The sequence below is a fragment of the Typha angustifolia genome, chromosome 4, assembly GCF_048772165.1.
Source record: "Typha angustifolia cultivar Huaian chromosome 4, ASM4877216v1, whole genome shotgun sequence".
NCBI lineage: Eukaryota > Viridiplantae > Streptophyta > Magnoliopsida > Poales > Typhaceae > Typha > Typha angustifolia.
The window spans coordinates 7110554-7171501 of NC_133242.1; the positions used below are offsets into that span (position 1 = coordinate 7110554).

Here is a 60948-nt window from a genome sequence, read left to right on the forward strand (position 1 = left end):
CGACATTTCACTTCAAAATAGTGGTATTTTAAAAAGGGAGTGAGGAAAGGAAAAGAGGTATTGTTGCTTGTATAGAGAGGTAGACAGTAGAGCACTCCTTGAGCTATGATGGGTGTGATAGGCAAGGGCTGCGATCACAATTTGGTATATAATTGTTGAATTGGAGAAGAGAAAGATGAATTGGGAATTCTTGATCGATTTGGATATAGATATAGGTGCCGCTGTGCCATCAACGATCAATCTAGATAATTGATCCCTAAATTAATTAAATGACTAAGATTAGTTGTAAATTAGATTTGGAAATCGTGGATCCTCCAATCCCACAATAATATGTTGTTTGAATAGTTATTTCAATGTCTTCTAGTATTTCTAAGAAACTTGTATATTGTATTCTTTATGATGGCATTTTCATACAAACACCACTATATTTTATACTTCATGCTGGTATTTTCATACGCAAATCGCTATATTATATAATTTATCCTGACATTATATAAACATCGCTATATTCTATGATTTCTCCTAGCATTTTCTTACAATAATTCCAGCATTTTCTATAAATGCCACTATATTTTTGAATTCATTGTGGCATTATTTTACAATTGATGGAATAGTCCTCAATTTTTATTGACATTTCGTTAAATGCCACCATATATGCTAGGAAAAGTAATGGATGCCATAACTTTATCATTTATACTAGCATGTAATTCTAAGCGATGATAAATGATAGTTTATATTGCAACTTATTAAACATGCTGATAAAAGAATGTTGAGAAAAGCTTGTTTTGGCGTAGTGAAGAGTTGGAAATAAATGATAAAGATGTATAAAGACCTATTTTGACGTAGTGAGGAGTTGGGAATAAATGATAAAAAGGTAGGGACAAAGCTGGTCTCCTTGTCAGATGTCATAGAAGGCAAGAACCACTTAGATGGGCTACTATTAATCGAAAGAGAGAACTTGGGTGACTTAATCCAACCCTAAACCAAATCACACCACCTACTAGAGAACCCTATATCAAAAATGGTAATTAGGATAGCCTTCTAGCTGAAGCTATCATAGGCTTTCTCCATGTTAATTTTAATTAACATCATCAGGTGATTTTTCCTATTCTTAGGCAAGGTGGTCAAGGCACACGTGAGGACTTGCGAGACATGTCAATGAGTGAAGGTGAAGACCATGAAGCCGACTGGACTTCTTCAACCTCTACCCATGCCGGATCGTGTTTGGGAGGACATCTCTATGGAATTCCTAGAGGGATTGCTGCTAGTACGTGGGTATTTGGTAATCTTTGTTGTGGTGGACAGGTTGAGCAAATATGCTCATTTTTCAGCTTTGGTGCGCCCTTTTTCCTCTAAATCGGTGGCCAAATGTTTCATCCAAAATGTCTTCAAACTTCACAGAATGCCTCTCTCAATCATTTCAGATTGTGATCGAATATTTATTAGCAAGTTTTGGACTGAATATTTTAGGTTGTAGGGCACAAAACTAAACTTAAGCTTGGCGTACCACCCGAAAAATGATAGGCAAATGGAGGTCGTTAATCGGGGAATTGAGCAATACCTTCGGTGTTTAGTGGGTCATCGTCCTAGATGCTAGTTAGAGTATCTTCTGTGGGTTGAGTAGTCGTATAACACTGCTCACTACAGCAGCACCAGCATGACTCAACTCAGCATGCCTCTCTCAATCATCTTCGGTTGCATTAAGTATGATCCGACAGCTTCGTTGGAGCAAACTAAGATTGATACGGCCTTGATAGATCGCAATGCTATTCTTAGTAGGCTGTAGGTGCATCAGAGAGCAACTTAGAATCGAATGAAGCAAATTTATGATCGGCATCATCACAAGAACGAGTTTACTGTGGATGACATGGTGTTTGTACGAGTCCAATTCTATCGTCAAGTCACATTGCTCCTTATTCAGAACCAAAAATTGGCATTCAGATTTTTTTGGTCCATTTTGAGTTTATAAGCGTGTTGGACTAGTTGCCTACAAGCTTGAGCTACTAGAGGGAACGAGGGTGCACCTAGTGTTCCATGTTTCTTTGCTAGAGGTGAGGATTCGGTTCGATCAAGTGGCGGGTTTGATTCTACCCAAACCTAAGGTGGATTTGCATCATGTTGAGCCGATACGAGTACTAGCATGATGATAAAGGCAACATGGCTTGAGGCTAGAGACTGAGATCTTAGTCGAATGGTTAGGCAAACCATTCGATGAGGCGACATGAGAGCTCGAGCCCGAGATCGTCGATCGATTCCTCGACTTCACACCTTGAGCGCAAAGTGGGGGAAGCGAGGTGGGCTATTATAGTTTAGCTAGGTATGGCTTGGACCTAAAAAACTCGCGTCGAAAGAAATGACTTTTCTTTTGAAGAATACAGATTTTTGGTAGTTGCGTTCGAACCCCTACACACGCTTGCAAATATAGAGAATATATTTAGTGCATTCGAACTTGCTCGATTCACGTTCAAACGCTCTATTCGAATGCCTACATACATTCGCACATATAGATAACGTATTTAGCATGTTCGCACATATAGTGATTGCATTTAGCACGTTCAAACGTAAGTCCTGTGTTCGAACACCATCGACAAAACTGCATTGGTTTTGGGGCTATCTTTTTGTTTTGCTTATTAGGTTAGCCTCTAAATATGTGGAAGGCAACCTTATTGCACAATCGATGAATTTGAAGTTTTTCCTTCCTATGCCTCTATCTCCTTCCTCCAACGGCATCCATCATCGGACGTCGTCTCCTTCCTCCTTCAATCTGATTGTCCACCCTCTATCCCTTTGTCTAGCTCAATGCTCTATCCTCTCCATCGCTGCCATTGTCACCTCCCAATACCCTAACCACTATTACCTCTTCCACTAATCATGTCCATCCCATCACCATCTGACTATCAGTCAATATTTTCCTTATAACTTCTGATCTACACTTCCAATCGATATGATTTCAATGGCGTTGAATCCCTTACTTCGAGCAACTCAAAAAAATCTTAATAGCTTGATCACCCGCAATTATTCTCGAAAGTTCTATCCTAGATCAGAACTGGGTTGATTGATCATATCTCTTAAAAAAAGCCACAATAACATACTAGGCTCAAACTAAGGTGGGAAACCTAAAAATTTAGTTAAGGGATATTGAAAACAATCTTCATGCTAGAACCAATCAGTGATAGAGGTAACAACTCTCCTCTAGAACAAGTTGTCAGTTGCAAAACTAGGGTTCTTCTATGGAAGATTAAAATCTATTGGAATATAATATCTTGCTCTGAGATCCTTGCCCAGGGTGATCATAATACAAAATTCTTCCACCCTATAGCAATTGCCTAGAAATGTTGTATGAGTATCAATTCTCTCTATGTAGACAATGACTGGGTCCACGAAACCAAGCAGTGTTAAAGAATTACATAACTAGTCCACTCCAATACCAAAGAACTAGGCACGCTCCCTTGGTTGAGGAAATTATAGAAACTCTCAAGGCCCTTGACCTAGACAAATCACTAGGGTGGGATCGATTGCTGACTTGTTTCTCTTAGTTGTTCTAGACAAACTTCGAAATGTGTGCGAATGGGAAGATTCAAAATTTCTTCATTACAAGTAAGATGGGCATAAACATAAAGAAAATGTTGATAGTTTTTATTCCAAAAGATATATAATACTACTAGGTTGGGTGAGTAAGCTTGTGCAACACCTTATGTATGCTCATAGCAAAGATCCTCGTTGCTCACATGAAGCCACTTCTGAACTCCATTTCGGATGTTCAAAAATCATTCATATTGGGCTAGTAAAACATAAACAACCAAATGATGTCCCATGAAATCCTCTACTATCTCAAAGCATCTAGAAGCAAGCATGACTCATTTATTCTCAAAGCCGACCTGTCCAAAGCTTTCAACCATACGGTGTGGTTGTTCCTTCAAGAGTGTATCCACTTGTATGGCTTTATGAAGGACTATATTAATCTAATAACGGAATGCATCTATTCTTTGAGTCTTGCCATTGAGATTAATAATCAAAGGATGGTTTCATTAAACCTACTATAGGACTTCGCCATGATTGTGGCCTCTCTCCCTATCTATTTATCTTTGAAGCTAACATCATCTCTGATCTGCTTGAATCGGAACTCTGGATCAAAACCTTAAATGGAATCAAGTCATATGATGTGTGTATATGACCTAATCCTTCTCAAAGACAATCCATCTTTACTCCTCCAACTCAAGCAAATTGATTAAATATGGAGAAATTGGCGATCTATCTCAATATGATGACCAATGAGAAGAGGAAGCTTCGCATGCTTGCTGCTATGAATCCTAGGAGGCTACAAGTCGGGGATAAATACTTGAGTTCACTGCTGTTCTTTCTCGTACCAAAAGAAGAAGCATTCAGCTTTTTCAAATTGTAGGGGAGTCGATTGAACTTCAGTTCGACCTACTATCCATAAATAGATAGCCAAACCAAGGTGGTCAATTAAGGCATTGAACAGTATTTGTGGTGCTTTGTTGGAGAGATGCCGAGACGAAGGTTGGAGTTCTTACCATGGGCGGAGTAGTCTTACAACACCGCCCACCACAGTAACATTGGCATGACTCCGTTTGACGTCATGTTTGGGCGCACGGCTCTGACATTACACGCTTATGACCAAGTGGCATCTGCAAATCGGATAGAGGTGGACTTAGCTTCGATGAATAAAGACACCACATTGAGGAGGTTGCGTGCCTATCTTAGACTTGCTCAAAACTGTATAAAGTAAGTTTATGATCGCAACCATCAGGAGTAGGAGTTCGACATCGATAGTTGGGTGTTCGTAAAGGTGCAGTTGTATCCAGGTGACGTTGCGTCCGATGCGAAATCAGAGGTTAGCATATCGCTACTTCGGTCTATTTCGGGTGTTAGAATGTATTAGTCCAATTACATATCGTTTGGAGCTACCTAAGGGGTCGAGAGTACATCCTGTCTTCCATGTATCATTGCCGAGGGAGCGGATTGGCGATCATCGGGTCATTGGATCAGTTCTATTAGAGCCAATAGAGGAGATAGAGATCATAGAGCCAGTTTGTGTACTTGCTAGGTGTCGACGATGTCATAGTATCAAATTAGAGATGGAGGTTCTAGTTGAGTGGCTTGGCAAGCCATCAAATGAGGCGACATGGGAGTTGGAGACGGATATCTTGGAGCGTTTCTCTGACTTTACACCTTGAAGATAAGGTGGGGGAAACGTGGCGGGCTGAGTCTTTTCTTATTACATTAGTTATTTATTTTTATTAAAATAAATTTTTTGTAGGTCGTATTCGAACGCGGAAGGGGCACGTTCAAAACGCCTTTGCAAACACTTGCATTAGAATGCAAAATGTGTGTTCGAACACAATTGAGTCCATTCGAATGCCTGCATCATGTTCACATCGACAGAGAATGCCTTTTGTGCATTCGAATGCGGTCAGGTGCGTTCGAATGCGATCGGCAGGAGTCCATTAGAATTAGGATTAATAATTATTATTTTGGCTTATTGCCTAGCCTCTATAAATGTGTGGGTGGTAGCCAAAATTATTATGCTTAATGAATTTGGTTTCTTGCCTCTCTATCCTCTCTCTAGTCTCTCTACCCTAATCTCCCTCCTCCCTCTTCACCAACTAGCCATCTCTGCTGTTGGCAAGGTCTTTTCTAACTTCTAATCTCCCTCAATTCCTTTCTCTTCCATGGTACCTCAACCATTTTTTACCCTTTGTCTTTATCCCTTAACTACATCAACTATCCACCCTCATCTCCATTTTATCCATAACCCTAACATCCACTCCACCCGTCACCACCACCATCATCCGCACTATATAGTGTTTTTATCTCAATTTCATTTCGAATCTATAAAGGGTGTAAATACAAAAAGCATAGATCAGGGAGTTACGAATCGATCCCACTTGGTTTCGTAATTTTTGAACTACGGAAAAATATTTGATAAATATTTTTTCTCAATTGCACGGACTACCTTTTGCAATTAATCTAGATCTTAAAGGGATCATTCCGTAAACCTATCACGTTCGAATGCAAATGGATGGCATTTGAACACTTGATCTCGGGTTGGCACATATAGGAAATGCATTTTGGCCATTTGAACGTGATCAGGGTGCGTTCTAATGCACGACAAGTAAGTTGAGTTGTAATAAGATTTGGTTAGGGATTTTAGATGTTTAGCTAGCCTTGTAGAAAAGTAGCCTCTATTGATAATTGAATATTTGAATGGTTTTCATCAAGGATTGAAACTTCTTCTCCCTCCTCATTCCTCCCCCTTAGAATCCAATGCAAATTCTCATCTACAGCCAAGGTTAATCCTCTGTCGCTTCTTCCTCATCTCTCTAGCAATCAGCCATACTTGGAAGCTCCCTTCTCCCCCCTCATCTAGTTCCAAGCACTAACCCATCCACCATACTATAATCATCTTCCATAACCCTAACCACGTATTTCACGTCCATCCCGCTATCTAATACATTCTCCCCTTGGGTTAATGTTCGATCTATGTCGTTTTTAGATCTAGACAAGATTTGACACAAAACTTTGGAAAAGGATCTCGAAAGATACAGCCGTTAGATCGATGTGAAATTTTGATATGTTGTACCTAGAAAAGAGCTTTCCAACAAATCTAGTTTTAGAAAAATTGGATGGTGGAATCTTGAGATATCATCTGAGAAGTAGACGAACATCAGGGAGTCAATCTATGGATCCGTGGATGGAGGCACGAGATCCTAGGTGATGATGGATGGTGGTGGACTAGCAAGAATGGGATGGCACCGGTGAGTAAGTGGAGATGGAAGGATTACGGATGATGGAACTGGTCAGGGCAAGGTGATAGATAGATTGGAAGAAGGGGGAGGAGTGGGCTACCCCTAAGGGACTAGGGTGAGTGGCCGGTCGAGGGAGGTTAGAAACGGCGACGCTGGGGAATGAGAGAATGAGAGAGAAGAAGATGAAGGAGACTAGAGTAAAACTTAATTCATTCAATAATAACTCCTTGGTTGCCATCCACACCTTTAGAGGCTAACCAAACAATTCAAAAATAGCAATTATTAACCCTAGAAATAGTGGATTTTCGCCGATCGCATTCGAACATACATTTTGTGTTATTTGTATTTGCGAACTTGATGTAGGCATTTACAAACGCATTTGAACACACTCCTCCCGCGTTTGAACACAACATACAAAAAACTTTTTTTTTTTGGAAATAAACACTAAAACAAGAATAAAAGACATCGGTGAAGTCCGAATTGTTTCATTATCTCCTGACCGTCGGTCATTATTTTATATGTAACTTTCAATCTGTTCATCCGATCATCATGATTCTAGTTGTGTTGGATTCATAACTCATACAGGAACAACATATCCATATCTTAGAAATATCCAACGGTTAGATCAATCCCAATTACCTTTTCAATTTCTATGCTAATTTCTATCCATATTATCGGTTCTGATATAACCTCATATTCACCAAAAGCGACCATAACAAGTTGGTATTAGAGCCAGCTTTCTTTGACGCACATCTGCAATGACATCTACCACTAGATCCATAGCGGCTGTAAGAAGAGAAGGGGAGACATCTACACGCATGAGAGAGCGGAATTCTACAAATCCTACATTGAGCAATCAAGCGCAAGAGGACCACTGCCTCCTCCACCCTCCTTCACATATCCAAACATGGAAATGCTATCAAGGTCCATTGAAGCTCTAGGACAAACCTTCTCCACCATCCTCATCCAAACCATCGAAAGCTTGAGTTGAACGATCACACAACAGAACGCCAATTTGTTGCGAGCGATTCGAGAAGGGCCAATCCGAGGACATGAGCTACCCTGATCTTCCGCACTAGAATCACCAATGATAGTTCCACCAGTCAGCTAAGGACAAAAGAGAGAGACCACACCTGAGCCGAGGCAAGGCGAGCCTCGCCGACGAGCGTGGTTTGTAGATGAATATGATGATGATCCCTTGATTGAGCAAGATGAAGAGGAAGATCTAGAAACTGATAGAGGATGACGGAGGAATCATGTATGGCTAGAGGAGCACCCACTTCTAATTAGAGCTGGAGCAAGATTTGATCCCAATCATGATACTAACACCCGCAGGCGCACCGTTTGGTTGGAGTTTTCAATTTTCGAGGTGGCGATCCAATTGATTGGCTCTACTGTAATGAACAATTCTTCATCTTCCAAGGCACGGATGATGATCAAAAGGTTCTTCTCACATCATTCCACCTTGAGGATGTCACGCTACAGTAATTTCAGTTGGCTACCACTCAGGCTAATCGAAACTTCGATAGAGTTTCATCATTTAGTCTACAAACGGTTTGGATCATTGAGCTATGAAGACTTTCATGCTATCTTGACAAAGCCTATCAAGGAAACGATGGTGACCTACCAAGAGGAATTTGAGCGAGTGTCTAGTCTATGCCCATCACCATGGTCGGATATTCAGCTCAAATCCACATTCATCGCCAGTTTGCGGGAGGACATTCAAGTTGACGTGCAAGTGCTCGACCTACAAATCTAGGGCAAGCCATAGAGGATGCTCTGCTCATGGAGGACAAATATCGAGCGCTTAGTGGGCATTCGAAGTAACCATGGAGTAAGAAGCTACAATCAATATCGACGCATGCACTTGATGGCTAGACAGCGGCCACCCTTTCGCATTTCTAATGATGTGAAAATAGCCCCTAGAATCCCTATTAAAATTCTAACACCTACATAGGTAGAGGAACGAAGGGCTAAGGGGTCGTGCTTCAGGTGTGACGAGAAGTTTTCCCAAGACACCATTGTGCACGGCCGACCAGTACGGTGATGTTGATTGTTGGAGAGACCGAGAAGGAGTCGAAGGGATTACCACCAGAGTGAAGGAGTATCTAGTGGAATGGCATCCATGGATCATTGATGAGGCGACATGGGAGATGCAGGATGACTTGATAGACCATTTTCCTCACTTTGCACCTTAAAGACAAGGTGAGGGAAGCATGGTGGATTATTGCAATTCTTGACTTAGGTGCATAGTGGACAAGATTAAATTGCTACAAGTTGTATCAATTTCTATTTATGTTTTAGGAAAATAAAATAGTTTCTAGCAAGTGCGTTCGAACATAAATGAATGGCGTTCAAACACCTGATCTCGCGTTCGTACATACAAAGAATGCGTTATGGCCGTTCGAACGGGATCGGGGTGCGTTCCGATACACTTAGTTAGAGTCTTTTCTTATCGCATTAGTTATTTATTTTCATTAAAATAAATTTTCTGTAGGTCACGTTCGAACGCGGTTGGGGGCGCGTTCGAATGGCTTTGCGAACGCCTGCATCAGGTTCGCAAAAACAGAGAATGCAAAATGTGCATACGAACACAGTCAGGCGCGTTTGAACGCCGCGTTCGTATGTCTGCATCACATTCGCATCGATAGAGAATGCGGGAGTCCACTAGAAATATGGTTAATAATTGTTATTTTGGCTTGTTGGCTAGTCTCTATATAGATGTGGATGGTAGCCAAAATCCAAATGCTATTGGAATATTGGTTTCTTGCCTCTCTATCTTCTCTCTAGTCTCTCTACCCTAATCTCCCTCCTTCCTCTTCACCAACCTACCACCTCTACCATCGGCAAGATCTCTTCTAACTTCTAATCTCCCTCGTTTGTTGAGTCCTCCCTCTTCTTTGCGATCTTAACCACTTCTTCCCCTTCGTCTTTTCCCTTAAACAACATCAACCATCCACCCTCATCTCTATTAACATCTATAACCCTAACATTCACTCCACCCGTTACCACCACCATCATCCGCACTATATCGTATTTTCATTCCAGTTGTAGTTCGAATCTGTGAAGGGCATAAATATAAAAATTCGGTGAATATTTTTCCTCAGTTGTATAGATTACTTCTTGTAATAAATCTAGATCTTGAAGGAATTATTCCGTAACCTATCATGTTCGAACGCACGACGAGTAAGTTGAGCTGTAATAGGATTTGATTAGGGTTTTTGGATATTTGGCTATCTCTATATATGTAGAAAAGTAGCCTATATTGATTATTGAATATTGGAATTGGTTTTCATCTAGGCTTGACCCATATTCTCCCTCCTCCTTCCTTTCCCTTGGAATCTAATGCAAATTCTCGTCTACGACTTAGGTTAATCCTCTATCGCTTCTCCCTCCTCTCTCTAGCAACCAACTATACCTCGTGTAACAACCTAGCCAAAAAAAATTAAAACAATTTGGGCACGACGCGATCGGTCGCAATAGCAAGTGAGAAAATTTTCTCACCTGCCATGACAAGCCGTGGGGGAGCCACACTGTAACAACCCAGAATTTTAAAACATAAATAAATAAAATAAATAGAAATATATAGTTTAGATAATGAGGAATTTTACTTTATCTCTTATATTTTAGAATTTTTTATTAAATTAAATTAAAATTTTAGATATATCTTTAAGATATTAGAATCCTTATTCTAATAGGACTCTTATTATATTATTTTCAACTATAAAAGGGGGCCTAGAAGAAAACCCTAGAGGGATTTTTTTTAGATAGAAGTTAGGGGCATTGCTATAGTACCAAAGAAAAAAAAGAGAAGAGATTATTTTTAGGGGAGATTAGAGAGAAAAAAAAGAATAGAAAATAGAGGGAAAACGATTTTATCATACCAAAGAGAAGAAAAGTTAAGAGAAGGCAATCTTGCAGCGTTTTGGAATTCGTGCAGATTACGATTAGGATGCGAAAATTAAATTATTTTGGATTGAGCGTTCAAGGCAAGTTTCCACTCATATTTTCTTAAATTTTTATTATATAAAAATAGAATTGATGAATTGTAAATCTCTCTTTATGTTTATTCTTATTATGTTTAATTTTATAAGATAAGAAACTTTACAATATGATGATGTAAGAAATTCGTTGTTTTAAGGATTTTCAATAAGGAATAAGAAATATTAAGATTTTGTATTTTATAGAAAATTCGTATTTATCATTCTTGGAAAAAAAAGGATTTTATTGCTTATTATTTTTCAGATTTGAAAGTATTTATTTTTATTTCAGAAAATAAGAAATAAATTAGGAATATTTATATTTAAATGAATTTTTAGATTTCTGAAAATAATTAATATCTATTTCTACTGTAGAAAATAAAATATAAAGTAGTAATATTTCAATTTATATGGATTTCGAATTTCTGAAAATAAATAATATTATTTTATTTCGTGAAAATAAGATATAAATTATAATTACTTCAATTTAAAGGAATTTCGGATTTGTAAAAATATATATATATATATATATATTATATTTTATTTTCATAAAATAATAGAGGAGATCTTTATGCTAATATATTTAATTTTCTATAAATAAAATATAAGAGATCGTTATTTTTAGAATATGATCAAAAATAAAATATTATTTTTGAGACCTGAAATTTTGCAAGATTGAATATGAGATTATTATTTATTCGTGTTTTCTGACCTATTAAGAATGATTTATATTATATATATATTAGAGGAAATAGTAGTATTTGAATTTATGGATTATTCGTGTTTATATTATATTTGAAGAATTGAGAATTTTGGTGATTAAGAAAATTGATACTTGAGATTCAGAATGAATCAGTATAGTTGAATACTGATAAAAGTGAGATCTGGAATGCAATTTTATTTTCAAGAAGATAAGTCCAGGGAAAAGATTCTTGGAATGTAACGTTGCGACGTGCTACCAAGTGACTCTGGTGGGATTAGGGAAAAGATTCCTGGATTTTCGTCCTAGTGATCCTAATCTTTCTCAACGAGTAGTGAAAAAGTCAGTAGAGCACTACAGAGTACCAACTGTGACCCTAGACGGATCGACTATCTAGAAAAGTCTCGGGTGCCATCCCAATGGTGACTAGGTAGTACGATGTGGCCACGGGTCAAAGTACCCATTAATGAGACAATATGTCATTTTATCAGTTTTGGTGGGTTTCCATGATAGTACACTTTTAACAGACATCGACTGCTTTTATATTGATTTATTCAAATTAAGATATTATGAATGATTTATGATTCGATTCCCATGATAGTATATTTTCAGTAGAGATTGATTTGTTTTATATTAATTTATTTAAATCGAGATATTATAAGTGATTTATAATTCGAATTTGATGATAATACACTTTAGTGGAGATTCGTTTTATGCTGATTTATTCAGATTGTGTTAATATGAATGATTTATGATTTGACTTCTATGAAAATATACTTCTAGCAGAGATTGATTTGTTTTATATTGATTTATTCAAAATGAGTTAATATGAATAATTTATGATGCCAATTTAATATATATATGGATTTTGAAATTCAATATAAAAGACAAGAAAATTATTTATTTTTTCAAGATGGCTTATATATTATTATTATGATTCTTTTCCTGCTACTATATGTATCACATATTGATTTTTGTCATTAGACATATTTTTAGTAGAGTGGGTTACTTGCTGGGCGTCTAGGACTTATTATTTTGCAGGAATTTAAGAAGCCGTTTAGTGAGGACTTTAAAGATTGAGTACCGTTTTCGCTATATCAATCTATTTTAGGATTTGATTACTATTTGGGCTTTCGTGTTTTCTTTGGGTTTTATCCTAGAGATTCACAGTCATCATGTTACCGGATCGGGGTATGACACACACGCCGCTGCCATCCTCCCTCCACCTCCTCTCTCTCTACCGTTGCCATCCTCCCTCCACCGCCTCTCTCTCTCCTTCTAAACCTCTCTTTCTCTCTCTCTTACTCTCTCCCTCTCTCTCTCTTGCCGATGCTAGCCTACCGCCATCGCCGCCATACTTGGAATCCATCGCTGCCACCTTCATCGAGCGCCGATGGGCCTTCCTCATCCTTCTCCTCCTCTTCTCTCTCTCTCTCTCTCCATTTCTTCCTCTTTATCTAGGGTTTGCCAGAACCGATGGCCAGTAGCTACTGAGCCCTGCCCCGCTGACCCAGCTCTCCTCCCTCACCACTTCTCTCTATTTTCTCTTCTTCCTTCTCTTCCTTTCTTCTTCTTCCTCGGTTTCTCCTCCTCTTTCTACAATAGTGCTAGGTCGAGCCCAGCCGTAGTAGCAATGCTCTCTTAAATTAGTTTATTTTATTTTGTTTATTTATTTATTTAGGTATTTTCTTTCTTAATTAATGCAAATAGATTATTTAGACATTAATTATTTTATTAATAATATATATTCATCCATATGATTGGTATTAATTATAATTAGTATAATTAATGATTGATTATCTTATAAGCTATTACTTTTAAATATATGTAATACTTATATTTATTTATCTACTTATATTTCTATTAGATTAATAGATAGATCCGTAAATTATAATCATTAGATTTATTGAGGTATACTAATACTTTTATGATATACATTTTAAGCAATTCCAATAATTATTTATATATTATTATTTTGTAACGAATGAAATACTAGGCTTATTTATTTATTTATTATTTTTTAAGTAAAGACTACATAGTTCCTAATTAATCGAGATATAGTGAGAACCACAGCTTAATTATAATTTGGTTTCTTTATCTATTGTTATATGTTTATTTATAATTATAAGTATATATATATAGGTATATATTTAGCCATTTATTTTATTTTATTTTGTAATGTCATTCTTAGACTATTTTATCTAAAAAAGAGCAACACTTTTATTCTTAATTTATATCTGACCTTTTATAATAATAGTATATTCTTAACATTAGACGTTTATTTATAATGTAAATCGAACTAGTTATAAAGATAAGTAGAAATTCTAAAACCTAATAAATCATCATATTTTACACGAACGAATTTTAGTTAGATAAATGGCTAATTTCATGCTAATTTTATTTTCAAATCCCGAACCCCTTATTTAACATCCCGTGGATCTTGCTAGCAACGAGTTGACACTCAGTTGACGGATGTAAGAGATATGTGGTACGTGTCTTTTGATCAATTGTGAGTAGGCTTATCCCCTATATGCATTTATCAAATTAAGATATATTATATAATTATATATATGCATGTTTTGGCCTCCAACATATTTATATGATCTTATTTAGAGATGATTTCAGTCAAGCATATTTAATCATTCATTCGATTAGAATGATCTTAAATATGAGTATGCCGGTGATATATAGAGATGATTAGAGATGATTATATTGTTATGAGTTTATATTGAGATGATCTTTAGCATGAGTATGCATGTGATAGATTGGTATGGAGATGCATGTATTAGATATATGGTTGGAGATTACATTGTATTTTTTTCCTCTTGGCCTTTTTACTACCTAAATTCTTGAGTTGTATGATCTGTAGTAGTACTAGATAAAATGCATATGATCTATCATTTAAAAGGAAAGCATGAAATCTTATTGATAGGATAGTTGTTAGATAGCGTGAGCATACCTAAGTGGGTGGGAGGGTTAGGACGTACTTGGTGGATGATTGATCGCTCGATGTAGTCACGATCTTATGGCCTTACGACCGAGATTGTTAATCTATGTGCATAGTAGGCATTTGGACATATGTCGTTCTCTAGGGCATATGTGGTGAGTTCATCGTTTCTATCAGCTAGAAGGGTGATACGATTCGGACTTCACCGATGTCGTCTCGAGCGTGGATACATTTTACTTGTCTTTTCTTAATTATTTTAGTGTTTTGATCAAGGAAAAATAAGTTTTCTGTAGGTCGTGTTGGAACGCGGGTTGGTGCGTTCAAATGCGCTTGTGAATGCCTACATCAGGTTCGCAAAAATAGAGAACACAAAATACGCATTCGAACGCACTCGTGTTCAAACACCTGCATCAGGTTCGCATCGATGAAAAAATAGAGAACGCTTTTTGCACGTTCAACCCCATTCAAACATAGTCGGTGAAAATCCACTATTTCTAGGGTTAATAATTTCCAATTATGAATTGTTTGGTTAGCCTCTAAAGGTGTGGATATCAAATGGAGCTATTATTGAATGAATTGAGTTTTGTCCTAATCTTTTTCTTCTTCTCTCTCATTCCCTTCTTCCACAGCACCCCGCCTCTAGCCTCCCTTGACCGGCTACTCACCCTAATCCCTCAGGGCCTTGCCCAAACCATTCCATCATCCATAGTCCTTCCACCACCACTTACTCACTAGTGCCACCCTATTACCATCGGCCTACACCACCATAACCCACCTAGGATCTCGTGCCTCCATCCACGGATCCATAAACGGACTCCCTGATGTTTGTCTATTCATATGACGATAACTTCAGATCTTGTTGTCCAATTTACCTAAAACTAGATTTGGCAGAAAGGATTTTTCTAGGGCTACAACATATCAAAATTTCACATTAATTCGACGGTTACAATTTCCAGAATCCTTTTCCAAAGTTCCATTCTAGATTTTATCCAGATCTGAAAACAGAATAGATCAAACCTTAGCCCAATGAGAGACCATACCAAGAGTGGCTTGCCAAGCCACTTAACTAGAATCTCCATCTCCAATCTGGTACCATGTCGTTGTCGGCGCTTAGTAAGCACACGAACTGGCTCTACAATCTCTATATCCTCTAATGGCTCTGGTAGAGCTAATCCTCTAATGGCTCCGGTAGAACTAATCCAATGATCTCTACCATCAAGCCGCACATCTTTGTTTTCTTGTTTATATTTCATCCACATTCTCTAGAAATCAAATGTGATAGGTCTCAAACTTTGTAACCACTGAGCACCAAGGACAATGTCCGCTCCTTGCAGTGCCAATGGATACAAGTCCACAATGATTTTGTGTTCTTGTACCTGTATACCGACCCAGCGACACAAGCTCTGCACCCTAAGCTTCGTGCCGTCTCCAATAGCAACGTCAAATCCCATGGTCGGTTCGGCATCCAAACTCAATCTCCTCACTAACCTCTTATCTAGAAAGTTGTGTGTACTCTCTGAATCGATGAGGATGTGCACACAATGCTTTCTAATGAGTTCATCTGCCCGTAACATCCTCGGCGTGGAAGTACCCAAATATGCATGCATCGATATTTAAGCTTGAATATCTTCCTCCATGCCCTCCACAACGGCCTCCTCATGGACCTCCTTTGGACAGTCTCTATCATCAACAACCTCATCATCCTCCTCAAGGCCATCTATAAGCATGACACTCCCAGTCGGTTTAGAACACTGATGACCAGGGGTGAAACATTCATCACATCAAAAGCAAAGGGCCTTCGCTGTTTGCTCCTCCACCTGTGCAGGTGTGAGAGTTCGAATAGGGGGTCTAGTGCCTCCTCTAATATCGGAAGAAGGTGTCAAAGGTGGTCGTGGTCAAGTGCTTGTAGCTGCTATTTTTAAAACCGTAGAATTTCCAGCCGGCATTCTAGGTTGAAACCGCCCATCTCGGTTACCCCAATTAGATTTTGCTGCCATCTTTAGAGCCCTATGCTTTTGTTCCATTCTCATGGCCTTCTCAAAGACCTCCTCAAGAGTAGTAGGACATAGAGCACGAATATCCGCTTATATCTCATCTCGCAGCCCTAAAATAAATGTACTCATCAATATCTGTTCCGGCCATAGTAGCTCACAACGACTACTATCTCTTTCAAACTCAGCTTGGTACTCCGACACGATCGTCTTCTGAACCATCTTGCTTAATGTGGCAGCAAAATCTTCATATGCCACTGTCCCAAATCTGCGTGTAATCCTCCTACAAAAATCAGCCTATCCGGTAAATTCACCACCGTGAATAACCGATCTATACCAATGCAATGTCGTTCGTTGGAGGTGAAAGCTTGCCATCTGGACTTTTGCATCTTCCGCTATACCTTGACAATTAAAATATTGTTCAACTGAAACACCCAATCCATTAAATCACCGCCATAGAATTTTGAAAAGTCTAACCGTGTGGTTCTCCACCAAATAGTGTTGTCAGGTTCGCGAAAGATCCTTGGTTCAGGTCTAAACCTTTGTGCATGTTGATCACCTTTTCTAAATCATCGAGCACGTCCATCACCATCTTCATAGGGATCAACCTCATCCTCAAAGTACCAATCCTCCTTATCGACAAAGTGCACCGGTGTTGCACGCCTCTCGGGTTCCACCACTACCGGTCTTGGGTTTTGTAACGGAGGTGGGGGATGATATGTAGGCATAGGTAAGAGGTGATCATTGACACTCACATGACGCACCTGGACCTGTGGGGTATCGGTTTGATGAGGTCCCACCGTTGGTCCTTCTTGAAACTCCAATCGTCGTTAAGGAGATGACGAACCCAATCGGTTCGCGACATATTCCTTAAATTCATTGTGATCTTTTTGCATTGTGTCAACTCTGTGCAACAATGTTTGGAACATGCCCCTAAGTTCATCCATATTCGCACCCATAGACATTGGTTGATTCGGTCCTGCCGTGGTCGCTTCAAAGGAATCGGCCTCACGATTAGGATCATCATGGATTGAGTCTTCCCTTGTTGGTGTGCTCTCCATAGATCTCCTTGTTGATGTCATTCCTTGTTTCAACCATTAATGGAGGTCTGAGGTTCGCCTGACTCTGATACCAAATTGATGAAATTAATCTGCACAACTATGGAAAAATATTCGATAAATATTCTCTAGTAGTCAGAAAATTATAAAACCAATTGGATTAAATCCGTAACTTCATAATCTACAACTTTTGTACTTATGCTCTTTGCAGATTCAAATACTCATACATAAAATCTAGACACATTACATAAATAAAATTATAATTTGAAACGCAATTTGCAAATTATATTAGTACAAATAAAATCTAACAATCTCCTCCTCAGACAATTTGTGACAAAATATAATTTCCTAAAATACAAAGTGTCTACCCATAACAATGTATACATCCTAATAGAGCATAGCACAAGTTTCATTTGCTATCAAAAATCTTGCACAACTTCAACATTCATACCAAGTGAAATACAAGTGAAGCTATAAAATTAAATTAAGCAATTAATAGTAAACCAAACTAAAATGACTAACTCCATTATATATCACTCTCCTCCTTTTGTCATAAATTGACAAAGAATACAATTATGTTTCCTTAAAAATATTCTAAATCTCAAATCCAATTTTCAAGTATTCAAAGTCAAAACCGATTAACAAATCAAAAGATTTAACACTTGAGTTCACGTATCATATTCAAATATTTTTGGTTGAAGCACTCAAGAATTTTAAATTGACTTATGAAAGAAGTCAGACTAATTATAAAGTCAAGAGGAAATAGATGCACAAATATTTATAGTAGCATATTATAAACTAATCGGTTTGATCACTCAAAATTGTCAAAAGAAAATATCTAATTGTTATGTCTCAATAATTCACTCCAATAAAGCATGAAAACATAAAGCAATTCTATAATATCAAACATCAAAGAGACACTAAACTGAAGTCAAACCAAACTTAGTTCATATTCTCCCCTTTCAATTCAAAAATATCTAGAGATGTAAATAACTCATGAATGATATAGAGATGCACTGTGTCAAATTGGACACTATTAAGATGGCTTTCACACTAATCACTTGGTAGCCCTTTTCATTAATCTTTTATTAAGGCAAAATGTTAAGAGACTAAAACTAAATAAAAAAATCAAATAGTTAATGTCAACCTAATGAGTAAGATTTCTAAAAAACACCGCATGAGATAATGCATATACAAAGATTGAATCACAATAACTATAATTGATGTGCATTGAAGGTGATAAAGAATATCCAAGAGTAAATAATATACTTAGAGATAATATACCAAATGTTAACACAAGTGATTATGACTCCAACAATAACTCTATGATAAGATAACTTCATGTTGTAAGAGTCACCCTTATTCAATAAGTGCATCAAAGTTTTTAACCATTTCATTTTTTTTGTTTTTATAGAAAGCCAACTATAATCCAAAGTAAAAAACGAAAATGGGAAATAGTAAACCTAAAAAAAATCCTAAAATGCACAAATGATTAATTAATCCAAAAAATATCTAAGACTAAAAAATTAGATATATACACAAATATATATAGCTAGAGAATATCAATAAACAATCAAACTCCCCCTAGCTATCATATCTCACTAAGGGATCACTCAATAGCATCACCTCAAAGAGGTGTCAAAATGTCTTCTTTATGAACCCAAACATGTCTAGTTTTCCACTCATAAATGAAAACACTCCTAGATTTTTGTAATAATTTGCAATTCAATCTTATATGTCCTAGAATGCCACAATGAAAATATGTTGGTATAAACCTTTTTCTACTTACCTTTTGTTAAGGAGTGTGTCTCATATTTACCTTTGTCACCCTTGAAGATTCACTATGCTGTTGATTCAACTTTGACTTTGTAAAGTTCATCCAAGTTTACTTTATAGGTTGAAAAGTTGGATTCAAGTTATTTCCCTTTTGGATACCTGTAGAAACAAAAACTGTCTTATTATTACTTGAATTACCACTGTATCTAAGCCCATACCTATCTTTTCTAGAAATTTGAGCCTTTAACATCTCGTCCAATTTGTTCTTCCTTTTTAGAAACATCACCTCCTTCAATAATCGATCCAATTCAGTTTCTTTGGTCTTCATCTTATCTTTAGTTTCTTTGAGTTATTGAGTGAGGGTTTTGACACGTTCAAGTTTTACTTTATACATCTCCTCAAATTGATTTCTTTCCAATTCAATTACCTTGAGTCTCTAAAGTAGTCTTAGGTTGCTTTTCTTGAGATTGAACAACTCTAGGTGCAAATCATTATACGTTTTCTGTATCTCAAATTCTTCTTCTTCAGGTGATAACACTTCTTGTTCATCTATATTACCAGAATCAACAACAGAGTCAGTATGAAAATGAGAGGAGATGAGAGCTACATAGTTCTCTTGGTTTTTCTCAAAATTATCATCCGACCCATCTGAGTCATCCCAAGTAACATCAATAGCTTTACCGTTTCTCTTGTGCCGATTCGGACATTTCTGTGCAATGTGTCCAAAACCAGAATATTCAAAACAACGAATTTTACTATCATGATTTTTGGTTTTCTGTTTAAAATTGTTGTTACCCACCCCAACATTTGAACTAGCTGGATTCTTTTTTTTTCTCAAGCTTCTCAACATTGAACTTGTTTGACTTCTTAAAGAATTTATTAAACTTTTTTACAAACGAAGTTAACATCTCAGTATCTAATTCGCTATCATCATTTAACTCCTCTAAATTTTCTTCGACAATTGTTAAGGCCATACCTTTTGAACTTCCTAGGTTTAGAAAGAATGGACTCAAACGTTTGTAGATTACTTACCAATTGTTCAACCTTTATTGCATCGATATCCATACTTTCTTCAATAGTAGCGACTTTAGTCTGAAATCTTTTGGGTAGAGACCTAAGAATCTTACGAACAATTCTGTTCTCAAAAAAAAATTTCTCCTAGGTTGAAACTAGAATTGACTATGTCACTAAGTTTTGCATAGAACTCATTAAAAGTTTTATTCTCCTCCATACGGAGAGTTTCAAAACTAGTTATCAATCTTTGAAGCTTCGAAAGCTTAACAACCATAGTTCCTTCATGTGTAGTTTCTAAGATCGTCTAAGCATATCTAGTAATCTCACATATAAAAATTCTTCGAAAATCATTTGAAGAAACACAACTGAAAATAACATTAATTGATTTGCTATTCCAGCCAATTTTTTTTATAATCCGATCTATCCCAAGACTCAGGAGGTTTTTCAACTAACTTATCATTCACCAAGTGCATAGGTGCACTCCAACCATTCAGAATGGCAAGCCAAACATGCTCATCTACAGATTTTATAAAAGCTCTTATCCTAGTTTTCCAATATCCATAGTTTCATCCATCAATAATAGGAGGTCTAATAAAAGATTGTACATCTCTATGAAAATCCATGCCTAACGGATCACTTTCTAAAGATAAGAAAGTTGATAGGCTATGATACTAATTGGATCCGGAACTTCTTGATCTACAACTTTCGTATTTACGCCCTTTGCAAATTCGAACTGTAATAGGGACGAAAACACGAAATAACGTGGGTGATGCTGATGGTGACGGGTGGAGTGGATGTTAGAATTATGGATGGGTATGGAGATGAGGGTGAATATGAAAGTGATTAAGGGAAGTAGACGAAAGAAACAAAGTGGTTGAGATCCCAAAGAAGAGGGGTGACTCGATAGACGAGGAAGATTAGAAGCGAGGAGAAACTTGCCAACGGTAGAGGTGGAAGGATGGTGAAGAAGGAGAAGGGAGGAGTCTAGAGAGAAGATAGGAGGCAAGAAATCAAGAATCTAATAGCATAATAAAGTTGGTTGCCATCCACATATTTATAGAGGCTAGCCAATAAGTCCTAAAGCAATATGAAACCCTAATTCTAGAGGATTCCCGTTGATCGCGTTCAAACGTGCCCGATCGCGTTCGAACGCACTCAAAAAATCCCCTTCTCAGGATTTGTACACGTGACACAAGCGTTCGAATGCGGGCGTTCGAACTCGCCTAACCGCGTTTGAACGCGGGCGTTATCCATGTAATATAATATTAGGCTTACTTAATGTTTATATTACATGATTAAGTAAAGATTATATTATATGCAACTCTTAATTTGTTTAGTAAGGGTAGTAGTGACAAAGTAATTAAAGTATAATTATATAATATTATATAATATAGGTGCTTGTATCTTAAATTATATTATTGTACATGGAGCTCTTTTATGTTATTTTTATCAAAAGAGATTGACTATTATATACTTAATATATAATTAGCAAACTATGATTTTATAAATAAATCTACAATTAGAATAATAACATACTAATATTATTATAATTAAATATATGATATAGATCAAATTATTTAATAAAAACAAAAGAAGGAATTTTAAACCTAATAAATCATCATATGTTACACAAACGGATCCTAATTGGATAAATAATTGACCTTATATTACTTAAATATTTTTAGATCCCGAACCTTCTTATTTGAGACCCCGTTGACCCTGACGATGAGTTGATGTTAGACTGACGGACGTGAGAGATGCATGGTTCGTGTCCTCTGATCAGACAGTGAGTAGTCTTATCCCCTAAATGTCTTTCTCAAATTAGGTTATATTATATATTATGTACATGCATGTTTTGGCCTCCAGTATGATTATATGACTTTATCTAGAAATGATTACAGTCGAGCATATTTTATCATGCATTTGATTAAGTTGATTTGAGATATGAGCACATTGGTGATATATAGAGATGATGAGAGATGATTATACTTTTATAATGTTATGTCCAGTTGATCTAAAGCATAAGTATGCATGTGTTGACTACATAGTTGAAGACTACATTGTATTACTTTTCTCTTAGTTCTTATTCCACTTAAATTCCTATTATGCATTAACTTGTTATCGTGCTGGATATATGCATATGATTTGTCATTTAGAAGGAAAGCATGAAATGTGATTGATAGGATAGTTGATAGAAAGCTTGAGGATACCTGAGTGGGCGCGAGGGTTAGGACGCGCTTGGTGGATGATTGATCGCTCGACATAGTCGCCATCCTGTTGGCCTTACGTCCGAGGTCGTTAGTCTGTGTGCGTAGTAGACATTTGGATACATGCCGTTTGCTAGGGCATATGTGGTAATTATCCTCATAAGGTTTCTATCAGCAAGGAAGGGTGCCCAGTCTGGATGGATGTTCATACCCTGGCGGGTGGCAGGGTATGGTTATATTTGAGATACATTTACGGGAGGCAGAATATGCTCTAAGCCTTCGGGCATGATGTTGAGACCGAGTACTGGGTGTTGACTGTGCATAGTGGTCTAGTATGATAATGACATATAGAGATGACATTAATGACTGAGATGTTGAGAAATGTATATAATTTTATTATCATCAGATTACCTGATTATCGAGTAGTCAATAAATCATATATGGTTGCATTTGATATCATAGCATGGTCATGGTCGGCATGCATCATGTGTCATATTTGATAGAGAGTTATGATGATCATATGATATGGAGATTTATTTATTCATTGTCGAGGATTATATACTTTTGTCAGTATGACATGTTATCTACTTTTTATTTACGTATTATTGAGGATACATTCATATACTCATTCATGATATGATGCTCTTTCTGATTCATATTATCCAGTATATGATTTACTCTCTGTTTGGCATCACTGATTCGGGACAAAGTCTATTCACTGAGCCTTTTGCTCATGACTCTCTTTATTTCTTTTCTAACCCTCCAGATACTATGATACGTGATAGCGACTTGAGATATCATGATGAGATATTTTAAAGCAAGGATGAGGTGAGCTATAGACGTGAAGCGGTATAGAAGATAGTCTAACCAGACTTTGAGTTGTATCGTTGTTTGTTATATTTGGGCCTTATTGTATCAGATGATGATTTGTATAGTACATGTCAGATTATAGAGCACTTGTGTATTAGTTGTTTAGTTGTATCTTGATGGTTTGTTGTGGCTTGTGTGGGCCCTGCCAGATTATGCAGTGGTCTAGTGTATATTATTGTGGACAAGTTAACAAGTTTATTTGGTTGATACTATGATGTATTTGGTGATGGATTATGTGATTATGGATAGGTTGGCAGGTTTTATTTGATGATGTCATGATTATATGTGCACAGGAGAGTATCTGTGCGTGACGGGCCCCGCCCGTCCTATCGCGTGCGCCGCACGTGCCGTGTGGGCGCGTGGGCGTGCACGTGCCCTTGCGAGGTGGGGGTGTTACACAACGGATAAAGATCCAATGTGAAAGTTTGGCCTTGCACCTTCAATTCCACACCTCCACAAATAAAATCTACTCATAATGTGGTGCCATCTCCAATCATTACATCGAACCCTTCCGTGGGTTCCGACTCGAGCCTAATTTTCCTAAGGAGCCTCTTGTCAATGAAGTTGTGGGAGAACCCGGTGTCAATCAAGATTCTCACTATGATTTTCTTGACTATACCGTTCACCTGCAAAGTCTTTGACGCAGCTGTCCCCGAATAGGCGTGAAGGGAGATTTCGGCTTTCATGTCCTCCACGGGTTGCTCCACAGCTTCTTCTACTTGATGTTCAGCCACACCTTCATTTTCAGTTGCAAACTCATCCTCAGCCTCCTCCAGTCCATCGATTAGCATCACCGATCCCATCGATTTAGCGCAGCGATGCCCGGGTACAAACTTCTCATCACAATGGAAGCATAGGCTTTTGGCTCTTCGTTCCTCCACTTGAGCAGGTGTGAGTGCTCGTCCCAGACCTCTAGGTGAGTACTTCACATCTTGGGATGGCTTCAAGGGTGCTCAAGGAGATACCACTACAGCAGCAATTCTTGGTATTTCGGTGATATTTCCTACTGCTATGGTTGGTTGAACCGAATTGCAGCTTCCTTAACTCGTCCAACTCTGTTTTAGGTATAACTTCATGGCCCTATGTTTGTCTTCCATAAGCACCAGATCTTCAAAGACCTTCTTTAAGATTCTAGGCCTTAAAGCCCTTGATAAGACTCTGATACCAATTGATAGGCTCTGATACTAAGTTTTTAAAGCTCAAATATCAAATTGATGAGATCTAGAACCAAAAGATCGGCTCCGGAATAATTCCTTAAGATCTGAATTTATTGTAGGAAGCAGTCCACACAACCGTGGAAACATATTCGTCAGATATTATCCGGTAGTTAGAAAATTACGAAACTAATTGGGTTGAATCCGTCTCTTCCTAATCCACAACTTTTATATTTACACCATTCACAGATACGAACTGTAGCAGGGACGAAAATATGGAATAACGTGGGTGATGGTGGTGGTGACGGGTGGAGTGAATGTTAGGGTTATAGATGGGTATGGAGATGAGGGTGGATTGTGGAAGTGATTAAAGGAAATAGACAAAGGGAACGAAGTGGTCGAGATCTCAAAGAAGAGGGGTGGCTCGACAGTCTAGGGTTATTAGAAGCGAGGAGAAACCATGCCAACAGTAGAGGTGGAAGGATGGTGAAGAGGGAGGAGGGAGGGTCTAGAGAGAAGATAGGAGGCAAGAAATCAAGAATCCAATCGCAATATCAAATTGGGTGGCATCCACATCAAGTCCTAAAACAATATGAAACCCTAACAAACCAACTAAACCAATATTCCTTATCTTCTCCGAATACCGTTTAGATTAAGCTTTCATTTTGTCATAGATATATTCTAAATCTAGAGAAGTCATGAATATCAAAGTTGTAGGTCTGGAGGTTATTGACCTTATCCAACTGGTTTAATATTATTTGGATATGTGTCGAATATTCTACAAATATTTTTCTAAAACTATGCAGAGCTAGATTTAGCTAATTAAATAAAATTCTAACTAAGTGTATCAGCCCACCACGCTTCCCCCACCTTGCCCTCAAGGTGAAAAGTCGAGGAGATGCTCCAAGATATCTATGTCCAACTCCCATGTCACTACATCGGATGGCTTGCCAAGCCACTCAACTAGAATCTCCATCTCCAATCTGGTACCATGTCGTCATCGGCGTCTAGCAAGTACTCGAACTGGCTCTACGATCTCTATCTCCTCTAATGGCTCCGGTAGAACCAATCCAACAATCTCACGATCTCCAATGCGCTCTCTCAACAATGAAACATAAAAGACAGGATGCACTCTCGACCCCTCCGGCAGCTCCGAACGATATGCAATCGGACCAATACGCTCCAACACTCGAATGCATTCGCAGTCCAACAGCAAACCGCCTCGATTCTCCAACTCGGGATGGCGCTCCGGATCATCCATCACCTCCTGCAATAATCTAAAAATATCTAGGTCTGAAAATACCTCAGCTCATCAAGGAAGGGAAAGATAGGAGATGAATAGGCTACAAGCTCGACGGTATCAGGTTGGCGTGATAGTGCATACACCACTCTATCTTCCGTTCCCTTCTTGTATTGAATTTCATGATCATACCCCAGTAATTTTGTGACCTATTGCTGCTGTGTCGGAGTGTGTATGCGCTGTTCCATAAAGTATGGAAGGCTCCTCAGATCGATTCGGATAATGAATCGTCTATCGATCAAATAAGGCCTCCACCTTGTCACGGCATGTAGAATTACCAATGTCTCTTTCTCATAAATCGATAATTGCTGAGATTTTTATGATAAAGCCTTGCTAAGATAAGCAATGGGACGTCCTTCTTGCATTAGTATAGCTCCTATGCCAACACCCGACGCATCACAGTCAACAATGAATTCTTTGGTGAAGTCCGGTAGCGCTAGAACGGGTGTCGTCATCATTGCTGTTTTCAATTTTTTAAGGGCTAAAGTGGCTTCATCCGTCCATCTAAAAGACTCCTTGAACAAAGAAGTGAGAGGAGCAGCGATCTTGCCATATCCAGTGATGAATCGACGATAATAACCAGTCAGCCCTAAAAATCCTCTCAATTCAGTGGTAGTAGTAGGAATAGGCCAAGCGGTCATACATGCAACCTTTTGAGGATCCGCCGCTACACCATCCGCTGAAATGATGTGGCCTAAATACTCCACCTTTGGTACTCCCCATAGGCACTTGGACTTCTTGATCTTCAATTGGTTTTGCTCCAACAAATTCAGCACGTCCTCAAAATGCCACCAATGCTCTAATTCAGTCCTGCTATACACCCAAATATCGTCAAAAAATACCAAAACATATCTTCACAAGAGAGGCAGAAATATATCATTCATGAGGCCTTGGAAGGTAGCTGGAGCATTGGTGAAACTAAAAGGCATCACTCGAAACTCATAATGCCCGTCCGGAGTCCAAAATGCAATTTTATGCACATCCGCCGGGTGAACTCTAATTTGATGATACTCGACCCTCAAGTCAAGCTTACTAAATATAGTCGACCCTGCAAGCTCATCCAGCAACTCCTCAATAATCGGAATAGAATACCGGTCCTTGACAGTAATAGCGTTTAGTGCTCACTAAAGAAGATAGGCCAAATCATATGCACCAAGCAGCCCCACCATAGGCTGCATCGCAGGAATCGGCGAAGTTCGTACACCATCAAGCCGCACATCTTTGTTTTCTTGTTTATATTTCATCCATATGCTCTAGAAATCAAATGTGATGGGTCCCAAACTTTGTAACCACTGAGCACCAAGGACAACGTCCGCTCCTCATAGCGCCAACGGATACAAGTCCACAATGATGTCATATCCTTGCACCCGTATACCGACTCGGTGACACAAGATCTCCACCCTAAGCTTCGTGCCATCTTCGCTCCTCCACCTAGGCAGGTGTGAGAGTTCGAACGGGGGGTCTAGTGCCTCCTCTAACATTGGAAGAAGGTCTCAAAGGTGGTCATGGTCTAGTAGTCGCAGCCGCTGTTTTTGAAATTGCAGAATTTGTAGCCGGCGTTCTAGGTGCAAACCGCCCATCTTGGTTGCCCCAATTGATTTTCGCTGCCATCTTTAGAGCCCTATGTTTTTGTTCCATCCTCACGGCCTTCTCGAAGGCCTCCTCAAGAGTAGTATGACATAGAGCACAAACATCCGCTTGTATCTCCTCTCGCAGCCCTGAAATAAATGTACTCATCAATGTACGTTTAGGCCATGGTGGCTCACAACGACTACTAACTCTTTCAAACTCAGCTTGGTACTCCAATACGGTAGTCCTTTGAACCGTCTTGCTTAATGTGGTAGCAAAATCTTCATATGTCGCTGTCCCAAATCTACGTGTAATCCTCCTACAAAATTCAGCCCATCCGGTGAATCCACCACCACGAATAATCGATCTATACCAATGCAATGCTGTTCCTTGGACGTGAAAGCTTGCCATCTGGACTTTTGCATCTTCCACTGTACCTTGACAATCAAAATATTGTTCTACTTGAAATACCCAATCCGTTGGATCACCGCCATTGAATTTTGGAAAGTCCAAACGTGCGATTCTCCCCCGAATAGCATTGTTAGGTTCGCGAAAGATCCTTGGTTCAGGTCTAAACCTTTGTGCATGTTGATCACCTTCTCTAAATCCTTCGAGCACGTCCATCACCATCTCCATATGGATCAAGCTCATCCTCATAGTACCAATCCTCCTCATCAACGAAGTGCACCGGTGCCTCACGCCTCTCGGGTTCAACTACGACCGGTCTTGGGTTTTGTAACGAAGGTGGGGGATGATGTGAAGGCATAGGTAGGAGCGGATCATTGACATTCATATGACGCACCTGGACCTGTGAGGTATCAATTCGATGGGGTCCTACCGCTGGTCCTTCTTGAAACTCCTTTCGTCGTCGAGGAGATGACGAGCCCAATCAATTCACGACATATTCCTTGAATTCATTGTGATCCTTTTGTATGTTGTTAACTCTATGCAACAATGTTTGGAACATGCATCTTAGTTCATCCATATTCGAACCCATAGACGTTAGTTGACTTGGTCCTGCTGTGATCGCTCCAAGGGAATCGGCCTCACGGTTATGATCATCGTGCATTGAGTCCTCCCTTGTCGGTGTGCTCTCTATAGGTCTCCTTGTTGATGTCATCTTCCTTGTTTTAACCATTAATGGAGGTCTGAGGTTTGTCTGCTATGATACCAATTAATAAGGCTCTGATACTAATTTGTTAAAGCTCGAATACTAAATTGATGGGATCTAGAACCAAAAGATCGGCTACGGAACAATTCCTTAAGATCTGAATTTATTATAAAAAACAATCCACGCAACTGTGGGTGATACAATCTCCCCTTTTTGGGCTAAGGCTCTGATACCAAAGCTTGATACGATCTCCACTTTAGGCAAAGGTTCGATCTCTTTCGATTCTCTAATCTAGACCATATCTGGCATGGAACTTTGAAATAAGATCCCGAAATATTCCGCTGTCGGATCGACGTGAAATTTTGATATGTTGTAGCCCCAGAAAAGAGCTTTCTAACAAATCTCATTTCAGGCAAATTGGATGTGGGGATCTCGAAATATCGTCTGATTAGTGGACGATGGTCAGGGTGGTCTATTTTAGATCCATGGATGGAGGCACATGATCCTAGGTGATGGTGGTTGGAGGTGGATCGACATTAATGGGGTGGCACCAGTGAAATGTGGTGGTGGAGGGGTTATGATTGATGGAAGGGTTAAAAGCGGATAGATTGGAAGAAAGGGGAGGAGAGGGCCGCCCCTAAGGGTCTAGGGTGATTGGCTGGTCGAGGACGGTTAGAAGCAGCCACCGGGGATTGAGAGAACAAGAGCGAAGAAGATGAAGGAGGCAAGGCAAAACTTAATTCTCAATAATCAATAATGACTTTGGTTGCCATCCATCCTTTTAGAGGCTAACCAACAACTCAAAATTAACCCTAACAATACAATTTTCACCGACCGCATTCGAATGCGCCGAGTTCGCTCCTCTGGATTTGCGAATGCAATGCAAGCGTTCGAACGTACCTGTTTCCCACTTCTCTGGATTTGTGAACGCGATACAGGCATTCGCAGTGCGTTCGAACGCACAGTGCACTCTCTTCACCCACGTTCACAACTCTATTCACAAACGCGTTCGAACTCACTCCACCTGCGTTCGAATGTGACTTACAGAAAACTTATTTTAATAGAAATTAAATACTAAAACATGAAACAAAAACACTCCTAAAGTGAATCCAAGCTCAAGACGACATTGGTGAAGTCTGAATCGTATCAGTGGCAAACTATTCATCAGATATTATCAGTGGCAAACTATTCATCAGATATTCATCAGATATTATCTAGTAGTTGGATCCATGTCTTCCTAATCTACAACTTTTGTATTTACGCCCTTCGTAGATTCGAACTGTAGAAGGGACGAAAATACGGAATAACGTGGGTGATGGTGGTGGTGACGGGTGGAGTGGATGTTAGGGTTATGGATGGGTATGGAGATGAGGGTAGATTGTGGAAGTGATTAAGGGAAGTAGACGAAGGGAACGAAGTGGTCGAGATCCCAAAGAAGAGGGAGGAGGGAGAAGTCTAAAGAGAAGATAGGAGGCAAAAAATCAAGAATCCAATCACAATATCAAGTTGGGTGCTATCCACATATTTATAGAGGCTAGCCAACAAGTCCTAAAACAATTTGAAACCCTAACAAACCAACTAAACCAATATTCCTTATCTTCTCTGAATACCTTTCGGATTAAGCTTTCATTTTGTCATAGATATATTCTGAATCTGGAGAAGTCATGAATATCAAAGTTGTAGATCTGGAGGTTATTGACCTTATCCAACTAGTTTGATATTATTTGGATATGTTTCAAATATTCTACAAATATTTTTCTGAAACTGTGCAAAGCTAGATTTAGCTAATTAGATAAAATCCTATCTAAGTGTATCACCCTCACATCAGCTTGTATGTCTCCCAACAGCCCGGAGAAGAAGCTGCTACGAAGTTGCTGATCCATCCATAGTAGATGACATCGGCTACTTATCCTCTCAAATTTTTCTTGGTATGCCCCAACTGTAGTCTTTTGCACTGTCTTTGAGAGGAGAGCATCAAAGTCTTTATACCCCGATGCTCAAAATTGTCGTGTGATATCAGCGCAAAAGTTAGCCCAAGTTTTGATAGCCTCAATGGCATTGGTTGCTCGAAACCAATAAAGCGCCGCATCCTCAAGATGGAAGCTCGCAAGCGTCACCTTGTATTCTTCCGCCGTACCTTGGTATGCGAAGAATTGATCTGGGTTGCACCTTTGAACTTGGGGAATTCGAGACGCACGACTTGTCCACGGATGCCGTTGTCTCATTTTGGATCATGTCCAAGTCCTTGTCTAACTAGGGGAGGATGCAACATGAAGGGTTGATGATCCCTCCTTCGGTTTTGATTAACTCGCTGTGGTTCTAGATCGTATTGACCTGCCCATGGATGTTGATCTCCAAGGTGATCTCCATAGTGGTTCACTCGTCGGATGGGTTCACCCACAACTGGGCCAGATGGAACCATCCTTGCCTGCCTCTACCCATAGGGTGGTGGCAGCAGCGGCTCTTGTGGTTGCAAATTCTGAACCGGCGGCGGTGGGTTCATGGAAGTGGACTCGCGTTGTGGAGTCGATGGTGCGTTCCCGTTCACCATGGCTTCCCTCGTTGCCCGTAATTCCCGCATCATCTCCATCATTATCTAGTTGTTGATGGCCATTTGCTCGGAAAGAGACCCCATCATGGCTTGAACACTAGGTTTTTCCATATTTCGATTAGATCGAACGGTTCCGCGGGTGGAAGTCCCCACAACCGTTTCCCCATCCTCTATTGGGAGAATCTCTTCTTCTTCATCTCGCCGTGCAGCCATGGATCTGGTTGTCATCATAGGATGTGCATGTCCGAGGAACGGTGGCTCTGATACCAAGCTTGATACGATCTCCCCTTAGGCTAAGGTTCGATCTCTTCCAATTCTCTAATCTGGACTAAATCTAGTACGGAACTTTGTAATAAAATCCCAAAAGATTTCGCTGGCAGATCGATGTGAAATTTGGATATGTTGTAGCCTCATAAAAGAGCTTTCCAACCAATCAAGTTTCAGGCGAATCGGATTTGGGGATCTCGAGATATCGTCCGATTAGTGGATAAATGTCAAGGTGGTCTGTTTAGGATCCGTAAATAGAGGCATGAGATCCTAGGTGATAGTGATTGGAGGCAGACTGGCGTTTGTGGGGTGGCACCGGTGAAAGGTGATGATGGAAAGGTTATGGTTGATGGAAGGGTTAGGGCAAGTGTTGGATAGATTGGAACAAGGGGGAGGAGAGGGCCGCCCCTAAAGGTCTAGGGTGATTGGCCAGTCGAGGGAGGTTAGAAGCGGCGTCGCCAGGGATTGAGAGAACAAGAGCGAAGAAGAGGAAGGAGGCAAGGCAAAACTCAATTCCTCAGTAATGACCTCTGATTGCCATTCACATCCCTTTTAGAGGCTAACCAAACAACTCAAAATTAATCCTAAATAATACAATTTCGTCGACCGCGTTCGAACGCACTTGACCGCGTTCGAACGCACCGAGTTTGCTCTTCTCTGGATTTGCGAACGCGATGCAAGTGTTTGAATGCGCCTATTTCCCACTTCTCTAGATGTGCGAACGCGATGCAAGTGTTCACAGTGCATTCAAACGCACAATGCACACACTCTCACAACCACATTCACAATCACGTTCACAACCGCATTCAAACGCACTCCACCCGCGTTTGAACGCGACTTACAGAAAACTTACTTTCTTGGAAATTAAACATTAAAACAAGAAACAAAAACACCCATAGAGTGTATCCATGCTCAAGACGACATCGGTGAAATCCGAATCGTATCAGCTTCCCAATAAATCTAATATCCCAAGATTTACATGTCTAGATCTTAAGATATCTTCAAATAAGTGGAGAAACATTGGAGGACAGACTTGCGAGATAAAGGTCTGAACTTGAAACACCCACTTCCAAAAATCACGTGTTCCTCACATGGAGAGTTCCACGTGATTCTCAAGTGTCAGTGAAATAATCTCACAAAGTATCTGGATAAGTCTTGAAATACCATAATAATCCAACAAATAATCTAAAGTTACAATTATCATAGGCCTCAACAAGCCTCTAGGAATACAAAGTCCATACACAAATTTAAACATAAAAACCATTGCAGGGGCTAAGTCCAACTAGAAATAATAGATAAACAATATAGGAAAATGAATCTGCTACTCCTTGATATCCACATCATCCATAATTAGCTCTAAAATATTTCCACCAAAATGGCATAAGCATGGGGCCCCACATGTATAACCCAATAGTAATCTATGAATATTGTATTGCATGATAAATAGAAATGCAGATCCATAAACATATCAAGGAAATGTGTACAGTACAGCTTTTAATAACTTTCATCATCATAGCTCAGTTACATAAAAATCCACACAGAAACCGAGTCACTAATGACATGTCTCACAAAGCAACATAGTATCAAGAGGGACTAGTCATTATCGCCCATACATGCCTGGCGACGCTGGATATGACCAGTTGTCTATAGCCATGAGACTAAGGACCGTAGTCGTAGGCCCATCAACACAGCTCTAGTAAATCATCGCACAGAGCAGATTCATTACTTGTAGCAGAATCATTGCACAGAACAGAATCATCGCATATGACGGGTAAGAGCGCACAGCTCAATAGACGCCCTGACCTTGCGTCCTTGGGTATCGCTAGAACTATAACCCTACGTCTCAATCATCTTTACTAATATCATACTAGACTAATCTCCAACTAGGGCAGTGTAATCACCTCAATGCTCCACCAGCTAACGACCTCAGGTATAGACCGCTAATATAATACTATATAATACACTCTACCCTTAACCCCGGGTTGAGTGGGTGAGAGGGGCATTGCCTAGTTGGAACTCGACTTACAATGATACATGCACGTGGTGCCATGACTTCTATTATTTATTATATCATGATCATCAAAGTAACATGTATTATAACAATGCATGGAGCCTATCATACATATACAATAAGTAGTAAATAATGCATGTAAGAATTGACATGTAATTAATACATGTCGGTAAAAATAAGATATGCCCCATATAATTACCAGCATTCTGTAAATGTCGGAAAAAATTTAAAAAAATATAAATGAATTAATATTGTGTAGAAAATAGTGACATTTTATTAAATGCCACAAATTTTAGATGATATGCTGTTGTATCATAGTTTTACCGACATTTATAAATGTCAGAATATCCTAGAATAATACCAGCATTTAAGAAATGCCAGTAAAACTAACCCATTGAAGAAACAAAAATGCCCTAAATGAGCACGAGCTTGCCATTTTCCTTTCCCTCTTCTTCTTTTCTTGTTCCACCCCTCAGCCGCCACCTTCCCCTTACCTCCTCTTTCTCCTCTTCCTCCTCTATCGAAAACAAAAGAGTAGCGAAACCAATCCATGAGATGGGAGATGGAGGTGGAGGTGGAGACGGTTCTCAAGAGGATCTGGGACCTACACAATAAGATCAACGACACCATCCACGCCATCTCCCGGGTGTATTTTCTCGAGTCTATCAAGGCGGCCGACAAATCCTTCTATGAGAAGGCCGAAAGAAGTACGAATCCAACGGTGGCGAAGAATGACACATGGATGGAAGGAATATGTTCGTCTTTGTTAAGGATTTCAAGATAGTGGAGGTGGATGATGACTCCACCATTGCAGAGGCGAAGAGCCCCAATGTGATCAGTATAAGAATTTCTATCAATTTGTATAATTGTGTATGATCATGTTGAGGTGATTACTCTGTTGAACTTCGACTAGTACAAGAATTTCTCATGCTACATATGTTGCAGGGATATAATTCCCTCAAGGACTATTTTCCATCCCCTCAAGGACTATTTTCTGTCTCGTGCATGGAACATTAGGTACGACCCTTCGATAAAGATGAATAACTAGGTCATATCACCTTTCTCAGCTAAATCCTACTCAGTCAGACCTCTCCAGAGAGGTACTGGTATTTGATAGGGCTACGGAACGATTCCTTCAAGATCTGAATTTATTGTAGAAAGCAATCCGCACAACCAAGGGAAAATATTCTCCCATAGTCAGAAAATTACAAAACTAAGTGGAATCGATTCGTACCTCCCATATCTATATTTTTCGTATTTACGCTCTTTGTAGATTCAAACTGCAACTGAGACGAAACTATGATATATTGCGAATGATGGTGGTGATGACGAGTGGAGTGGAAGTTAGGGTTATGGATGATAATGGAAATAAGGGTGGATGGGTGATGTAGTTTAAGGGATATAGACAAAGGGGAAGAAGTGGTCGAGATCCCAAAGAAAAGGGAGAACTTGACAGACGAGGGAAATTAAAAGTTAGGAGAGACCTTGCTAACGCGCCCAACCACGTTCGAACGCACATTTTGTATTCTCTGTTTTTGCGAACTTGATGCAGGCGTTCGCAAGGGCGTTCGAACGCGACCCCTTCTACGTTCGAACGCGACCTATAGAAATTTTATTTTGATAAAAATAAACAACTAATACAATAAGAAAAGACCCTACCTAAATGTATCAGCCCACCACGCTTCCCCCACCTTGTCCTTAAGGTGTAAAGTCAGGAAAACGCTTCAAAATATCAGTCTCCAACTTTTAGATGGCTTGCCAAGCCACTCAACTAGAATCTTCATCTCTAATCTGGTACTATGTCGTCATCGGTCCTAACAAGTACATGAACCGACTCTACGATCTCTGTTTCCTCCAATGGTTCTAGAAGAATTGATCCAACGACCTCATGATCTCTAATCCGCTCCCTCAGCAATGAAAGATGGAAGATAGGATACACTCTCAACCCCTTTGGTAGCTCCAAACGATATGCAACCAGACCAATTCGCTCTAACACCCGAAACGGACCAAAGTAGAGATGTGCTAACTTCTGGTTTCGCATTGAATGCAAGGTCACCTGTTGATACGGTTGCACTCTCACAAATACCCAACTACTAATATCGAACTCCTGCTCCCTATGGCTGCGATCATAAACTTGCTTCATATGGTTTTGAGCAAGTTTAAGGTGGGCACGCAACTTCCTCAATGTGGCGTCTCTATCCGTCAAAGCTAAGTCCATCTCTGTTCAATTTGCAGATGCCATTAGATCATAAGCGCGAAATGTCAAAGCCGTGAGTCCATATACTACCTCAAATAAAGTCATGTTAATGCTACTATGGTAGGCAGTGTTGTAAGACCACTACGCCCATAGTAAAAACTCTAACCATCGTATCGGTATCTCGCCAACAAAGCACCTCAAACTCTGCTCAATGCCTCGATTGACCACCTCGGTTTGGTCGTCTGTTTGTGGATGGTAGGCCGAACTGAAGTTCAATCGAGTCCCTTGCAATTTGAAAAACTCCATCCAAAATTCGCTCATAAGTACACAATCATTATTCGAGATAATCGTGCATGGCATACCATGTAACCGAGCAACATCTCTAACAAAAAATTTAGCCACTAACTTGGCTGAAAATGGATGTGATAATGCCGAAAAGTGTGTATACTTGCTCAATCTGTCAACCACCACAAAGATAACGGAATAATCACGTACCAACGGAATACTCTCTATGAAATCCATAGAAATTTCTTCTCAAACAAGGTCCGGTATAGGTAAAGACTGAAGTAATTCGGCAGGTTTCAATGTGGTTGTTGTAGCCCTTTAACAAACTTCGCAAGCACGGACAAAATTCCTCACATTCCCCCTCAATCCGAGCCACGTGCAACTCCGTGATAACCTCCTATAAGTCCTCAAGACACCCTCATAACTAGCTTCTAGAGTTTGGTGGAAGTGCTACAATAATTTTCACCTTAATCAATCATTTGCGGGCACCGAAATGCATCCGTGGTCCAGCAGCAAACCACCTCGATTTTCCAACTCTGGATAGCGCTTTGGATCATCCATCACCTCCTGTAACAATCTCTAAACATCTGGGTTAGATGTACATGCATACCTCAGCTCATTAAGGAAAAGAAAGTGGGAGAAGAATAGGCTGCAAGCTCGGTGTTGTCGGGTTGGCGTGATAATGCATCCGCCGCTCTATATTTCGTTCCTTTCTTGTATTGAATTTTATAATCATACCCTAGCAATTTTGTGACCCATCTCTGCTATGCCAGAGTGTATACGCTGTCCCATAAAGGTTGGAAGGCTCTTTTGATCGATTCAGATAATAAATCGTCTACCGATCAAATAAGGCCTCAACTTTGTCACCGTATGCAGAATTACCAACATCTCTCTCTCGTAAATCGATAATTGCTAAGATTTTTGTGATTAAACTTTGCTAAGAAAGGCAATGAGACATGCTCCTTGCATTAGTACAGCTCCTATGCTAACTTCCGACGCATCACATTCCACAATGAACTCTTTGGTGAAGTCCGGTAACGCTAAAACGGATGCCGTCATCATTGCTGTTTTCAGTTTTTCAAAGGCTGTAGTGGCTTTATCCGTCCATCTAAAAGAGTCGTTCTTCAATAAAGAAGTGAGAGGAGCAGCGATCTTGCCATACCCGGCGATGAAGTGGCGATAATATTTGGTCAGCCCCAAAAATCCTCGCAATCTAGTGGTGGTAGTAGGAATAGGCCAAGCGGTCATGCATGTTATCTTTTGAGGATCCGCAACTACACCTTTCGCTGAGATGATGTGGCCTAAATACTCCACTTATGGTACTCCCCATAGGCACTTGGACTTCTTGATTTTTAGCTAGTTTTGCTTCAATAAATTCAGCATATCCTCCAAATGCCGCCAATGCTCCAATTCAGTCCTGCTATACATCAAAATGTCGTCAAAAAATATCAAAACATACCTTCGCAATAGAGGCTGAAATATATCAATCATGAGGCCTTGAAAAGTAGCTGGAGCATTGGTGAGGCCAAAAGGCATCACCCAAAACTCATAATGCTTATCCGGAGTTCGAAATACAGTCTTGTGCACATCCGCCGGGTGAACTCTAATTTGATGATACCCTACCCTCAAGTCAAGCTTGCTAAATATAGTTGCCCCTGCAAGCTCGTCCAGCAGCTCCTCTATAACCGAAATAGGGTACCGGTCCTTGACGGTAATAGCGTTTAGTGCCCGATAGTTGACACAAAAATGTCATGTCCCTTCCTTTTTTTGCACCAATAGCACGGGCGATGAGTATGAGCTATAACTTGGTTGAATAAGGCCTTGTTCTAACATCTCGACTACCATCTTGGAGATAACTAATATACTTAGTTAGAATCTTTTCTTATTGCACTAGGTGTTTATTTTCATTAAAATAAAATTATTGTGGGTCGCGTTCAAACGCGATTCGAACGCAGGTGGAGTTACGTTCAAACGCCCTTGTGAACGCCTGCATTAGGTTTGCAAATATAGAGAACGCATATAGTGCGTTTGAACGCGGTTGGGTGAGTTCGAACGCCTGTGTTGCGTTCGCAAATCCAGAGAATGGACTTTTTTGAGTGCGTTCGAACACGATCGACGAAAATCCTTAAGATCTAAATTTATTGTAGAAAGCAATCCGCATAATTGTGAGAAAATATTCATCAGATATTCTCCGATAGTCAGAAAATTACAAAACCAAGTGGGTTAGATCCATAACTTCTGATCTATAACTTTTGTATTTATGCACTTTGTAAATTCAAACTACAACTGTGACAAAAGAACAGAATAACGTGGGTGATGGTGGTAGTGATGGGTGGAGTGGATGTTAGGGTTATGGATGGGTATAGAGATGAAGGTGGATGGTGGATGTGATTAAGGGATATAGACGAAGGGAACAAATTGGTCGAGATCACAAAGAAGAAGGGTGGCTCGACAGTCGAGGGAGATTAGAAGTTAGGAGAAACCTTGCCAACAATAGAGGTGGAAGGATGGTAAAGAAGGAGGGAGAGAGTCTAGAGAGAAGATCGGAGGCAAAAAATCAATAATCCAATAGTATAATGAATTGGTTGCCATCCACATATTTATAGAGGCTAGCCAACAAGTCCTAAAACAATATGTAACCCTAATTCTAGAGGATTCCCATCGATCGCGTTCGAATGCGCCCGATCGCGTTCGAATGCGCCCGATCGCGTTCGAACGCACCAAAAGCAACATCTCTGTATGTGCGAACGCAATGAAGGCATTCGAACGCGCAACTGGTAAATTCTCCACCATGAATAACTGATCTATACCAATGCAATGTCGTTCCTTAGAGGTTAAAGCTTGCCATCTGGACCTTTGAATCCTTCGTTGTCCCTTGACAATCAAAGTATTGTTCAACTTGAAACACCCAATCCGTTGGATCATTGCCTTGGAATTTTAGAAAATCCAATCATGTAGTTGTCCCTCGGATAGCATTGTCGGGTTCGCGAAAGATCCTTGGTTCAGGTCTGAACCTTTGTGCATGTTGATCTTCTTCTCTAAATTCTCGAGCACGTCCATCACCATCTCCGAACGGATTAACCTCATCCTCAAATGCCAATCCTCCTCATCGATAAAGCGGACCGGTGCCGCATGCCTCTCAGGTTCCACCATCACCAGTTTTGGGTTGTGTATCAGAGGTGGGGGATTATGTGTAGGCATAGGTAAAAGAGGATCATTGACACTAACATGTCGCACCTGGACCTGTGGGGTATTGGTTCGGTGTAGTCCCACTACTGGTCCTTCTTGAGGCACCAATCGTCGTTGAGGAGATGATGAAGCCGATCGATTCATGACATATTTCTTTAAAGCATTATGATCATTTTGTATTGCGTCAACTCATACAGTAATATTTGGAACATGCCCCTAAGTTCATCTACCAAGCCCAAATTCACACCCATGAACGTTGATTGACTCAGTCCTGCCGTGGTCACTCCAAAGGAATCAGCCTCACGGTTAGGGTTATTATGGGTTGAGTCTTCCCTTATCGGTGTGCTCTCCATTGATCTCCTTGTTGATGTCATCTTTCTTATTTCAACCATTAATGGAGGTCTGAGGTTCGCCTAGCTCTGATACCAATGATAGGGCTACGAAATGATTCCTTCAAGATCTGTATTTATTGAGAGAAGTAGTCCGCGCAATTGAGGTAAACTATTCACAAAATATTCTTTCATAGTTAGAAAATTACGAAACTAAGTGGAATCGATCTGTACCTCCCTGATCTACGTTTTTGATATTTACGCTCTTTACAGTTCGAACTATAACTAGGACGAAAACATAATATATTACGGATGATGGTGGTGGTGACGGGTGTAGTGGATGTTAAGGTTATGGATGATAATGGAGATGAGGGTGGATTGTGGATGTTGTTAAGGATAAAGATGAAGGGGAAGAAGTGGTCGAGATCTTAAAGAAAAGGGAGTACTCAACAGACGAGGGAAACTAGAAGTTAAGAGAGACCTTGCCAACGGTAGAGGTGATAGGTTAGTAAAGAGGGAGGATGGAGATTATGGTAGAGAGAATAGAGAAAAAATAGGAGGCAAGAAATCAATAATCCAATAGCATAATGATTTTGGCTGCATCCATACCTTTATAGAGACTAACCAGCAAGCCAAAATATAATTATTAATCCTAATTCTAGAAGATTCCCGCCAATCACGTTCGAACGCGCCCAATCGCATTTGAACGCATAAAATGCATTCTCTGTATGTGCTAACGCGATGCAGGTGTTCGAACGCGGCCGTGTTCGAACACACATTTTGCATTCTATATTTTTGCAAATTTGATGTAGGCGTTCACATGGGCGTTCGAACGCGATCCCTTCTGTGTTCGAATACGACCTACAGAAATTTTATTTTAATAAAATAAATAACTAATATAGTAAAAAAGTCCTAACTAAATATATCAGTATTGTAGCTTTCTTTTCTAAATATGCATTTCATGTGGGTAAACTACATATGCATTTTTTTCTTCCTTGCTCTTTTAAGCTGATATGTACCTTTTATAAGATCTTCATACATGTAAAAGATCTTCATACATGTATGGTTTATATATGTTTCTTTTAATGGACTATCCGAAGTGTATAATATCTAAGCTGTCAATCATTATATGATTTGACTGGTTAGCACATTTAGAAAATAGTAGGCGTCTTGCAATCTTCACCAATTCTATATTGCGGTGTTTTTCACATCTCTTGACAATATGAATTTCTCCTGTTAATATCTGTAGGCCCTGTTTTGGCAACAGCAGAACTATTTTGGTGTTGATCTTTCCCCATTATATTGGTATGCTTTCCGGGGATACTTCTCGCAGGTCCTTGTTTGTTGCTCAAATAAATACCTTTAGTACAAAAATTTGTTTCAAGTAATGCTTATGTGGTAGTTACTAATTGCAAGTACTGTCCAGTCTATTTCAATATAAGTTCATTTTGTTGCCACATTGTAGCTTAGTAAGGACGACAAAATATGATACTCAGTATGTCAGAAATTGGAAGGGTATCCATGAGCTGACTACAGTATATTGTACTACAGTTTTGTCTTAAAAAAACCAGCTTATTTTCTAATTTTAATATAATTTATTTTTCTGATTTTACGGAGGAGCTCAATGAGGAGTACTAAAGATTGCCTAATAATTCTATTCAATGACAGCATTGGTCTCTTGGTAAAATTTTATATATTAAGTGAAGTTTTATTGAATAATTTTTTTTATTTAATCTATGAATTTTAATTTATTTTTTCAGATTAAACCACGATGAAGATGAAATATAATAGCGATATCTCAATGTTTGGATGTGTTTGATGTTTTATGTTTAATATTAAGGATTTTAAAATGTCTTAGAACTATTTTATTTTGATGATATGATTACATTTGGATGGTTGTAGATTTAAATGAACAATTCTAAGTATAACATAATATTAAGTTTTTGGATAGTTGTTGATGTGTATACTCAATAGACACCTTTATATTTTTCTTTGGAAAATTAATATAGATATTATTTATGAACTTTTGTTTATAAGGTTGTCTTTATTATATATATAATTTTATTAGAAAATAATACTATGTTTGATTACACTATATCACAGGATATTTGAATTTAGCATAATTATAGTGCCAATCTTTTTTAAATAAATAATCAAATTAAATTAATCAGTTTTATCGTTATTTTTGTAAATGCCACTGCAACTTGTATAGCAAACAAGATCTTCTCCGACATTTCTATAATTGTCGCTAAAATTTTTTATGACATTTACGGAAATGTCACTAATTATTGGTTGTTTATCTAAGTTTGAAAAAATGCCACAAATTAGTCTACACCAGCATTTAGAAAATACCGCTAAATGTTACAGCATTTACCGGCATTTTGACTAATTATCGATAAAACATTTCACCGGCAGTCAGAAATGCTGCTAAAAGTGTCGTAAATGTCACTATTTAAAAATTTTAACGGCATATGTTACATGCCGCTGAATATATCATAAATACCGGCGTTGCCCAACACCGACATGACTTTAAGAGGCATTTTATAAAATACCGGTGTTGATCTATAGTGATATTTTGACCACTTTTAGTGGTATTTTCTGACTGCTGGTATAACGTGAATTTCCAGTAATGCCTGATGTTTTTACACACGCTACTATATTATATAATTTACCCTGTCATTTGTTTGCAAACACTGCTATATTATATAATGTATCCTGACATCTTATAAAATCACTGCTATATTCCTAGTGATTTCTCTTGGTATTTAAATAAATGCCACTATATTCCTAGTGTTTTCTATAAATGCTACTATATTTCTTAATTTATTGTGGTGCTGTTTTACAAACGGAGAGATAGTCTTCAAATTTTACGGACATTTGGTTAAATAACACTATATATATTAGGAAAAATGATGGGTGTCACAACTTAATCATCTATACTGGCATGTAATCCCAAGTGCTGGTATATGCTAGTTTATATTGACATTTATTATACACATCATTACATAAACGTTGAGAAAAGGCTATTTTGGCATAGTGCTTGATTATCTTATCCGTAGTCCTCTGTAAACCAAATAGTGAAATAAAATTGGAGATAAGTCTAGGGATGACTCGTCCCTTCTTATCTCATTCAGAAATCAAAAACGAAAAAGTCTTTAGCATACAAAGTCAGTCTTTATGCCGACTAGTTCATATATAGATATGAAGTCAATCTTTATAATTATATATCTATATATGAATGAGTTGTTGTTTCAAGCCAATAATTTGCTCAATCACTATTAAATTTTTATTATTGCAATTAAGTTATCCAATACGCCAAGTCTTCTTAATTTATTGTTGTTACAAATCCCTCTTTATAATTTTATATATGTTTTTGGTCTCTTATAAGCATCCCACCATTACGTTCATCAAGTGCAACAAAGCTTGAAGTAGAAAAGAGACCAAAAATATCTCGAGCATGGCAAACGAGGGATCGAACTTGCAAACAATGGCAAGTTTAATTACTGTTATATATAATCTGATCAGTTGTGCATGCCCAGAAAAATATGTTTTTCACTATCTAGCTAATTACTTCCAATTGGTAACTCGTTTTGTTCGTCATATGCCTTAATTAATCCATGTCCAGAGTGCTCAAGGCGGTGATCATGTTGCTTCCGGGAGTGCTCCAGTACGTAAAGATTTCATGTTGTACCCAAAATACTCGATAGCATGGGGCGACACGCCGCAATACTGGACATGGATCTGGATTAAGTCCGACAGGTGATTAAGCTAGCTTCTACGTGTACCTTATTTACTGATTGCAACGCATTTAAGGTGCATGGTTATAGCTCGATGTATGTACGTATACTTTTAATTTAATTATTTCCTATCTGCTTTGCTTTAATTTGTCCAGTAAAAATACGTTGGTGGAAGTGCCGCGCCTTGTGCAGGTGTGGTGGCTTGATGTCGCCGGGAACCTTGACATGAGTGATCTCAGTAAAGGTACTAAGTACAGCGTGGTGTTTAAGGTGATGAAGAAAAAGCCATCTGAAGGTTGGGCGATCCCTGTGAACTTCACCCTCACCTTACCTGACGGGAGCTCATCCCTGCACAAGGCTAGCCTCAAGGGCGAACCTGTAGACACTTGGTTCGATCTTTATGCTGGTGACTTTGTTGCTCCTGGACCAGGGTTGCTCAAATTCTCCATGCGTGAGACCAGTGATACTAATAGGAAGACTGGCCTCATCATCAAGGGGGTGCAAATCAAGCCAACATAGATGCACGTACGCCCACTACTACATACTAAGAATGTGAATTATCTGCGTCACCCTTCATCATACTAAAATAAAGTGGCGTGCATATATATAGCGTGCTCAGTGTGTTTGTGCCCAACATGTTTTGTTCATATATTGTGGTGGTTAATTAATAAAAAAATCCATCGAGCTACTGTATTGCTGTTGTTCATATATACATATATTTCTGGTATTGCTTTCAGATTTTCTGCAATATATCTAGCTAGGTGGCATGTTAGGTGGCCTCGCGTCGGTTAATAGAATCCGTTGATCACATCTTCATAAATGGGAAGTAGAGAACAAGACTGACAACCCTCCGGCCCGGCCCTAATGTAAACAATTGAAACCAAAGAAAAAATGAAGAAAGACTGGATCTCTAAGCTGGTGGCGCTGATCCGGTAGTTATTTGGCCGGCTAGCTAATCCCTCTTTTTGTGCTACTCCTACGCAGGGGGGACTAGCCTTATGACTTCCCACTGGGCGAGAGTCTGTTTAGTTAAAAGGGAAGAGAACAAAGAGGGAAAACTTTCAAGATGCCCCTAATTTAGCTCTTGTTTGTTTCTTCAGGTGGAGTCTCTAAATTGGTTCAAGGAACTCTAATCTGGTTTAGTAACTAAAAATCAAATTATTTTTTCTTACCTAAGGTAATTCAGTACCCACTCCCTAAATAAATACTACTATATAAATTCTAATATTATGTTAAAGTGATTCTAATTTTATGCTTAATATATAAGCCAACAAATATGCACATAAGAACGCAAATGACTAATATAAACATTATATAAGCCAACAAATATATATTTCAGCCCACAAATACATATTATATTATTATAATATATGAATATTACATTATTATAATATACAAATATTATAATATTTGTATATTATAATACCATAAAAATATGAATATTATAATATTCGTATATTATTATATATAATAATATAATATATGAAAATTATATTATTATATATTGTAATATTATAATATTCATATATTATAATAAATCATATAATATTTATATATTATAATAATGACCACCATCATATATGAAAACGGTATTTTTGTCTATCAATTTTACATATTAGTCATTTTCCTCCAAAATTAATACTTTTTCCACTTGTTCATATCACATCACCAATAATAAATACATTGTTATCCTAGTTCAGAACCAAACACCAAATTACTCTAACCTTTCAGGTATCGAAATCAAGACTAAGAAATAAAACTAGCTAATCTAGTTCAGTTGAGAGCTTAGCCACCAAACAAAATGTAAAGCGAGTTTTTTCACTTCCTAAAAACATATATTTTTTATAGATTAATTATGAGCCCTAAAGCTAATTATATACAGACTAAATAAAGGTGCCAGCCTTGATATATAGGTTATACATTAGAGAACAAGAGTGATATGGAAAATGTCAAATTGTACATGTCACATGTTTAGGAGTTGAGGATTTTGACTGAATTTTCAGGGCATAGAAACTTAAGGCTTACTAAGAAAAAAGATATGAAATGTCAAAATCGAGTCAAAGTGAAAAATCGAATCTGAATGAATTTAGAAATTTGAATAAGAATTGAACTCTATGTGACTCCTATGTAATTTTTGTGTTCGGGTGCATACGGCACTATTTAGAGTGTGCATCTAAGTCTACAAATCTAAACATTCAGATTTTGATTAGTTTTTAGTTCTTTTCTTCGATCTTCTTTTTTGGTTTTGTTAATTAGTATTGCATTAATAACAGGCAAGGTGCCTCAAAAAATTATAGACTACTGCCTCGCCTAATTGGTGGGCCAGTAGCACCAAGACATAAGATGGATATCAACTCAGACATACCTGAGCCATCCCACAAAAGAGTAGTTAATCTAGATTGGTTTGCCAACTAGTTAGCAGCATAATTAGTCTCTCTATAAATGTGATTAATGGTAACTTTTTTAAAGTAGCAAGTAAAGTGTTGAATATCCTCAATAATGTTCCTCAGAGATTGATTGCCATCACCTTTAGCAAGGAGTTAAGTTGTTTGGAGTCGGTCTCGATAATCAAGTTCTGAATGTTCATGGAAATGGCATGCTGAAGCGCACCTCTCTTAAAGCCTATGCCTCAATGTTCCTGGCACTGTCACCTTTTATGGGAGCACCACCTGCCAACATAATATCAGTGTCAGTATCTCTGAAAAGCTAGCCGCCTCCGCCCTTACCAGTGGACGGATCAAAAGATCCATCATGCAAACGAGGGGTCCATTTAATTAGACGCAAAGGTGATTGCCAGAAAGAGCTTTGGCCTTCAGGTGGGATTAAAATAGTCTAAAGTCATGGTTATTATAGTGTGGGAGCAATCATAGGAAGAGAATTCTGGTTCTTGAAATTAATGGAGCTTTTATATTTCCATAGTTGCCATAGATAATTTATAATGATTGCAAGCCAAAAAGATTTCTTGTCTTTTGGTAAATTTCCCCCTTCATTAAGTCAGTCACCATCCAACCAATTGTCATTAAACAACAACTGAATGTTGAGAAGAGTCATGTTTAGGTTCTATATCTTCTCAGCATTGGAACAGTCTGAGAAAATATTATTTGTATTTTCAATATCTTTGCCACAACTGTTACAAATGGGGTAATAGGCATACCATGGCTTACGAGTTTAGCCTTGGTAGGAAAATGGTTCTAAGCAAGCTTCCATAAAATGGTTTTGATTCTTGGGTGGGTAACTTCCAAAAGTGCTCCCGTTTAAGCTTAGCCTTAACATCCGGCTGGAAGTTGTTAACCAGAAGATTGTTAGCATTCTTAATAGAGGCCATGCCTTTGGATCAGTTGCCCAAAACCAAGCATCATGGTCAAGGAAGCGAGGAAGCTTAAAGGATTGAATATGATTAGTCATGATTATTCTAAAGTAGAGCAAGAGGCGCTCGGTACACCAGTTACCCTTTTGAATTAGTCTAGCCACCTTCTTACTACCAAAGCTTACATTCATATTAAGATAAGTTGGTTTTAGAGAAAGTGGTATATTGAACTGTAATGCCCCTTGCTCAGCATGGGTGCGTGCTCGCTCATGAGCCCATACGACACACGCGGTGCACTCGATAGGACTAGCGAGGCTCGTCATGCATAGATACATCTGTTGGCGGTAACAATCTGATTCCAAAGAGTCACAATAAATTCGATCAAAATAATATAAATAACTTACAGATTACAGAATATAAAATTCTGAATAGTCGAGTCTAGTGTTGGACACTATCTCCTTAAGACCAATTCGCCCTCCACTGATTGCTTCTGGAACAGTGGACGTCGGTCTCGACTTGACCCGTATCAGGCAAACCAGATTTGAACCCGTATCAGGCAAAAAATTAAAATTGGACTTGACCCGTGCATGCAAACCGAACCGAGCCGGGCCGGGCGGCGCGCGTGTGTGTGAGTTAAGTTGCATAGTAACCTTTATCCACAAAATAGGTATCCCTTTTGGAGCCCAAAGCCCATAAGAAGTTTGTTACTTATATACCATACTAACATTTCTCAAATATCCAATATGGTACTAAACTTCATTTTCTTTATTTTCCATTGCCATGATACCCACTTTAGAGCCAATTTTCATTCACTTCTCTTCATGGATTTGACTAAGTGAATATTTGACAATAAAGTACACTTTGAGCTAAATTAATTCCACCATTAAACCATCATTAATAATGTGTGTCAAAAACTTAGCTCAAAGTTAATAAAAATTCAGGTCAAAAATATGAAATTACTAACAATCCCCCACATGAATAAATTGGCTGAAAATGCATATGAAATACAGACTTGATTGAGAGTACAACGAAAAGTTACCGCATCAGGAAAGGTAGCTTTTGGCTTTGAACCTTCCATAGTGAAGTATTATCGGATTTATTCGCTAACCAGTGAACATGATGTCTTGAACTGTTCAGCTTTTGTATAAACCAAGACAATAATACTCACACAGCTCTTTTCAACACAGTCGGTTCTATATGTTGTGTCCATTTCGGCCTTGGACGCGCCTGGTAATTCTTTGAGTGCTCTAGAGATTTAGCCTAGTCATCTCATAGAAGCGGCCCACTTCACACTCACATAGGTGACCTCTTATTAAGAGTATCCTGTCATACTTCACTTGGATTTCCAAAGTATAAGAGTCATTAAAAGCATTGCTTACCCTAACGCTTAGTACAGGTTTGTCACTATGTCATCATAGGAAAGGTGTAGGAAATTTAATTCCTTAGTGATTTCAGAGAACGCCCCCACAACTCGGTTGTCCTTTGAACCTAGATCTTGGGATCTCCAGTCAACTAGGTTGGGTTGCCGTTGTGTCGTTACTCTAGGTGGTAGGCTTCAAACCCATTCCCCTCGATGAACAATATACTTGATCTCTTGTTAAACCCTTAGTTAATGGATCCGCGATGTTATCCTTTGATTTTACATAATCAATGGATATTATACCATTTGAGATCAATTGTCGCACTGTATTATGCCTACGACGTATATGTCGTGACTTACCGTTATACATTTGACTCTATGCCCTTTCTATAGCTGATTGACTATCGCAATGTATGCAAATTGCGGACACAGGTTTTGGCCACATAGGAATATCTTCTAAAAAATTTCGAAGCCATTCTGCTTCTTCTCCAGCCTTATCTAATGCTATGAATTCAGATTCCATAGTAGATCTAGCTATACATGTTTGTTTAGAAGATTTCCATGAAATAGATGCACCTCCAACTGTAAAGACATATCCGCTCGTGGATTTGGTATCTTTTGTATCAGATATCCAGTTTGCATCACTGTACCCTTCAAGTACTGTTGGATATTTTGAATAGTGCAATCCATAGTTAGTGGTGTATCTCAAATATCTGAGTACCCTAACTATCGCCTTCTAGTGATCACTGTCTGGATTACTTGTATATCTACTCAGTTTACTCACGGAGTACGCAATATCTGGACGAGTGCAATTCATGACGTACATCAAACTGCCTATTATCCGAGAATATTCTAACTGAGATATACATACACCTATATTTTTTGTGAGATGAAGATTCACATCTATAGGTGTTCTAGCTATATTGCTACTATCTTTATCAAATTTGTCGAGTATTTTCTCAATATAATGTGATTGAGATATAACATACCCTTCGGTTGCCTTAGTGATCTTTATACCAAGAGTCACATCTGCAACTCCCATATCTTTCATATCAAACTTGTTAGCCAACATGTTCTTGGTAGCTTTAATGATATTAATATTGCTACTCGTTATTATCATGTCATCCACATATAGACATACAATGACATAATTATCTGAAATGCATTTCACATAAACACATTTATCACATTCATTAATGTGAAAACCATTTGACATCATAACTAAGTCAAATTTTTCATGCCATTGTTTAGGTGCTTGTTTAAGCCTATAAAGAGACTTAACTAATTTGCACACTTTTCTCTCTTGTCCTGGAGCCACAAACCCTTCGGGTTATTCCATATAGACTTCTTCATTTAATTCACCATTCAAGAATGCAGTTTTCACATCCATCTGATGTATTTCCAGATTATATAATGCTGCAAGAGCAATTATTAATCGGATAGACATTATTCTTGTTACAGGTGAATATGTATCAAAGTAATCTATTCCCTCTGTCTGTCTATATCCTTTGACTACAAGTCTCGCCTTGTATTTGTCAATTGAACTATCTGCTTTCATCTTTCTTTTGAATATCCATTTGTAACCCAAAGGTTTACACCCTGGTGGAAGATCCACCAATTCCCAAGTATGATTTTGCAAAATGGATTCAATTTCACTATCAATGGCTTCTTTCCATAAAGGAGCTTCAGGAGTAGACATTGCTTCCTTATTACTCTGAGGTTCTTTTTCTAACAAATATGTCAGAAAATCTGGACCAAAAGACGTAGAGGTTCTTTTTCTAACAAATATGTCAGAAAATCTGGACCAAAAGACGTAGAAGTCCTTGCCCTCTTACTTCGTCTAGGTTCATTATCATTTCCTTCTTGCATGGACTCTTGGTCCTGCTTATTTTCATAAGTTATTTTGAGAGAACTTATTTCAGATGTAAATTTATATGGAAATATATTCTCAAAGAATGATGCATTCCTAGACTCAATAATTGTATTCTCATGTACCTCAGAATTATCTGATTTATGAACCAGGAATCGATATGCACTACTGTTATGAGCATAACTAATGAATATACAATCAATAGTTTTAGGTCCAATTTTTGTTCTTTTAGGAACTGGAATTGCAACCTTTGCTAGGCACCCCCACACTCTTAAGAATTTATAGCTAGGTTCTCGACCTTTCCATAACTCATAAGGTGTTTTATACAATTTCTTATGGGGTAACCGGTTGAGAATGTGATTTGCAGAAAGCAAAGCTTCCCCCCACAAATTCTGGGGTAAACCAGAACTTATTAACATGGCATTCATCATCTCTTTCAGAGTTCTATTCTTATGTTCAGTAATACCATTTTGCTGTGGAGCGTAAGGAGCCGTTGTTTGATGAATAATTTCATTTTCTGCACATATTTGTGGAAATGGTGACTCATATTCACCACCTCTATCACTTCTTAGCATTTTAATCTTTCTGCTAAGTTGATTCTCAACCTCTATTTTGAAATGTATAAACATTTCTAATGCCTCATCTTTGCTTCTTAGCAAATACACATAACAGTATCTTATGCAATCGTCAATAAAAGTAATAAAATACTTTTTTCCACCTCTAGTTTGAACAAATTTCAAATCACATACATCAGTATGTATAAGTTCTAGAGGTTCTGTACTTCGTTCGATGGAATGAAATGAAGTCTTAGCCAATTTGGCTTCAACACATATTTCACATTTTTTATTTAAATCAATTTGAAAATTAGGCAACATGTTAAGATTAATTAATCTACGTAATGTACCATAATTAACATGTCCCAATCTACCATGCCAAATTTCACAAGACTCAAGCAAGTAAGAAGAAGAGTCCCCTTTATTTATTTTTGGAGTTACAGTCATTACATTCATCTTAAAGAGGCCATTTGACAAGTAGCCCCTTCCAACATACATGCCATTTTTGATAAGTACAAACTTATCAGACTCAAACACCAACTTAAAACTTTTCTTACTCAATAATGATCCCGAAACCAGATTCTTTCGAATGTCGGGCACATGCATTACATCATTAAGAGTAAGTTCTTTTCCTGAAGTCAATTTTAACACAACCTTCCCTATTCCTTCCACCTTGGAAGTTACTGAATTGCCCATATAAAGTTTTTCATCTGTTGCAGTTTGATAAGATGAAAACATCCACCTATTGACACAAATGTGTCGAGTAGCTCCAGTGTCTACCCACCATTCTTTAGGATTACTACCAATTAGGTTTACTTCCGAGACAATAGCGGAAAGATGCATATCATCGACATCAGAACGAAGGTGTTCTACTTCAGTTACATTGGCTTGTGGCTTCTTCTTTTTAGAGTTCTCCTTCTTTGAGTTCTCCTTCTTTTTTCTCAAGTGGCAGTCCTGAGCACGATGCTTTTGTTTGTCACAGACGTAACATTTGCCCTTGAACTTCTTTGCATTGCCACTTTTAGAGCCTTCACCAGTATGCTTCCTTTTCTTGTCCTTTGTAGACTCCACAACATTTGCCTTTGACACGTACTGGCTTCCAATTTTCTTTTTAGCAGTACGATTGTCTTCTTCAATCCTCAATCTGACAATAAGTTCTTCAAGTGTCATTTCCTTGCGCTTGTGTTTTAGGTAATTTTTGAAATCCCTCCAAGAAGGTGGCAATTTTTCTATAATAGCCGCCACTTTGAATGATTCATTAATCACCATTCCTTCAGCATGAATCTCATGAATTATCACTTGAAGATCTTGCACCTGGTTAATCACTGGTTTAGTGTCAACCATCTTGTACTCAAGAAATTTACCGACTACAAATTTCTTTGCACCGGCATCTTCTGTCTTGTACTTCTTGTCTAAAGATTCCCATAATTCCTTAGACGTTTTTACTGAACTATACACGTTATACAACGAGTTGTCCAGTCCATTGATGATATAGTTTCGGCAAAGGAAGTCGGCATGCTTCCACGCATCCACTGCAGCAACTACTTGCCTATCAGTTTCCTCCTTTCGGAGTTCAGGCACATCTTCATGTAAGAATTTAGCCAAATTCAAGGTGGTCAGATAAAAGAGCATTTTCTGTTGCCATCTCTTAAATTCTGCACCATAGAATTTCTCAGGCTTTTCTCCATGAACTATAGGTACTGGAGGAGCAGTGATAGGGGAAATAGTACTCTTTACTATTTCAGCCATCTAAAAGAATGAAAGTAAAATAAAATCCGATCAGAAGAAAAGAATACTGATTGGAATCAGAGTAACAACCAAACAGAATTGGTCTTAAGATTGTTGGCGGTAACAATCTGATTCCAAAGAGTCACAATAAATTCGATCAAAATAATATAAATAACTTACAGATTACAGAATATAAAATTCTGAATAGTCGAGTCTAGTGTTGGACACTATCTACTTAAGACCAATTCGCCCTCCACCGATTGCTTTTGGAACAGTGGACGTCGGTCTCCCATGATACAACGACTGCCTTGCACTGGAAAGGAAGCAGCTTTCTAATGCCTTGATTGAACCTGAACTGTGCTGTACTCTCTTTGGACTTGACCCGTGCGTGCGAACCGAACCGAGCCGAGCCGGGCGGCGCGCGTGTATGTGAGTTAAGTTGCATAGTAACCTTTACCCACAAAATAGGTATCCCTTTTGGGGCCCAAAGCCCATAAGAAGTTTGTTACTTATATACCATACTAACATTTCTTAAATATCCAATATGGTACTAAACTTCATTTTCTTTATTTTCCATTGCCATGATACCCACTTTAGAGCCAATTTTCATTCACTTCTCTTCATGGATTTGACTAAGTGAATATTTGACAATAAAGTACACTTTGAGCTAAATTAATTCCACCATTAAACCATCATTAATAATGTATGAGCTCCACTTAAAACTTAGCTCAAAGTTAATAAAAATTCATGTCAAAAACATGAAATTACTAACAACATCTATACTCAACGTAATCTATCTCAGAGATAAATCTTACAATCAACCAAATAAATCTATTAATATATGAATATCTAAGTCCACAATAATATACAGTTTACTACTACATAATCTGGTAGGACCCACATAGGCTATGATAAACCATCAAGATACAACTAAAACAACTAATATAAGAATACACTATAATTCGACCTGTATTATACAAATTATCGTCTAATACAATAGAGTACAAATGTAACCAATAATGATACAACTCAATTTCTATGTAAACTATCTTTTATACCGTCTCGCATCTATAGCTTACATTATCTTTGCTTTAAAATATCTTTTTAGGATATCTTAAGTCACTATGTGGTACCACATATCTGAAGAATTAAAAAAAAGGAAAGTCATGAGCTAAAGGTTTAGTAAACAGACCTTACCCTAAATCAGTAATGCCAAATAGAGAGTAAAATCATATCCTCGATAATATGAATAAAAAAGGAGCATCATATTATGAATGAGTATATAAATATATCATCAATAATATATAAATATATGGTAGATATTATGTCATAACTAATCAAGTATATAATTCTTGACAATGTATAAACAAATCTCCATGTCATACAATTATCAAAACTCTTAAATATGACACATGTGATGCATGCCGACTATGATCATGATATTATATTCAATACAACCACATATGATGTATAATGACCACTCAATAATTAGGTATATTAGATAATAATAAAATCCATATACATTTTTCGATATCTCAATTATCAATGTCATCTTTGAATATCATCATAATATTAGATCACTATGCACAATCAAAACCCGGTACCCAATCTCGTCATTGTGCCCACAAGCTTGAAGCATATCATGTCATATGCTAAGGTATCTCAGTCATAATCATACCCTACTATACGCTAAGGGTATATTAGTATCCATCAAGATCACGTATCCCACCAGTTAATAGAAATCACATAAGGGTAACTAAAACGCCCCCGCCCAACACAAGCACGTGCACACCCACGAGCCCACACGGCACGTGTGGGGCACGCGATAGGATGGGTGGGGCCCATCAAGCACAGATATCGCCTTGTGCTCACATAATCTATCACAAAATAAATCATGACATCATCAAGTTAAACCTGTTAATATATCCATATCTAAATCTATAATAATCATACTAGACAACTATATAATCTGGCCCACAAAAGCCACGACAAACCATCAAGATACAACTAAAATAACTAATACATGAGTACACTATAGTTCGACCTATATTATACAAATCATCATCTAATATAATATTATATAAATATACCATAATGGTACAACTCAATATCTAAATAAACTATCTTCTATATCATCTCACATCTATAGCTCACTTTATCTTTGCTCTAAAATAGCTTCTCAGGATATCTCAAATCGCTTTCACGTACCATAAATCTGAGGAGGTTAGAAAAAAATAAAGAGAGTCATGAACTAAACGCTTAGTGAATAGACCTTATCCCGAATTAGTGATGCTAAATACAGAGTAAAATCATGTACTAAATAATATAACTTAAAAGAAGCATCATGTCATGAATGAGATGTACTAAATAATATAACTTAAAAGAAGCATCATGTCATGAATGAGTATATGAATGTATCCTCAATAATATATAAATATATGGTAGATATCACGTCATAACTAATCAAGTATATAATATCAAATGCAATTATATATGATGCATATTGACCACTCAATAATCAGGTATATCAAATGACAATGAAGTCATATATATTTCTCAATATCTCAATTATCAATTTCGACTCTGAATAATATTATAATACACCACTATGCACAGTCAACATCCGGTACCCAGTCTCAAATCTAACCTCAAGACTCAGAGCATACCCTGCTAACCGTTAAGGGTATCTCAATCATATAACCATACCCTGCCAATTATATAATCATATATCCAAACCTAGGTACCTAACTAGCTAATAGAAATTATATGAGGATAACTCGCTACATATGCTCTAGCGAACGACATGTGTTCGAATGTTTGATGTTTACATAGACTATTAACCTCAGGTGTAAGGCTACAGGATCACAACTATGTCGAGCGATCAATCAACTCTAAGCACGCCCTAACCCTCGCGCCCACTTGGGTATCCTCATGCTTTCTACCAATTGTCCTATTTATAAGAACTCATGCATTTCCTTCTAAATGATAGATCATATGCATTTATCTACTATTATAACAATCATGCAATTCAAGAATTTAGGTAGTAAGGAAGTCAAAGGAATATAATGAAATGTAGTCTCTAATCATAGATTTGTCACATGCATACTTATACTAGTCTATTATCACATACATACTCATGCTATAGATCATCTCGACATGAAGTCATAATAATACAGTCCTCTCTAATCATCTCTATATATTACCAGCATACTCATATCCAAGATCAGTCTAATCAAATAAATGATAAAATATGCTCGATTGAAATCATCTTATGTTGGAGATCAAAATATGCATATACATAATTATATTATATATCCTAATTTGAGAAAGATGTGTAAGGGATAAGATGACTCATCGTCTGTTCAGTATACACAAACCACGTAACTCTCACATCCGTCAACCAAGTGTTAACTCATCACTTGCAAGATCCACGAGGTCTCAAATAAGGGGTTCGGCATTTGAAAATGTTTGGTAGCATGAAGTTAGTCGTTTATCCAATTAGAACTCGTTCGTATGAAATACGATGGTTAATAGGTTTTAGAGTTACTACTTATCTTTCTTAGCTAGTTAGATTTATTTTATAAATAAACTTTTAATGTTATAAATATACTATTATTATTAAAATGCTAGTGATGAAATAAGATTAAAAGGGTTACTCTTATGTTTATAAAAATAGTCTAAATATGTAATTATAAAATAAAAGGCTAACTATGTCTAATTATAAATAAAAATGTAAGTATAGACAAAAATGTAATTACAACTAATTTGTGATTCTTACTGTTTCTTAACTAATTAGACTAATAGTCTTTACTTAATTATATAATATAAGAAATAAACAAATAAATAAATAAGCCTATTTTCTCATTCTATAATCTATTATATGCAAGTAATATTATATGTATGTAATAGGTATATATAGGTGTTTATAATATAATTACTCATTAATTATAATAATTATAATTAGCTAATTATTATATTACCATATATATATACCAATATAATTAACTACCTAATTAAACTAATTGCATTAGCTAACATAAAGTACTTAATTCAAAGGAAAAAATAAAGGAAAAAAGAAAGGGACAAAAAAAGAACACATTGTCATAGTGCTGGGCTTGGCCCAGCACCATCTACTACAATGCTTGGCCAAGCCTAGCATTGTTGCAGCCAGGAGAGAGGAACTAAGGGGGGAGAAGAAGAAGAAGAAGAGACGAAGAAGAAGAAGAAGAAGAAGAGAAGAGGAGGAGCAGAAGGGAAGGGAAGGATAATATAATTGAAAATAAAATTATATATACTATTTCTAATTACAATTTAATTATTTATGTTAGGTTTTTTAATTGTTGGCAATTGTGTACAAAATATTCTAAGTGTATTTTTACATGTATATGAGCTTTATACAAGTCTAGAAAATCTCTGGTTTGAAGAATTGTAAAATTATTAGAGCAAAGTTGATGAGATTAAGTCATGTCGTTCGAACGAATCCGGGCCGCGTTCGAATGCACCAACGAAGTTTAAAAATCTTGGACTTTCGTGAGTACGGATAAGATTTGGATTTGACTCTATCTTGAAGATTATAAGTACGGATAAGACTCGGATTTGGCTCTATCTTGAAGATCATATATAAGGATTGTAATGCCCTATCTCTAGGGGGGTTGAAGAAGATTATTGAAGGAGACTTTTTGAGGCTACATCGGTTCTTCAACGAACAAGGTCCTTCTCATCTAAAAATCTCAATCTTTCATCTTAAGGGCTATCCAGACGAAAGATCAATCTCGAGGGCTACTGAGGTTGGACTTCAATCATGAGAAGTAGTGAATCGTGGGTTCTAGCGAGCAAGACCGAGAGGAACAAAGTCGTTTGGATCGACGGGTTGTTTTGTGAGTTAGTCTTGTAACTGCTAATATTCTAGTGATTGGTTTTGATCCGAGTTTGGATCCGTGGTTTTTTTTTTCCCGTTGGGTTTTTTCACGTTAAAATCTTGGCGTTCTCTTTACTTTCGTTTTTAATATTTCTTCCGACTTTTACTTAAGCGAAAGAACGATATCATTGCCTAAAAATTAGATACATACTTGTGTGTAGGGATTTTTTCAAATTAGTTTACATTTACTACTTTTATTTAACTAATTACTAATTAATACATAAAATAATCATTACCCATTAATAATAAAAAATAATTATTAGAGCCTAGCCTTTTATTTTATAGAAGATAATATATATAACAATAAGATGCTAGAAATGCATATATATATATATATATATATATATATATATATATATATATATATATATATATATAAGTATACATGAACATTAATGGAAACTTATATAATTTGATTTTTTAATAAAACTAAAAATATTAATCTAATAATGATAATTAAGCTATAAATACAAAAATACTTATAATTACAATTAATTATATTTGTTCTACTTAATCTTAGCTAATAATAATATTAGTGAGTATATATACATCCTTAAACTAATTAACTATTTACTAAAATTTAATGTAAATAAAATAAATAATTTATAAGAAAAAGAAAAACTCTCTCTATTACAATGCTGGGCCGAGCCCAGCACTATCTCTACTATAGTTCTGGGCCGAGCCCAACACTGTAAAGAGCAGCAGAGAGAGTAGAACAAAGAGAGAAGGAAAGAAAGAAGAAAGGAAAGGAAAAGAAGAGAAAGGAGGAGGAGCGGAAGAAGGAAAGAAAAGAGGTGCAGACTCGAGCTGGTAAGGAGGGTACCGTTCGTTGTTGGCCAGCCAATGGCTGTGGCTCAGCTCTAGCGAGCCCAAGCTTGAGGGAAAGGAAGAGAGAGGGAGAGAGAGAGAGAGAGAGACAAAGAGAGAGAAAGGGGAGAAAGGAGAGAAGAGAGAGGAGCCTCACTTTGGTAGTGGTGACAGCGATAATAGCAGTAGGCCGGTACCGACAAGGGACGGGGGGAAAGAGTTTGAGAAAGAGAGTTTGAGAGATAAGAGAGAGACCAAGGGGAGAAGTGAGAGATATTTAGAGAGAGAGGCGATGGAGGAGTGTGGCAGCTACGGTGGTGATGGGGCTCTTCATGGCCAGTTGCTCGTAGGAGGTTGGCCACGACAATGGTGGTCGAGTGCATGGCAGCCACCCTACGACAAGTGCATGGGCATGAGGCTGCCTATTGCATTACTTGTTTATTTTCACTAAAATAAAATTTCTGTAGGTCTCGTTTGAATGCAGGAGGGGTCGCATTCAAACGCCCTTACGAACACCTGCATTAGGTTCGCAAATACAGAGAACGCATATTGTGCGTTCGAGCGTAGTCGAGTGAGTTCGAATGCTCGCGTTTGAATGCTTGCATCGCGTTCGCACATACAGAGATTGTCTTTTGGTGCGTTTGAACGTGATCAGGCGCATTCGAATGCGATTGGCGAGAATTCTCTAGAATTAGGGTTACATATTATTTTAGGACTTGTTGGCTAGCCTCTATAAATATGTGGATGGTAACCAACTTCATTATGCTATTGGATTATTGATAAAAGAGAGAGACAAAAATGTAATTACAAGCCGCACATCTTTATTTTCTTCTTTATATTTCATCCACATGCTTTGGAAATCAAATGTGACGGGTCCCAAACTCTATAACCACTGAGCACCAAGGACAACGTCCGCTCCTCTCAGCGCCAACGGATACAAGTCCATAATGATGTCGTGTCCTTTCACCCGTATACCGACTCGATGACACAAGCTCTCCGCTCTAAGTTTCGTGCCGTCTCCAATAGCAACGTCAAACCTCGTAGTCAGTTCGGCATCCAAACCCAATCTCCTCACTAGCCTCTAGTCGAGAAAGTTGTGTGTACTCCTCGAATCGATGAGGATTTGCACATAATCTTTTCTAACAAGTCTGTCTACTCATAACGTCCTCGGTGCGAAAGTACCCGAATATGCATACATCGATATTTTAGCTTGGATATCTTCCTCCACTCCCTCCTCAATGGTCTCCTCATAGGTCTCCTCTAGGCACCCTCCATCATCAACAACCTCATCATCCTTCTCACGACCATCGATAAGCATCACACTCCCGATCGGTTTAGAACACCGATGACCGGGGGTGAAACATTCATCACATCGAAAGCAAAGGCCTTTCGCATCTTCCGCTGTACCTTGACAATCAAAATATTGTTTAACTTGAAACACCCAATCCATTGGATCACCGCCTTGGAATTTTGGAAAGTCCAAGTGTGCGATTCTTCCCCGAATAGCATTATCGGGTTCACAAAAGATCCTTAATTCACATCTAAACCTTTGTGCAGGTTGATCACCCCCTCTAAATCCTCGAGCACGTCCATCACCATCTCCATAGGGATCAACCTCATCCTCAAAATGCCAATCCTCCTCATCGACGAAGCGCACTGGTGCCGGACACCTCTTAGGTTCCACTATTGCCTGTCTTGGGTTTTGTAACGGAGGTGGGGGATGATGTGAAGGCATAGGTAGGAGGGGATCATTAACACTCATATGACACACCTGGACCTATGGGGTATCGGTCCGATGTAGTCCCACCACTGGTCCTTCTTGAAACTCCGTTCGTCGTCGAGGAGATGACGAACCCAATCGATTCACGACATATTTCTTGAATTCATTATGATCCTTTTGCATGTTGTCAACTCTATGCAACAATGTTTGGAACATGCCCCTAAGTTCATCCATATTCGCACCCATGGACGTTGGTTGACTCGGTCCTGCTGTGGTCGTTCCAAAGGAATCGGCCTCACGGTTAGGGTCATCGTTGATTGAGTCTTCCCTTGTCGGTGTGCTCTCCATAAGTCTCCTTGTTAATGTCATCTTCCTTATTTCAACCATTAATAGAGGTCTAAGGTTCACCTACTTTAATAGCAAGTTGATGGGCTCTGATACCAATTTGATAAGCTCTAATACCAAATTGATGGGTTCTTCTATCAAAAGATAGGCTATGCAACGATTTCTTTAAGATCTGGATGTAATATAGGAATTAGACTGGGCAACCGTAGAAAAATATTCGTCAGATATTTTTTGGTAGTCAAAAAATTATGAAACTAATTGAGTTGGATCTGTAACTTCCTAAAAGCATCTCCAACTGGGCTCCAAAACTCCAAATTTGGAGCCCGGTGGAGCTCCAACCGGGCTCTATATGGGGCTCCAAATTTGGAGCCATGAATAGTGGGGCTCCAAATTTGGAGCCCCACCATGAAAATGGAGCCGGGCTCCATTTATCACATCAACTTTTTGAAAATACCAAAATTGCCCAATAAATGTTATATTCAATAATTTTAATTCCATTTGTATCCTTTGTTAAATAATTTAGTTAGTTAAGCTAAGTATATAATTAGTTTTATTAATCGGTTTTTAACAAAAATAATACCATTGGAAAGGTCTCATCGAGACCTTTAAAATGAGTCTAATATTAAATTACTTTTGAGTTAATTTTAATTTTAATTTTTCTATTATTTATAAAAATGAGTCTAATATTAAATTATTTTTGAGTTAATTTAAATTTAATTTTTTTTATTATTTATAAAAATGAGTCTAATAAATTATGTATCCTAAAATATAATTACTCAAAATTATCCCCAATGTAAATATTAAAAATTAAAATACATTAGATATGAAATACATCAAACATGAAATACATTAAAAATGAAATACATCAAATAAAAATTACATTAAAATTTATATTCCTTCATTCCCGTGCCTCTTCCATAGGTGTTCAATTAGTGCATTTCGAATGCTTATTTCGATGTTTATTTCGTGTAATGTAATTTCGATGCGTTTAATTAAAAAATTAGTAATTTAAAATTACTTCTAAAACTATTGAATATTAATCTTATTTTAAAGATCTCGATGAGAGTTTTCTAACCATATATTTTTTAATAAAATATAATAACACTAAGATGATCTATTAAGTAATTTAAAATAGCAATTATTCTTATAATATATATGGAGCCCGGTGCATTGGAGTGCACCAGGCTCTTGCTCCATTTTTGGCAAAGGCTCCAAATATGGAGCAAGCATTGGAGATGCTCTAATTAACATCTTTTGTATTTATTGCTTTCGCTGATTCGAACTGTAGCAGGGATGAAAATACGGAATAACGTGGATGATGGTGGT

The 60948-nt window shown here is 38.0% G+C and overlaps 1 protein-coding gene across 1 annotated transcript; it reads left to right on the plus strand.

The window, feature by feature from the left end:
- Window positions 1–42664: 42664 nt before the first annotated feature.
- Window positions 42665–43719, plus strand: LOC140759383 (uncharacterized protein PHLOEM PROTEIN 2-LIKE A4-like). Its single transcript, XM_073095928.1, has 3 exons — window positions 42665–42766; window positions 42902–43035; window positions 43169–43719. The coding sequence occupies exons 1-3, from the start codon at window positions 42734–42736 to the stop codon at window positions 43530–43532; spliced, it is 531 nt and encodes a 176-aa protein (XP_072952029.1). The 5' UTR covers window positions 42665–42733; the 3' UTR covers window positions 43533–43719.
- Window positions 43720–60948: the final 17229 nt, after the last annotated feature.

What these genes read in the sequence shown, in the direction of transcription:
- LOC140759383 (XM_073095928.1), top strand. Translation starts at nt 42,734, where the DNA reads ATGGCAAACGAGGGATCGAACTTGCAAACAATG. An exon ending in GATCGAACTTGCAAACAATG is followed by an intron (nt 42,767 to 42,901) that starts GCAAGTTTAATT and finishes ATCCATGTCCAG; the next exon opens with AGTGCTCAAGGCGGTGATCA. An exon ending in ATCTGGATTAAGTCCGACAG is followed by an intron (nt 43,036 to 43,168) that starts GTGATTAAGCTA and finishes TAATTTGTCCAG; the next exon opens with TAAAAATACGTTGGTGGAAG.